Below are 72,089 nucleotides of genomic sequence, written 5' to 3' on the forward strand. Positions count from 1 at the left end.
AGGAACTACTATTTAGTACACTCTCAATTCATTACTATACTCACCACAAGGATGATAATCCAAACATTCAGAGCTTGTAAGATCACTTCATAGACAGGTGTTCCATATAAAAATAAAGAAATTATAATTGAAATATGAAGTGTGGCTTCCTTGTCAACATATATTGTAAGGTTTACTGTATTGAATTCCGCACATCGCAACCAAGAACAGATAACGAAGACCACTTTTTGACTGTTTAGCGTGGTGCAGTGTGAGAACCATGAATAGGTTCAGTTAGGAACTGATGCGAGATATTTATCAATAGAAACGGAATATTGACTGTTATTGGTTGCTGGCCAAACAATGAGCACGTTCATTAATAAACTGAAAGGTTCAGGTATTTGGTGCGTAAGTTATCTCAGCAATTAGGGCCTGATAATCGTAAAAGCTCATTTATGAATCCGATTTCCAACAAACGTTATTAGTACAAACTTGTCACACATAAACATAGTTGGATTATGCGAGTCCCAAAACATACCAAAAATTTCTGAGTCCTACCGAAAACTCTCAATCTATATGCGATGTCAACGCACACGAAAAGTCGCACTATGAATAAAAGATAGGGATGCAGCTCCGCATTAGCTCTTCAGCATCTTCATAAATGTATAGTTTAGAACGAAAATGAATTGTCATGTTCCTTCATATTCACCGTAGCTCGGGTCGCTGTGTGTCGCAAGGATAGTTTGAATGGTTTGTCGCACGTGAACATCGGCCTTCTATCGCTCTAAAAATTCTGATGTTCCTCTGATTTCTAGTATCGATTATTGCTATTTTTATTGATATTGCTATGATTGGGCGTGCCTGATTCTTCTCCTAATTACTTTTTCCTTCTGTAGATATTTTGGTTGTGGTCTGATGACTGTCAGATTTCTAATGTTGACTATTGCTAGCTTTAATAGACTGCTCATCTGGACATTGTCTATTTAACCACACATTCATCTATTGTGCTCTTCAATTGTTAGATTCGCATTGATAGATTTCCAATGATATGAATATGAATACTTAACATGAATGAAATAATGTTGTGGAATAAAGCCAAGGAGTCACGGAGATAACATAACTACTACCCGTTTAATGCGATGAATAAAAAAAACAGAATTAAAAGTCTCGCTCAAGCGAGATCACCAGGAGGATTGATAGTGACGTCACGGTGTCATCTTCCTCAACACACTCCCCCGCGAAACAATTTCGGGATCACGGGGTGTAAAGTAGCTCAATTTGTCCGGTTAACGTCCTCCGGCCGCCCGCTAACTTTACCCGGCAGGACCGTAGTCTACCGTCTGCACTGATGAATACCTCCTCGACTAGACCCTAATGCCACGCTACTCGAGACACATTTTTTGGCAGGAAGTACGATATGCCCAACCCTGACACCAGTCGAAGGACGAGACGGACAGACTTTCGCCGATCGCAAGCACAAAATTTACTGCCTGCTCCATTTCAGCGCATACCGCACCTCGTCTGAATCCGTGTCCCAGGCAAGACCGAGAACTTTCTTCATGGCTGCGCTCGTCAAAGGCACGACACGATCAGCTTCAAACATGGGTTGAAGAGCAGAATCAGTACTAGACCACTTCACTAACTTCATGGCACCTTCTTGCAAAATGGCTTTAGCTTCACAGTAGAGAGATGTAGCCTGTAGCACAGTTTCTACTCCGACAACAAGATCGCCAACGTAGAAGTTGCTGGCAAGCAACGGGGCCGTTTCCGGGGGAGAGTCTACGGCCGAATGCAAGTGATGTCTCAGTGTTGCCGCTGAAAGGAATGGGTTAGACCTTGCGCCTACGGCAACATGAGCCATTTGCCAAGTGCCTAGGGGGGCGGGGGGTAAAGGCCTTTTCACATAGGAGGTTGCTGTGGACGAGAAAAATCTTAAACAGTCCCGGTCGTGTTTATCCAATACAATTTGTAGAAAAGCATTCTCGACGTCCGCTATAAGGGCCACCGGGTAAGTGCAGAAGCACAAGAGTAGCTCCAGCACATCCGTGTTCAAACTAGGTCCAGAATGGATAGCTTCATTAAGCGACACACAACCAGATGCCTTTGACGAAGCATCAAAGACGATGCGGACCTTGGTGGTTTCACGGTTCCTTCTAATGACCTCGTGATGTGGCATGTAGTATACCGGCCCCAAATGGACTTCAAGGTGAGGAACGCGCTCAGCATGACCATTACTCAGATACACCCGTATAGCCTGAACGTATTCCTGTAGCACTGACAGGTCCCCCACTTCATCATCAGAATATATCTGTTGTTGTTGTTGGTCCCGCAACAACTTTTTTGTGATGGCCTGGAGGCGTTCCACTTCTGGCGTCTTGTTTTCTCCCAGCGAACGCAGCTTCCCCTCATACCAAGGCAGACTTACCACGTCTAGACCGTCTTCGAACGAAGCTGAGGAATGAAATCGCTACAACACAGTGTTGTCACCTGGGTTAGACTGTTCGTGGAAGATAATGCCCATGTGCTCTAGTTCACAGAATATCTCTACTATCCAGGATACACATGTAATATAGGATATGGATATGTAATATGGATATGAATATGTAATGTGTATAGGATATGTAATATAGATGTCGTTTGTGCCTCTGAGTTACACGGCCATGCGGACATCTTCTCGAAGAGTGTACGTAACTACTGTAACAACGTAACGTATGTAGCTACGTTCGTTCCAGAATTGCTTTCAACGAGGGCTGCATCCCATTCTGCTATCTCGCGTTCGCCCGAAATCCCCTAACTAAAAAGTTAACTAATGAACTGTAGGTAATTCTTCATCACGAGGATGTCCACGTGGCGGTGTAAATCAACTTTACTACTAAGTCTACTTACTAAGACTAACGACTAAGACTAAACTATACTATTAAGTGTACTTTACAGCTTTTTGTCCGTGCCTCCACACCTGATTGGTGAAATGAAAATGAATTGAATTGAAACTGAGAAAACGGCATGTATGCTGCCCCTATACGTACATTGTTTTATAAAAAATATAGTACAGCAAACAAAAAAAAAAACACGCTGTATAGGGCGACAACCTGACACCCTTCAGGAGGCGCCGTGCGCTGTGTGTGGCTTTCGTAAGACGTCACACAGTAGATAGATTTAGTGCATCGTACGCTATCGCTTTTGCTGTATGTCAAGGACAGCGGGGTGGTTCTACGAAACCCTCTTTATGTTTTACGCGTGCGCACAACCACCAACGCCATCCCATACGGACGCAAAGGCGATAGCGTAGGATATACTAAACGAGCCTATTGTGCGCTCAGACGAATTTTCTTTTTTTCTGCGCACGATGCGTTCGTTTGACGCTTGGTGTGCTAGTGGTCCAATGAACTGCAAAGTCTAAAATTCCACTTTAAGGGAACTACATTCTATTCCTACTTCGACCCCCGAAAAGTCCCCATATGTTCTGATCTGTCTTTGTTATTTCACTTCGATTTCGCCTCGACTTCCTCAGCCCCAGTGTCAACTTGGCGATCTAATTTTCGATAACGCACTTTAGTGCAGCCATCATCTTCTGCATATTTGTCCAATTTGAAAATTTGTCGTATTGTCTAATCCACTGTACGTAGAGTTTGTGTGTGTGTGTCAGTTGAAATCTGACTGCACCAATAATCTCAGCAGGAAAAAAAAAATGCTCGAAGCAATGCGCTTTAATAACAACAGGTGTGCGTATCCGACCTTCAAACAGGTGGCTGTTCTGGGTTCGCTGCGAGTCCAATTTCAAAAAAGATTGTTTGGCAAGAGACATACATTTCTTCGTACTCGTAATGTCACAAGGAACAGAGAGAGTTCTAACAGATATAACGCACATAAGTAGCTTGTCATATTGCTTCGTCTGTGACGTTGAAAGATTGACTACAATAAACAGCGTATTCGGACCTCCTACCTTCAAACTCTCGGTACCTCTGCCTTTCACATCCAACCTCCTCAACAGCTGCGTAGCTCTATGCCATCCTTTTCTTTCTACAACACATCGCTGATTTTACCCCGCGGGAATGGGCAGTCTTCACAGACTCCAAATCTGCACTTCAAGCTATTGAAAATTCCGGCATACGAGGCCCACCCGCACCTCTAGTCACAGATGTGTTAATGGCTTACCACACTGTCTACGCAGCAGGCCACAGGCTAGTTCTCCAGTGTGTTCCAGCCTATTGTGGTGTCGTGGGGAACGAGCAGGCCGACAGCGCCGCAGAAGCAGCACTCTCGTATCGGAAACGGACCAGTATTGTTCTGCTGAGAGGAGACCGCCGTTCCATTCTGCGACGCCTAGTGACACCCCTGGCTTCCGGCCAATGGACAACCGACCTTCTCCCCCATCTATGTTGAGCAGAGTTGATCCAACGCTCGCTTTCCGCATGCCACGAAACACCTCTCGTCAAGATGCTGCATTAATCCACCGAATGCGACTCGATGTGGCCTTTACAGCTCAGTGGCGTTACCGCTTGAGACAAGTTGACTCTCCCACCTGCTGCCACTGTGTTGCTCTTGAGGATCTGGAGCACATTCTTCTTCATTGCCCCACTACCAACCTTCCCGAACCGCACTCTCCGAGTCTCTTAGTCAGCTGGACTCTCGCCCCTTCTCCCTATCGAAATTGCTTGGTCCCTGGCCCAATCCAGCCCAGCAACGATCTGCGCTCAAAGCTCTTTTGACATTTCTGGACACCATCGGACTTCGATCGTTATTGTCAAGGGGCTCATTATTTTATCCCCACCTCCCCACCAGCAATGGGGTAGAGTATCGCCTCTGACGATGAACCATTTCATGATTTCCACCATTTCATGATTTCATTTCAAAATAAAGTTGTTGTTGTTGTCCGTACGTCTGAATTGGCTGAAAGACGAATCTCGAGGATGAGAAAGTAGAGCGCATACAAAATCGCTTAAATATGGAAGGGGATATAAAGGAAATTGATCTGTATCACATACATTGTACCGAGAAAAGGAAGCCATTGCGCAGAGGTTGCACATGCATGGTATTTATTTATTAGGGTACCTGCACCGCCAACAGGCATTACAGTAAGGGGGTGGGGTACAAAGATGATATTACCATCATACAGCACACACACATTACAATAACACGACATAAACGTACAAGTAACCCTTAAAACCATTAGTGCACAGTTTAGTATAAAACAAGTTAACATTTTGCTCGGAAACCACCAAAGCAGACAAACCGTTCGACTGAGCTATTGTCCACGGGAAAAATGAATACTTAAATACATCAGTCCTTGTGCTATATTCTTTTCTTCGCTGGATGATACGTATATAGGAGGAAATGAATATGGAATCATCTAATGCAGTTAGATTGTGGTAAATACTGCATAGAAATTTCCAGTAGTTTCCGCAAGTTTCTTCAACGTACAGACAACAAATCCCAACCCAGCATGTCCTCCATTTTGGAAACACTATCCCGAATGCCATATCGTGAACCTAAATGCCTCGTCTTTAATTTTTTCGAGCTTACCAATAGAAGTTAATCACTGAGTATCCCATAAAACACAGGCGTATTCTAGTATAGGCATACATACATAAAGTACAATGTTTCCTTAAATACTGGGGGGGGGGGCGACATTTCGAACTAATAATCGTAAGGTACGACTAATAGATCGCACGCTATCGCCGTTGCCTAGGTGATGAACCGTCGCAGAACTGTCTACGCTATCCCTTACGTACGAAAGGGCGATAGCGTACGATATACTAAACCTATCTAATCTTTTCAAGAAGCCTGGTTAGCACGCCGCTCATCCTATCCACTTTTGCTTTAATGTTACCTACATCAGTACAAATATCAGAAACTTCACATAGACCCTTCGCACGCGTTTCAGTTTTAGCATTTATACCGTCGAGCTTCAGATCAACATTGTTTTAGTTTTTTGAATGCCATCAAGCATACCATCGGCATCTTTCAGCATATCCTGTATCACCTTCATTTCTGTCAATATAAGAGGCTGGCCATTTTCCAGTTTACTCAGCGGTGCAGTTGGATACATCGAAACCAGTCGATTCAGTTGAATTGGAGTTCTCAGGCTCTCTGTTACCCACTGTTCGCGGACCAGGGTGTTCCTCAATGTCACCAGCGAGCAATCGTAAATCACAAATAAATTCAGAAATAGTTGTCACAACGATATCGGAAAGCACAAAGTACTAAGTGGAGTCGCTATTTAGACGAGGTGGAGTGTCTCCGTGTCTCATGTGTACATTTATTGCGAAATTGCCACGAAACACCTCTCGTCAAGATGCTGGATTAATCCACCGAATGCGCCTCGATGTGGCCTTTACAGCTCAGTGGCGTTACCGCTTGAGACAAGTTGACTCTCCCACCTGCTGCCACTGTGGTGCTCTTGAGGATCTGGAGCATATCCTTCTTCATTGCCCTCACTACCAACCTTCCCGAACCACACTCTCCGAGTCTCTTCGTCAGCTGGACTCTCGCCCTTTGTCCCTATCGAAATTGCTTGTTCCCTGGCCCAATCGAGCCCAGCAACGCTCTGCGCTCAAAGCTCTTCTGACATTTCTGGACACCATCAGACTTCGATCGTTATTGTGAAGGGGCTCCTTATTTTATTCCCCCATTCCAACCAGCAATGGGGTAGAGTATCGCCTGTGGCGATGAAACTCCCCACTCTCCAAGGTGAAAAATAAAGTTGTTGTTGTTGTTCAATCACCTTGAACCATAGAGCCGTAGATTTTCGTGGCATCTGTGGCTGTTGTGAAGTTGTGACTGAGCAGTTTTCGCGATATGTTTGGCGTGTACATTGGGCTCGAATAAACGCTCGAAAACGGTGGTGAAGGCTGTCTTAATCTATAAGCGCAGACTTGCTCAGGAGACACAGATACGATGGCTGACTACGCCGTGTGTGGTGGAGGGATGATCATGAGAGTGATGATGAACAATGAAGAGGCGGGACTACTAATACTAAATATACCTATAAACTGGGACTACAGTGCGTCCGTTCACTGGAGTCTAGTAACAACAGAGGCGCCGTCATATAGCAGCGCTGGGTAGCGGGGCCACATATACGCTCGCACGTAAGTAGACCAGTGTACGGGATCAATGTGACGGCAGGTGAATCACTTGAGTATTAATTCTTGACACACAGCCATAAGATGAGCCAGATGCGACATACCGCGCGACGCAGGTTTCCTTCAACCTTCTTCTTTGACAGGTTGAGCAAGTACTCTTTCTTTCTTTCACCGTCTCCGCATTGACACAGGTGGCAATATCCGTCCATTTAGTTGGTTCCTCGAAAGGATTCTTCCGAACGACATCCTTAAGCAGAAGCAAATCCTCGTCATATCCTAAACACTTATGAGCAGGGGCAGTACCTGAAGTACTCGGTACTGAAGCAGTACTTTTGAGCTACTCTTACTCTATTTCAAGTAATTATGCTGAATAATACTTTCTCCTTTACTTCAAGTACCTGAGGTATCTTTATGTGTGCCTTGCTAGCTCATTGCACGATAGCCGGAAATTAATACGGCCCTCCACCGCGCTGTTCATTCTCGTCGAGTTCATTCACAGCACTGCGCCTTGGCCTATTTTAACCAGTTCGCAATCCTGTCACAGTCGATGAATTCGTACGTTTCGCCGTACTCTTCCGCGTGTTTGCTTATGCAGATAGCGTCCATGTTGATTTGTCTAAATGGTTGCATTTGAACGTATGCATGTGCGCATTACTTCCGGTAAATACCTATAAGGTATGGCATGAAAACAGCATGTTGTACATGAGCGTTCTTAATCAGTATCTCAAGTAAATTTCTCTTCACTTTATACTTTACTTCAAGTATTTAGAAGTTGCAGGACTTCTAACTGTATATAAAGGCCATATTTTTGCAAGGAATTAATAGTTTACTTGACTTTGCCCATCACTGCATAGAAGGTACCTTTTTTTTTCTGGTAACTTTTTTGTTCCCACGCTCGGCTTTGATGCCTCGGCCGGTTTTCCGAAGGAGCTACGAAGAAGGCTCGGTAGTTTCCGAACGAGTCTATGCGTTCGAAAATTATGGGGCCTATACAGGCGCCTACAGCCGTTTGATACTTGTTGTACAAGGAGGGAGGTACTAGGAGCACCTCCCTCCACTCACGCGGCTCATGTGCCGTCTGCACTGCGCTGAGTCGCAAAGTTTTCGGAGGCCAACTAAAACCCGCTATTGTGAATCATCTAGAGACAGTTCCGTCTGAATTTTTAAGCGTGCAAGGCAGTTCTCGCTCCACGATCGCTCGAGTGCGCTCCACCTGTCGGCCCGGCGAGCGTTTGCAGCCGCATTGTGGACGTTTTATGCGCCTCCGAAAACAAACATCAAAACAAAAAGAAAAGAAGAGAAAACTTCACTGGAAACATGACATTTTTTCTTCATCGGAAACCGGTGGCGGTCGAGCCACGCGATTGGCATGTTTGAGTGGTATCCAGGTTCGTTTTCAGATTTTGCCATATGTAAAAGAATGCTGGAACCATCACTGAAGTGTACGAGCATCAAGTTCCGAATTGTATTTCACAGAGACATAGGAGGTGAGCTTGACTCTGCCAGTGGGTGCTGCTGCCAAAAGCGTCTCCCCCTTCTCGCCGCAATGTTTCAGGTTAGGGATATCGCCCCCTCCATACACGGAATCGCAGACACCATGTGTTCGGGCAGGATGTCTGCGATTCCTGGTCAGGAGGCAAATCTTTACAGGGTTTTCAAGTTCACTCGGGATTCGTCGAATATCCCTCGAAACGTTCATTTTGAGTGTCAGTAGGGTGAGTTCCCTGCGAGGACAGCCTCCCCTGGGAATGCTCCTGGGTCCTCAAACCCCCAAGGCCTCCGCGCATTCGTCGCCTATGTACAGAGCAGTAGGATAGAAAAGAGCGAAATATTTTCAGACACAGAAGTATGCAAAGTAGAGATTCTGAAATTGAGGTAACCATAATGCGAAAATTAAGAGCTGTTGGAACTTGAAGAAAATGTATCCCCTCGAAGTTAAGTGTTGGGTGTCGTCTCTTCGAAAACTAAGGCGATTTCGAGGTATGCACAATGCGGGGCAGTGCATGGGCCCAACGACATCCTAAACGAAACGATCGCGAATGTAGCTTCGATTTTTCCCTCGTCTTTTCGATTTTTCAACCACCATGAGCAGAATTTTCTGTCATTCATATTGTAAATTCCAGTGCATGCAGAGCTTGCCTGTTACCGGATTGACATATGACGGCGACAATAGTATAAGCAGTAAAGAATGCTTGGAAAAGTACCAGCCCTTCAAACAGGTGGCTGCTCGCTGAGAATCCAATCTCAGAGAATGTTGCTTGGAAGAGAGGTGCAATTATTTGTAGTAATAATGCCACGGGTAACACAAGTGATATGATACTGCAGTACATTGAAATGCATATGGCGATATTTTAAGGGAATTGGTCTGTATCGCATACGTTCCACTGACACAACAAGTCAGTGTGCAGAGGTTGAACGTGCATCGAGTTTTCAACACGAAGATGTCGACGTCATTGCTCTTGGCTGCGGTTTTGCTGGCCTTCGTCGGTAAAGTACTTTGATTAACTGCTCAGAATAAGCTAATCGAACACGTAACTGGTTTGTAAACTGACTAAAGTATCTCTACATATTTTTAGAACCTCCGGATCTCCTTGCTCTCCGACTCTTTGGAAACAAAACGTGCCCATTGCGATGTGCAGATTGCGCTGATAACAATGGCTGCATCATTGCACTACTAGAATGCGCATACATTTCGTAGTTTCACTTAGGCAAGAATTGAAGAATAGTATTTCATCTGCCGGAACTATAAAATGTGTCGTACTGGGATGAGAATAATATTGACATATTTTGAAAAGCTAGGCTGTTAATTATACCATTACTTAGCACACCGCGATCTTCCATAAGGTTTTCAGCAAATACCGCGGCGGTTATTCTCCAATTGTGTTGTTGCGCTTACTGTACAGTTGCCTTTCACTCGAACATACTAACTATGCGTATTTGTCAGTAATATATGTACGTAGTTGCGTGCATAATCGGGTTCTCTGAGACACGGTTGTCTGAAATTTCCAGCCAGTGTCGGAGCGCGTCCCTATTGGCGGTGTCGCGCACGGAGAAACTACAGGGTTCGCAAAGATAAACTTCGGGGTTTGTAACAAAGATACAACAAATAAGAACAGTGTCGGAAAGCTAAAGTAGATGTTAGAGGTCGAATTATGCCCCAAAATTTTATGTCGATAATACCGCTTGGTCTGTTTCTCTGCCGATAAATCGTGCAATAAATCGTGCGATCGTGCGTTTATCGGGGAGATCGAGAGACATTGGAGACATAACCCCACGATACTCGGGGTTGTCTGCTAGTGAGGGCAGTTGAGCGCGGCCTCCCACAAGAGAAGATATAGGTATAGTTCCTTCGTGTACGACATCGCCGGTAGGGGATAGTCCGCTACAGGCTGGAGAGTTTGGACAATCGAATCCCACACAGTACACCATCCATTCTTCCCAAGGTTGCGGGATTGAACCCAACCGTGGATAACTTGGGTATGAGACATGCCATCTTCCGCGAGGAGCGTCAAATACGGCGTGCTGAGATTTTGGTGCACTTTAACAGACACCCCACGTGGACAAAATGAATAGCCAACCGATCACCAAGAACATTTCATATCGCTAAAGACCTAAGCGCGTTCCAATACATAGAGAGGCGACATAAGACACAGCACAGAGCTAATAATTACACAACTCTGGCTGACTATATTGCCTTGCAGTTAAGAGTTGTGCATTGTGTTGTCTTTTTATGTGTTGCCATTCACTAGCGTTTTAACGACTTTAATGCAGAATGAGGGCAATTTTAGCGCCCGAATTTTAACATAATTCAACAAGAATACGTGTGACTTACTCGTGAATATGGGCGCCCATGGGTTCGCGCTGCGTATGGAGTTTAAAATGTGGCACCTTCAGGACAGTCGCATTGAGACATAAAAGTTGGAAAACTACGTGGTTTGTAATGCGCTCGAGCTACAGTTCTTCGGGACTGCTTTGAGAGCTCCTTGGAGCACAAGCATTCGACCTCCTTGGGCATTATGGCGCGTGAGGCGCACCAGCACTTTAAAAATGTGCGCGATTAAATATGAGTACAAGAAATTTACAAATAACTTTTACATGTTCGATCACAATGTGCCCTGCTAAGGTGCGACTGATGGTGTTTTCTTCATCCGTCACCGATGTTCGTGGAGTTCGACTTCGGCTTGCATTCGCGGCATCGGCGACGTTTCGAAAGCAAAGTTCTCGAATTGTTCAGACGCAACAGAATTTCGTTCTCAATCGCAGAAATGTCGGAGAAAAGTTCCGGCCTCGGAGCCTCCTCATGACTTGCTTCGACGTCCATTTAGAAGATCACTCTCATACGAACTCACTAACAACAAAACATCCGATCCGGGCTTCGAATGAACATCAGCCTCATATCACGTCAAACAAGCGGAAATCCTTCATAAAAAGGCTAGATTTCGGCACCCATTGCGCGAGTTCTTCCTCCCCTCTGCGTCTCGAGCTAATGACGGATTATAACGTTTTTTTGCGATTTTCGGGCTCTCTCCCTGCACATGAGAATCGGTCAAGCGATAGCAAAATGAGGGGCCACCGAGGGTGACTGCTGTGACTGTGAAATCTGTTATGTTTTCGTTTGAACGGTGACGTTAGCTAGGTGAAGAATTCACGAGAGATGCTCATTGTGAGCTTTCTGTGAGGGGATCATTATTTAATTCCCCACATCACCACCATCAATGGGGTAGAGTATCGCCCCTATATAAGTCTTTGTTGAGGGGGAAAATCCAACTCGGTTTTCAGTTCCCCGTTCGGCAAACTTCGTTGCCACGTACAGCAAAACTATTTCGCGGGTGGCCTGAGGACATATTATACTTTCGTATTAGGTACAAAAGAAATATTTGTCCAACTTCTCGCCAGAGTCCATTTCAACCCAAAACCAGGAGGAAAAGCTACTTGCATATGCTGCTGCGCTCAGAATACTACAAAAATCATTGGAAGTTAATTTGGCCTCTTATTCGAACACTAGATTATACTTCTTGTCCAACAAAACAACTTCATTCGTCTAGCTGGCCAAAACAACGATCCCAAGATTCGAGGCGCAGCTAAGCAAAAAATTCTACTTCTGTTTAATGACGACGATTGGGGAGTTTAATCGCAGGAGCCAATACTCTAGCTCAGTGACGCCACTAATGTGGTGAGATGGACTAATCAGTAGCCTCACAATGAGTATCTAAGTCATACAGTGTACACAAACCTTAGCAGTGATTTTAGGGCAGAGCATTGGTTGGCTGAGTTTAGCCATGGATCAAGAAATTTTGACATAGTTAGAGGGCGAGTGTCGTGCTGATTTTGAGACACTGAAAGTGAAGATCTGAAGGGTTGGTAGTGCGGGCAATAAAGCAGGATGTGCTCTAGCTCTTCCAGATCACTAGACTGACAGCATATAGGAGAGCCAACTTGTCGCAAGCGGTAAAAATACTGATATGTGAACGCCACACTGAGTTGCACACGAAAAATCAATAAAGGGTCTTGACGAGAGGTGCTTCGCGGCATTCGGAAAGCGAAAACGGTTGCGCAATGTCCCTTAGAGCAAACGTTGTTGAAATAGTCGTTAGGCTGGAAGAAAGCTGCACACATAAACTGGATAGCCTAATAATTTGAAATCCGCTATTATAAACGCTACACGTGTTTAAGGGCTGTCGTGGAAGCATCAAAACAGACATAGTCGTGTCAATTCTAAGCATTGTCCATTGTCTGAAACAAATTCAAACATGCTCACTCGTGGCGCATCCGGTATCTGCTGAAATCTGCTGTGCTCTATTATTACTGAAAGGCTATGTCACGCCTGGGTATCCCACGTCTGGGTATTTAATGGGAAGCTTTTGATCGCAGACTAACTAGTCCGTCCAGAAAATGAAGTTGTGCGTTGTTATACTTTGCGTGCTTTTGGGTGCTGCTGTGGGAAATTAGAGCTCGGGTATGTCTGTAGCTTTTGTTTTGGTAACTCCAGCAAGCGGAAGTGCTGAAGATGATTTCGTTTAGTTGCACAGAACGGGATAACAACCTTCCGCGGTGGAGGCTGTTTTTGGCCTTCTGTTCTATTCTATCAAGTGGTATGCCTCCGTGTGGGTCAGCAGGTACCTCCGGGGATTGTGCGCCGTGTGCGGTCTTCATTGGCAACTATATCCTTGTTTTCGCTATAGAGTACGAGAAAGATCCACAGTAAACTCAAACAGCCGATTCCAACACTGGCTTGCTTCCGGTGAAGGCGCCAATCAATGCACTAGGCCATGCGAGTTAGAGGTGGATACATGGCCAGAGTCCTAAAGTCGTGTAAGGTGAAACTGTGCCAATTAAAGTAGCCCTATAAGGTCTCGCTAAAGTTCCCCGAAGATGAATGACACTCATCAAATATTCTTTGGGCAAAAGTATATTTATATTTTTTTTTCTTACAGGAACTTGTAGCACGTTAGGTGCAACACCTCCGTAATGAGTGATTGCAAAATTATTGCGGATGCGAAATAAATCAGTTGAAGTCATGGTCTGCGTCACGGGGCTCAGGGATCGCGCGTGATATCCCCCAGCTCCGAGATCGTTGAAGGTATTCGAATTCAGCGGGTAGGGTGGAGATTGGCCAGTCGATGAACAAGAGGACGAGGACACATTGCTTTCGTAACAAGCAACAACAATTTACTCTTCCACAAAAGACATATCAATCAAAGTAGCACACGACAGGAAACGCTCAAGTATCAATCACGACACATAAATGAGACATATATTGCACCACACTGATGCTATGCGGCCTAACGCAAAATACGCACCGATTGCCCAACTACTGTCTAAAATAGTTCCGCACAATATAGTTCGTCCGCTAAAATAGTTCGTACAATGAAAAGAAAAGTTCGAACACAACTTATCTCTGAGGCGGACGATTCTTGGAGGCGGTTGGCTTTGTTGCAGTCAATAGTTTCGGGCGGCCCTCTGGATCACGTCGGATGCCTTCCTTCTTCCTGGTCACGCTCACACACCAACATTAATTCGCACAAAATGTCGCAGCTTCCTGCGATGTCTTCAAAGCTCCTTATTTCGCCACTTACGTCGCAGCTCCCTGCGTTGTCTTCCAAACTCTGGGTTGCACCACTTCCGTCGCAGCTCCTTGCGATGTCTTTAAAACTCTGCCGTCACTCAGATCTTCACCGATCCGCTCCTTCCGCACCTCCAGTTATCTCCGACGGCATCACCGCCGCTATCTCGTTACGACTTTCACTATCCGGTGACCATGGGACGACAACCTACTTTCGGCCGGTCACTCCTATTTAATCCCTCGGAAGACGGAGCACCCTCAGGCGCTTCCACGAAACGAACCAATTCTTCCCCACGAAGAAGAGTCACCACGACTGCCACATTCTCGGAATTCATGCGGAAGTCCCTTTTGGTTACGTGAGAACCACGACATTCTCACGCCTGTACCGCTATTCTGGTCCTCGTGATGGACACGTGCTCTCTTTGTGGCTGACCACCAGTCTTGCATGTGATGGTCATGGAAAATTACTTGGTCGCATCTGCCTGTGCTTATGACTGAAAATGTGTCGCCCTGTGACAGTCTGATGCAAGAAACAACAACAACTTTATTTGGATATGATAGGTGGGGAGATCCATCGACAGGGGCGATACTCCACCCCATTGCTGACGGTAATGCGGGGAATGAAATAATGAGGCCCTTCACAATATGAATCGAAGTCCTACGGTATCCAGAAAGGTGAAGAAAGCTTTGAGGGCAGAGCGCGTTGGTGGGCTGGTAATGGCCAACGACCAAGCAATTTTGTGAGTCACGGGGGGGGGGGGGGAGAGTCCAGCACGTTAAGGGATCCGGAGAGCACACAGTATGATAGAATTTGTTTACCCCATACACTTTTCTAAAATGCGAAAGGAAAAGTTAAAACTTCGTCGTTGAAACTCCGAAAGCTGCGTGCGTATCGTCAGACCGGCAGAGTCGACGGCAGCGCTCCGATTGCAACGACGAGGCGGTGTCGAGGAAAAAAAAATACTGAGACGCGGCGATATGGCGGCCCGCACCGCTGCTTCCGGATCTTGGTGTGGTACAATATTGGGCAGAGTGCCATCCGACACGTAAGCAAGTGGAGATGCTAGACACCTTCAGCGATCACGGCGCATGGCGGTGCTGGGTGTATAGCAGGAGTCCTTAACAGTTCCGGTCTATCTATGCGCGTCTGTACCAAGTTATATAGAGACACGTGGCGAAATTCCCATAGGTCCCTGCGTCTTCAGGCTGATGCCATTATAGAGACCTATAGCGCCATCCATCCCTTGCGCGGAGAACTATGATTGGAAATAAATGACGTTAGGGATTACGTCAGCTTGAGGTTAGCCCGAAGTTACCTACAGGTTCAGCGAATTTGGGGCGCAGTTCTCCGTCCATATCTACACGCATTAGGACAAAGTTACAGAATACATTCTGACCAAAGCACTTTGGTGACCACGCTCGGCAGTACGTAGAATGCATGCTACGGATTAACCACAAAATTAATAGAAATAGAAAATCAAGGGAAAATAACAGCGAAAAAGTATCAAAATTAAATATATTTGATTACTGACTTCAGCACCCTCTCCCCCCATCTCCGGTGCCCCCCCCTTATGGTCGGTGGGACATCGTCGCATTTGCCTTTGTGCAAGTGTACTGCAGGGTTCGCCAAGCTCATGAGCATAATATTTTTTAAACAAACTTAGCGTGATGTTCCATTTTCTTCATTAGATATTCCAACCTTACAGTTGCGCGGGTGGTGACTGCAAAAGTGAAAGTATTGTTGCTTATCCGTTGGCTTTTTGTAGAGGTCGCAGTTTTGTAATCATGTTGTAGTTTCGTGGAATCTGACTGAGCGTGCCGAGAGTTATGATGAGAACTTTATTGCGTCATATGCGGTGTTTCTACATCAACGTAATTTTGAAAATTCTTGTTTCCCATGTTCCCAGATTAAATGTATGTCACCAATGTATGGAAGGTATACGATGGGTTTTAATGTGAAGGCGCTAAGGGCGTTGTTTTCTAGGAATCCCTTGACGATATTTCAACTAAATATAAGTGCGCAAACAAGCTGGTGAATATTCGAAATGGGAAGCATATCCTTGAGTCTGAGGAGGAATCAGTAAACAGTGCAGGAAGTCATGGCCATGGTGGTTGTGCTTTTTATGTACCAGACTTTTGTGCTTCCTCCTCACCCTCAAGGACATGCTTGCCATTTCGAAGATATTTTCGTACGTGGGTGCAGCTGGTCTGCTCATTTGCGCACCATGTATTTAATGGTAATATTCCTTATTGAACTCGCAAAGCTTTACTATGGGGATTGTTTGTGCGACGAGGATTTGTGGGGCTTTCCTGATATTTGATTCGCAAAGGGTACAGCGGACAGCTCCGATTCAGCCGCTGTTGTGGGATGCTTGTGCGTAGGTACGTTATACAGCTAGTGTGACCAGGTGTCGTGCTACTACCAAATGTACGCGAGTAGTAAAGATAGGGTGAGAAACTACAGGAGGGCGAAACTACACCACCCCTGCCCTGAGCCCTGCGCGTATTTTTCCCCGTGCGGCGTGTGTGCGCAGGGTTGTCCGCGTGCTTATCGGCGGGGGGAGGTCTGCTTGCGCGCTTACCCTCTCACATTTTTGAACCTGGGCCGACTTCGTTCGCGTATTTTTTCCCGCGCCCGGCGGGCGGCGCTCGGGTAGAGAATATATTTATTAAAATCAATGGTGCAAGGAATTATGCTGTGACTCTGTGTGGTGTGTTGTCCGCGCGCTACCGGCGGGGGGAGGGCTGCTTGCGCGCTTATCGTAGCGTATTTTTCAGACTGGGCCGACTTCTTTCACCCTTTTCCCACTTGGGCTGACTTCCCTCAGAAATATTTTCCGGATTAATTGCTAAAATTTATCGATTCACATTCAGGAGAAGTGGTGACTACCACACATCAGTAAGAGTTTAATTACAATTTGAACAGGTGTTGCGATTTATGATCAGTGTTGTAGAATGTGTAATTTCACAATACGCAAGCTTTAGCTCGCTCACTTTGACGAGCACTCTTTCACGATGTCAGAGAAGTTAATCGAATGGATTGATATTTTCTGTATACACTATAACATAATGCGAATTCTTTATGTCGTGGATATTAACAGTTATGAATATTTTCTGAACGAAATTTACTTAAAACTCGAAGAAAGGGTCGCCCGCGTCCTCGAAGACGTTTCGGAATAAAATTAAAGAATGACCTATCCATTTGTAGAGCCCGGATGCTATGACACTAAAATAATGTTATAGTTTTTCTGTATGGTTACGGGAAATGTCGAGTATATTTTGTGAATTGGATCTACGTTTATGTGTGACCTGCGCTGATCTGGTTATTATAATTAATGTATAACATATCTTCCATTTTGTTTATGCATAACGCTCATCTTCATTGTATATTGGATAAGCACTTCTGATGGCGGTTGTATGATCAGCTTCTCCCAAAATATGATTGCCACCTGGAAATTATTTCATATACGTTTGTGTGCCGTGTGTTACGAAGACTGTGATTAGAAATGTAGACTTGACCTGCACGTCATGCTCGTAAAATCTTTCGTTTGCATTGTGGCATCTGATAATAGATCCGCTTTTCGCGAAGGCTTCGTATTTTATCTCCCAGGCACTGAACCCGAATGCTATTGTAAAAGTCGATGACACTCTGTCGCGAACGCTTTGACTTATCCCGCCGCAATCAGTTATCTTGCCTTATTTCCCGTTTTGCCCTATCTTGGACGGCTCATTTTTCCTATCCAGTCATACAAACGGACAACTGTGTTGACAAAAATATGTATTTATTTGTTCCGTACTCCAATCGGGTTGCTTGTCAAAGACGCCTTTTCTTCTTCTTTTACTATGTCTGGGCTAGTGCAACTGATTGAGAAACATACATGCACTGTGGAATTTAATTCATGAAATATGATAAGTTTTCACATGAGATTAGTGATCCTTTTTGTGATCATAAACTGATGTATCATGTCTCCCGATGACCGATCCTTCTCCGGCAATTCTATCCTTCGGGTGTTAAGCTTGTACAGAGTGTAGTCGAGTAATACCTATTTGGTGGTCAGGTCTCATTCCATATGAGAATTCTTACACAAATTGTGGAATATTCGTTTCCTTAGCGATCACTGTTCTCAGTCTAGCCATGCTAAATGCAAGGTGTTTTTTCATTGTGATGCGAAGAATTCATTATAATGATGACAAAGGTTACATTTATTGTTTCAGTTATACACTTGTTTATTTCGATAAATTACAGTTCTATTTCAAACTCTGAACTTTTCGTTTGTTGTCTTCATTGATGAATTCCGAAGACATTAAATAGTTTATTCTGATTATTGGGCGCTTGAATCCAGCGTTGATTAACGCAGGCGCTATGTTGTCGCCGTGTTTGTATTGCTTCAACAACTTGCACTTTGTCATGATGAACTTGCACAGTCTCTTATTGATGTTTCCTTTCTTTGTATGAAGATTCTTGAATGGCGTACAAGAGAGTATTAGATGAAAATCGTCCGGTGGTCCACTGCAATTGATATGTTTGTTGAGTTTCAACAGGTGATAATACATCAGACCTTGCATGACAATATTGAACTTCTGTTGATTCAACATCGTTGCAGAGACTGGTAGAAGAAAATAATTGCGTTGCCGTGGTAGTGGAACATATCACGTGATAAGATTTTATGTACTTTCCATCTCAGGTATGTGTAACTTCAACAAATCCGTAATGAATCGTGCGATATAGACCGCTTGTATATGATAATTTGATCCGACTGCTTTCTTGATGAACGCAATGCCCATTGCAATGATTACAATTACATGTGGTCTAGTGTATTTCAATTCTTCGTTGGCAAACTTCAAAAACTCCGCCAACAATCCCAGTGGCCCTTCCGTCGTTGATGTGCAGATATTTTTATAAGTATTGTAGATTCGGCGCATAAATTCTTGCACCTTCAGTCACAGAGTCGAACCGAACCCGAACCCGAACCCGAACCGAAAACCGTTATTAAACGTTATTTTTCGCCGAACCGGAACTGAACCGAACCAAAAGAATCGACGCCATCTTGGAGCTGAACCGATACTAAACCGGTAAAATACCGGTTTCCGGTTCAAGTAACGGTTCACACGGAATTAAGTGCAAAACTTTGGATGTTGTGCATGAACACAAAAACTATTTTTCGTATTTTTTCTTCATTTATTAGCTTCGTAGACATCGTCTTTCTTGCCAAAAAAGTCGTGCCCTGCAACAATGATTTGGATCTTCTCGAGTCACGAAATAGCAACAGATAGTAACTGGAAACTGCCAGGACTACTAACGTCTAAGACATACGCATAAATATATGTAAGAATTTAAGGTCAACAGGACATTAGGGACAGTTTTGGGTAGTAGTCATTAAGTGACATATTATAATAATGTACTAGTAAGAGTCAGCTATACGCAGCTCGGATCCTGGCGCTGCATTTCAAGATCAGTCCGTTTGCAACAAACACCGGTCAGTTTTTCTTTGACAGCGCTATGCCTTCGAGATCATCTCTACCGTTATCGCAGGCATCCTGTATATAAATACCAATACGCGGACCAACCGACGTATATGTCGTCGGCTGTGCGAGCTTCGGTCTTTTAAATATTCTCCCCTTCGTTTTCTCTTTTTCTTCTTCTGTTCTCTTGCACGTAATGCATTGCGAAAGCAAACTACCTGAGCTCAGCTCTATCACGTATTCGTGTATACAACGCTGCAGCATAATTCCCAACGTGTGCTCGTGTGAACTTACATAAGCCCCTTATACGCTAGCCACACTTAATGAAACGGAATGGCGGTAAGTTCACTTGCTCACCAACTATAATCTTGTGTGGCGTCGTTCTCTCCTGGCTTGTTGAAAGCAGGGGCATGTTGAAAAAACGGAGTCATTCGGGACGATGGTTGCTCAGGAGGTGAAGTTACCGTCATTCCGTTTAAAGCATTAAGTTTACCGTGTGCCTAGGGTAGTAGAAAGTAAAGCACCGGCCACACTCATGCTGGTCAGAATGAAAAGAACATGCCAAGTTGGCTTTCTTCGTGGATTTAAAATAAAAGAAGCAAAAACGACCATACTGCCACAGTATCTAAAACTCGCCAGTGGGTCTAAAATGAGTCGAACTCTCTGTTTGCCCTTGCTTTGTCTTTGTTCTACAGACACTTCGCGCTAACGCCGAGCACGGCGGCGGTCAGTGCTGAAAAAATAACGTGCCCTTTACACATAAAGTCCCCGAGCTCACGATCGCACCATCCCAATCCAACTACATACCATGAAGAGTCGTTATTTGATTAACGTGTATTCGCGATCCTGACTGGTAACGAATAATTTCAATTACTTAAATGACTTAGGCCAACGTAGTAGGCTTGGTTGACAGATATTCCTGGTGAGATTCCGCTAACCCCGCGACCTGAGCTACATGCGGGGAAAGTCAACCCAAAACAGTAATTCATGGGTATGCTCTTCTTGTAACCGCTACTAATCTTGTCTTTCATATCGCACAAACTCTTTCAAATTCCTGAACGGCCACTGACGCCTTCCTGCCCACTTCAAACACTAACACACACACACGGAAGCTTCTTTTAACCTGCCTGTTGTGCTTCATTCGCACCCATCGTTCCTGAACCGGTTCGGGAACCGAACCGTTTGGAAAGAACCGGTTTGAACCATTATAATTGCCTTCTGGACATGAACGGGATCCGAACCCTTATCGCCAAACCTAAACCCGAACCGGACAGGTAAACATTTCGGTTCGACTCTCTGCCTTCAGTTCTGTAGTTTGTACCATTTCTCCGAATACGACCATGTCTAGGACGTATTGAAATGCAGCGATAATGAAATCGTTTTGCGGCTCCTCCTTTTCGAAGCAGTTTTTTTATCACATCTTCCCATGACTTATGGTATCGAGTACAAAATCTGTCCATGTTTTCAATGTAGAGCAATTGTCTCTTCTGTTTTCAAGTGCACATCTACACCTAATTAAAAGCATATCTCTGTTTATTTTATTGATTAAAATTTTATTATCTGGTTTAGAATGCTATAATCTCCACCTGTCATGAGAATTATTGTTTTGACTTTGTTTCAAGTATTCACTCGACTGATATTCTATGAGTTGTGAACTTACTGCCTGAAATAATTATTGTCTTGTATTTGTTTCAATTGTTCACTCGATTGACATAAGTAAGTACCTCTAAGATGGGAATGCCTCATAACTCTGAGTTGCACTTCACATTTGATATTTCTGTGTGTTTCATTAGAAATTTCTGTTGCAAGATATTACAAAAATTGATGTAATTAAATTTGTTTCTCGTTTTTGAGTGAGTTTCGTTGCTACCAATTAACAATTTGGACTTCCTCTACATGTTCAATAACAATATCACATCTCTACAAACTTAGTCGGCTTGTCAACCACTTTGACGAAAGATTTCCGTTTCAAGGAAAGGATGCGAAAAGATAATGATCCCCGCGAGTGATATCGACATCTATTTGCGCTGCACAATAAAATATATCGCCTTTGAACTCTCTTATCTGACCTCTAGGGCGCCCCGTTTGCTGGACGAAGTAATATAGCCCCTAACCCTTTGAGTGATAAAGCATGCGCGGTGCTATGGTCACATAGATAGAGACATAAAGTCTCCCGGCTTTGAGGAAAAGAGTGCAAACCGAGATGAAAACAGTGCATATTTTCTACGTCTTGGATACCTCCATCAAGGTTCGTAGTGTTTGTTAGAATGAAAATTGTATATTGGTCGATTTTATGATGGTTCAATGATAGATTATTTTCCTCTGTTGTTGTTTACGTGTCGCAGCGTGTTCCTCTGTTCTTCAGTGTTAAGTGCGTGCATGTTTCTCGTTTTGATAGATTGATTAGCTATTATTTCTCGATGTGTTGGATGGTGCGCAGGTTTGGCTCTCTATTAGCTGTTGATCGTTTTGTTTCTCGTTATTTCCTTACGTCTATGCTGTTCACTTCATAACAAATTGGTTAATTGTGTAATGTTGGAATAATCGACTTAGATTCCCTATTGCGCTCGAAATGTTCATAACTGTCACAAAAGAGGTGTACGCCCTCGTCGTCAACAAATCAGGGCAGATAATATTAGAGCTGGTTGTTGGCTAGGAGCATGCTATGCGGTGAAGTTCGTTTTTTTAATATATTTTCTGTGTTGATAAAACAAAGTAATGTTAGTAGTGTCTCTTAGAATGAAAATTGTATTGGGTTCGACTAGATTAAGTCACGTGGATGATTTTATGATATTTAAAATGGTAGATTATTCTGTTTTGATTAATAATATCTTCTTTGTAGTGTTATAGATTTTATTTCATCTTGTGTTCGTGTCCCGTGGTCTTCCAGGGTCTCTGCTGTTCACAGTTAATTACATACAGCTATCAGAACTTCCTGCTATTGCACTGATGGTTCTCACGTATAGGAATATTAGACTTTTTATAACACAGCTTATAATTTTGTTTATAATCATATTGATTAATAATATCTTCTTTGATTAAATGTGGTGATCGTTTCTCGTTTTGATATGATGTAGCTATTATTTCCCTACATGTTGGATGATTGGTTCTATATTAATGCTATGTGTTGATTCGAATTATTTCCTGATGTCTGCGCTATTCACTTCATAAGAAACTGATTAATTGTGTCATGCTGGAATATTAAACTTAGCTATTGTGCTCGAACTTACTGACATCTATCAGGTTCTCACATCTCAGGGTTTTTATAAGAAAACTAGTAATTTTCATTGTAACCGTATTGATTAAGAATATCTTCTTTGATTAAATGTGCTACCCCTTCAATGCTATTGCATCAGATTTTTTCAAGTTTTTCCCATTCACGCAGAGTCATAACATAATTCCTGACACTAATGACCTTAATAAATATATTTTCACTTGCACTTTTGTGTATGGCTATCCTTTGCATGTAAACCGCCCACCACACACCTGTTGTAGCTGGAAAAAAATTATGATTGAAGTCGGCACAGATTGAAAAATGATGAAAGAAGTCGACCCTGGCTGAAAAATGTGAGCTGGTAAGCGCACACGCAGCCCTCCGGCCACGCGCCATCCACCGGTAAGCGCCTCCACCCGAGCGCCGCCCACCGGGTGCGAGAAAAAATACGCGACACAGGTCGGCCAATGCTCAAAAATGTCGAAAGAAGTCGGCCCAGGTTGAAAAATGTGAGAGAGTAAGCGCGCACGCAGCCCTCCCCCCGCCGATAAGCACGCGGACAACCCTCTGCACACGCGCCGCGCGGGGAAAAATACGCGCAGGGCTCAGGGCAGGAGTGCCGTAGTTTCGCCCCCTGTAGTTTATCACCCATCTATTACTACTTATGCGTGTTGATTAAGTCCTTGATTCCTAGCAGTTATAGCGTGTTTTTGTACATGGAATGGCAATATTGTTGGAATTTGATTGATAGAGTAGTCGAGAAATTTTGGGTCGTTCTGTTCCTATATTGTTATTAGGATGTCATGGGTGCCTTTACAATGATTTTGGGTTCACAAGCACTGATCTCGAAGCATAGGAGATAGTCACCTGTTGTATTTGTTGGCATTGAGAAAAGTGGTGATCGATACGAAGTTACGAAAACACCAGAACAGTTGGCATCTCGACATCCACAGGAAAGGCCTTGGAGTTAGGAACAGCAACAGGGTGCCAATTGCAAGCAAACAGCTGACCTACTTGCATAGCTTAATACCGCCACTCATACGGCTGTGAAATCACAAGGCCTTCAATTGTATTCCCATTCTTGCACAGGTGGAACAACACTGCCAGGAGAAATCACATTTCAGCTGTACGTCGCCTTCGACAATGTCCTGCATACAAAGTTCAGCAACGAAAATTTAGCCAAGAAGTACGTCAGCGCGTTCTTTCGTGCGGTAAGTCACATTTATTTGGATTGTGCAGGTTGAATCATGTTAGACGGTAGGGAGGAAAGCCTACCGATGTCTTACTACCCAAAGTTGTCCCCACATTATGTATGCACTATGCAAGTCTATGCAAGTTTCGGTTTCCGTTTTGTGGCTGTCAGACCATAAGCTGCACCAAGGTAACTTTAATTAGCGAGTCAAGGCGCTGTTTGATAAAACCGTTATAAAAGGCCCCGCAAACGTCTGCGTTTCTTTACGGTTTCCGGTAGCAATAAAGTGGACATGTCATGCAAATGTGTCGTAGAGGTCTGTAGTCAAAGTGTGGACACAGGATAAGGAGTGCCTTCCTACAAGTAAGTACCGCAAGTTCATGTAAGTTCAGTTGTTTGAGTTTGTTTTTTTCTGAATTGGATTGATATATATCAAACCAATTTAGAAGAAAAAAACTATTGGATTGGAGCATTTGCATTGGAGCATGGTGGTGATTCTACACCATATCATCATCTTAGTTATCCAGAAAACATGTATAATATTGCAAATTCCCGTACTATAGAAAAAACATATTTTCTACTCCCCTTTCAAGTAGATATATTATCGATGCGCGGTTATTGTATGAAATATCTGCAGTATGGTCAGGTCCTGATAAAATAATCTGGCATTCGTTTTACGTGCTGTCCAAACTATACAGCGCGAAAACGCTTGGATGTGGAGCTAGGCGCAAACATTAAACTGACACTACGGCTTTGATAGCTCCTCAATTCTGAAATTCTGCTACAACTCCATGTGTATAGCTTTCGACCTATATCAGCTATATCAGTTATATAGCTGATTCATTTATGTACTTCTCCGTGACCTCTTTGCCTTATTTATGTACTGCATATCTCAGATGGCCAAGCCAGCAGCCCGTCAGAAGCTTGTGCTGACCTGTTTCCAGCTTGAGTACAAATGTTCCGTGTTTGCGGTACTTAAGAACCAAACAGTGAATTGCTACTTTAATTACATTTCTGTGTAATTCTACTTTACTTTAAATGCTTTTTGAAGGGTATACTTGTTATAGTGCTCCAAGTACTTTTATCAGCCGCTTTCCCGTCAAATACTCAACTCGTAATGCAAAAACAACACGAAATAATATCGTACATAACAACGGTAAATCTTTTGTGAGATAGTTCATTTTTGGAGAAGAGAGTGCAGCGTCGACAGGCTTTGCATGTTGAGATGACATAACTATTGTGCTACTTTTATGTCCTTCATTAGTCTAAACTCAGGAACGTCAAAATTTACAGAAATGTTGTGCTATAGAAAAAGCAGTAGCTTATTCTTGAATAATTGCTATGTTCACCATCCCTGATTTGATTGCTTACACTGTTCCTTTCGGTTATCAGTACAACATACTGTTTGACTTGGTATTTGGAAAATCAAATAGTGTGGAATGTGGTACTCATGAAGAGAGCCGGTTACTCCGGTTAATTAAATACCCATTGAAGTAATCAAAATGATAGATAACGGGAAGAAGCTGAAAAGCAAACGGAGGTGAAAAGAAACTCACATATGCTTTCGAAATGGGTGATTGTTTTTTACCCTTTACTTGATGAGTGAAAAAGGGGAGACCAGAAGGCACACATATTTTCGTTTCATATTTTTACATTTCAATCTTTTCATGCGTAGCACAAGGACCATGTTCTAAAAAGCAGACAAATCAGACAGAACGTTCCATGCCTCTTTTGTTGTTGCTTTAGAACGCATGTTCTTTATATGAAACGTATAATTATAATATATTGGCTCGTCTCCTCCTTGTCCAAAATGATGTCTTCGTAGTCCATTAAATACCAATAGATTAGTAGCAGGATCCTGTGCACTAGACATATGGGAACTTCGGGAAATAATACAATTTTGCAGTCGTACAGGCGACTGTTGTGAGAGTGGAAATGCCCGTTGAACCTGTGTGTGCAAAAATGGGTTAAGTCGAAAAATCCCAAGTCGAGAAAGCTTCAAGTGTATATTTGGCAAGGTAATTACAGTGTGTATTTTTCAATAACCTAAATCTAAAATATGTACCATGCACGTATATATCTACTCTACATGCATGTCTTGTTAGCACCGTCTTAGGGTGTGTCTCATTGAACAAAATAAGGGATATGAATTCCCACATTTTTCAAAGTCTGAGCACAGGGATTTGGTAAAAAATTCCGCGAGTCCGACGATCATGGCTGAAGAATGGTGGTATCAGGTAGGATGAATTGGGTAGAATAAGCAGGTAGAGCAGGAGCAGCCATTACCCGACTTGTTCTGCTGGTAACTTCTCACCCTAGAAATGGTATCCAAGGTGACCAGCATATACTGCGACTTATTAGCATAGTGTACATGTTTCTCCGACAACAATTCGTGAGTAACACTGCTGACACGGTCACATCAGGTAGGGTGAACTTGTTTCTCAAATGGAAGTCTAAATCATGTCCACATTGTAACAAAATTGAAGGTACAGGATTTGAATGAGTGGGTAGAAAAGGGGTCTAATATCACTATTCATCTCATCGACACAGATGTTACCCCTCTGTAGCAGGCCAATAAAATGCAATGCCATTCTAAACTTTCTTTGACTGGTCGTTAGATGTCATCACACGAATAATATTAAAAAATGTATAGGTCGGCTTACCCCCCTATTGCATACAGAAGTTCAATTATTCCACCGGATCCACTTCATATTCATCCGCGAGAAATGAACTGGTCAACTGGAGCAATGAAAAAGCGCAAGCCAAGTACACCATTCAAAATGTAATTGCTCTCCAGCTCTTTGTGTTCACCAAACAGCGAGATAGCAACTACAATATACAGTACGTTATGAGTACTCTAATGTATCGTGTACCTCGCTTAACTACAAATTTTGCATACAATGTGCACAATTTGGGATGTTTCGCCCATTGCTGATCAAGATAATGCAGTTTAATGTTTATTTTGCTTCTGTATGTACATTTCATGTAAATTTCGAAACAAACGACGCAAAAAGAGATATGTGATCTTTTTGTGGCATTGCTAAAAGGGTAATAAGTAGGTCCACTGTCCTAAGCAAACTAACTGTGTGAAGTAAACATAATTTACGACTCCTATTCACTCCGTGCGCAGGAAACAAACTTACTGTATCAAACTGGTCCATAGGGACACACATTGCACAAACGTCCATTCCTTTCGTACTTTGCTTCACTACCCGGAACACTCACAATAGCAAACACAGATTGCGAAGACAGCAATCACAGATGAAGCACTGAATCCATGTGGACGGGAATGAACTTCGAAACTTCTCAACACGCTTGAAAATAGTTCCGAGGCTGGAACACACAAGCAGACAAATACAAGCATCGCAAACAAACGGCGTGTTCTTCCATGTTGCTTTTTGTGCGGGAAAGGCTTTGGGGCTTTCGTGTCAGCTGCTCTGACTCAGATTATACTTGGATTGGATTTGTACTCTACAGTCTGCAGTGTTTCACGCTGCGACTAGGCTGCAATACATGGCAAGATGGCGACTTTGCCCCAGCTGCCTAAATTCATCACTTGGCATACTATGTGCGTATTTCACATACTGGGTTTTGAAAAAACGTGTCATTCGGGCTTCATAAAAACGGGGCGACGGAAAAATACCGGGTAAACGGCATTTATGTGGCAATTGAATTTGCCACCTTGCAAAAATATTTTCATTTGATTTTAATTAAAAGAAATTGAATTTCTTTAATTGAACTCCAAAATTTCCCAAGTCAACCTAGCTTTTCTTTTTTACAGTATTAGAGAGCCCGTAGCGAACTTAGTCAGATCCACCATGAAATCCGCTCGATATTGCAAATGGAACTGCCTAAGAAAAGTCCCGAAATTGAGGGTTCAGAGTTTCGGGTGTTTAACGGCGCACCAAATCAGTCGAAAGATGCACGGAGAGGGGGACATGTTCCTGCCCCCATGGAACTAGGACAGTTTATCGCCGGACCGGCATGCAGCACAAGACGCGCCGATAACAAGGCAGGTGACATTCCACCATACGTTGATAAGTGGCAAACAAAAATGATTCCGCCTCTTTTTACCGCCCTGTTTCTTTTTTTTTTTTTCGACCTTCTATCCTTTATGGGGGCAGGCGCATGTCCTGCTGTCCGCGCATCTTTGCGACTGATTTGGTGCGGCGTTGAATACACGAAACTCTGAAGCCTCAATTTCGGGACTTTTTTGGGCAGTTTCATTTGCAACATCGAGCGGATTTCTTGGTGGGTCTGACTAAGTTCGCTACGGGCTCTCTAATTCTGTAAAATGTTAGGTTGACTTGGGAAATTTTAGACTTCAATTAAATAAATTCAATTTCTTTTAATGAAAATCAAACGAAAATAGTTTTGCAAGGTGACAAATTCAGTTGCCACACAAATGCCGTTTACCCCGTATTTTTCCGTTGCCCCGTTTTTTATAAAGTCCGTATGACACGTTTTTTGAAACACCCTGTATATTTGTTACACGGACTGTAACGTGAAAAATAACCCCCATATATTTGCCCACTCTTCTGCCCGATATCGTTGTTTGATAACACAGCGAGCATTATTTCTCAGTTAGGCGCATATTTAACGTATAAATATTTTGGAGATTGCCGGAACCTCGACGGTGCGACCAACGAACGGCAAAAAAGAGGAGCTTGGATTGCGGGACCAGGGATTGGCCAGCTGGTAGCGCGTGAGAGTTAATTTTGTAGAGAACGAAGTTGATGCACAATATTATTACGGCTAGACGTTATTTTAAAAATATTCGCTTCCAGTCATTTCGAACAGCATAGTTCTTCATTAATAAAGCATGCAGCTGCTCCATCACGATCCGCCGCGCCGTCTGTGGTCTGTGTTATCGCTTATCGCGTGTATCGCCATACGCCGTGGGCGATCACTGTGGTGACATTGGTCGTGCGCAGCAGAAAGTGAAAGTCGGTGAAAGTAATCAAATCACTTGTCTGTCGCTGCTGTGCCGCGTATTCGAAATATCTACAGATGCCTGGTGTACGTTGTGGTGTTCGTTGGTGCAGAAATTGTTCATCTTCGACGACGGGCGTTTCCTACCAAACGATTCCTTTGGACTGTGCGCGAAAACGAAATTGTTTCGAAGCAGTCGGCAATGAGATGCAGCGGTGTCGTGCGTGCTCAGATCATTGTGCTGCATCGCAGCAGGCCAAGTGCGAATACCTCCGGACGAAACTGCTGTTCCGCCACCAGTCATCCTGCTTCACCGAGGTGACGAGCTGAACACAACGTTGCAGGTAACTACACGCGTCACACATGTATAAATTATGATATTATACTGCTTCGTAGTATGCATCATTTAAACATCTTGTGAAAAATTTATCTATTGCAATGGTTTGAAAATTGTTTCACGTCGACTGCAATGATTTCATGGGCTTGTGCAGGGAAGTCACCGTATCGGATGACACTGATGCCTGCTTGTTGCCCACTTCAACGGACACTGTTTGTGAAGTACGCAGTAAAAATGACTGTATTCTGAATCTGCACTAAAAAAGTTGAGAACCAAATATATTCTGTGATGCGACATAAATTAGAATAAGTCTTGCTGCCGCTACCGTGACCTGCCAAAGCAGAGTCATGGAAATATCTGAGGAATAACTTACGTAGCTTTCGTGGTACTACGATCCTGAAAGGGTTGCCGCCTTCCTCCTCCTCGTCCGCCTGGGGATGTACCTCACCAGAAGACCATCCTCGCTCAGCTGATAGGAGTCTAACCTCTCTTCAGCGTCTCCGGCGTCCGCTGGGCCCGTTGTCTCCAGCCACCTTACTACACGCTGACAGAGTCCGTCCGTCCTCTGGACTTCCACGATGTCCTTCCGGCTCACGATGTGTCCCCACGCCAGCTCTCTGTCCGTTCCGGCTTGTCGAACCGCGGCTACGAGCTCCTGCGTGGTAACGACGTCCTCTAGGGGCAGAGGTGCTCGAGACAGCGCATCTGCCACTTTGTTAGAGGTTCCCCTCCGATATTCGATCGAGTAGTCGTACCGTTGCAACGTCACACTCCAATGTGCAAGTCTTCCGGTGGGATTTTTCAATCTACTCAGCCAGGTGAGTGCCTGATGGTCAGTCTGGATTGCAAATTTCGCACCATCCAGATACATGACAAACTTATTCAGTGCGAACATGATAGCTAGGCATTCTTTCTCCGTCACGGTGTAATTTCGTTCAGGTGATGTCAGCATGCGGCTTGCAAATTCCACAGGCCGAAGTTCAGCATCGTGCTGTTGTAACAACACTGCGCCCAGTCCAAAATTGCTCGCGTCTGTCTGCATTACAATTGGGCGATTAAGATCTGGGAGATACAGACAGGTGATCTGCGCTATCGCTTCCGTCAGGGCGGAGAATGCATTATCCTGTGCTGCTCCCCATGACCAGCGCGCACCTTTCCGCAATAGCCAGGTTAGTGGCTGCGTCATATCCACACCGTACGCGTCATATCCGTCTTATCAACACCGCGGTATGAATTGTCTATAAAATCCAATCATACCAAGGAAGCGCTGCAAGCTCTTCCCATCCTGCGGGCGGGGGTAGTCTAGGATAGCCTTCAGCTTGTCCTCGTTCGGCCTGACCGTGTCGGACTCCACTGTAAACCCGAGCAGGTCGATGCGGTTAGTCGCCAACTGCATCTTTCGAGGATTGACCGTCAACCCAGCAGCTCGCATACGTCCCAACACCACTTTCAGGTGTGAAAGGTGTTCCTGGAATGAACATGAAAAAATTACTACGTCATCCATATAAGCCATGGCGAAGTTGTACTTCGCATCGCCGAGCACCTCATCCATCATACGCTGAAAACTAGCCGGGGAATTGGACAGTCCGAAGGGAAGCCGGACGAACTCAAACAGTCCCCTATGACAGGTAAAGGCTGTCTTTTCGACATCATTAGGTGCTATCGGTATCTGCAGGAATCCTCGACTGCAGTCAGAGATTGTAAACACACGGGCTGATCCCAACGTGTACGTGACCGAGTCTATAGAGGGAAATGGATACGAAGCTCTCACCGTCACATCGTTCAACCGGCGGTAGTCCACGCACAACCTTGCGGTTCCATCTTTCTTCGGAGCGAGTACCACCGGAAAGGCCCTCGGGCAGCGCGAGGGTCTTACAGCACCCGTCTCGATCATTTCGTTCAGCGCAGCATCGAGCAACTTGCGCTTGTGGACGCTAAGCGGCCGCGGGTTGCATCTCCAAGGCCTTGCGTCGCCGGTGTCTATGCCGTGTTCCAAGACTTCGGTCAAACCTGGTTTTTCCATAAACATCCGGGAAAAGGGTAGCAATGCTTGCTCCAGCATTTCTCGTTGCTCTGAGGCTCCTGGAAACCCTTGCAGACCCTCATGTAAGGCAGCAGTTGCAACTACAGGCGTTTGGTATCCGGTTCTGTGATGCAGTGATCCAACGGGCAGTTGGGCAGTTGGGCAGTAGGGGATCCGTGATCCAACGGGCAGTGATGGTCCAGCGCCGCGAAGTACTCCAGCGGCTTGCTGCTTAGGTTCATTGCTGCTGCCAGTCGGTTTCCGGTTTCGCTTTGAGCAGTCGTCCTGGGTTCCCTCACCAGTCCGGCGTTGGTCCGCTCCAGGGGTTGACCACTCCAGGAATGGGTAGAAGGTACTGCTGCATGCATGCTGGTAGCCTCCGCGACGAAAGTCCAGGACAAGTCGCATCCGGATAATGAAGTCGCGTCCCAGGATCATTGCTTCTGCCAGTCCAAGAAGGTAAACAAAGCGTTGTCTGACCCGATGTCCATCGACAGTCAAGGTAAGACGCACCGCGCCACCGGCAGGTACAACCGCATCAGAGGCGAGCCTTAGGCGAGTCCTGGTCGTCCGTACCGAGATGTTCCGCTCCCGGCACCAGTCGTGGATGGTGTCGCCGATCAGGGAAACAGCTGCTCCGGTGTCCACCAAACCTGCAACGTCTTTGACCAGAGCGCGCACCTTGATGAACGGTCCAATGTTGCAGATGTCATCTTGCAATCGGCACGCAAGAGACGCTTAGAAACTTCGTCTTCCGCTCACAGCGGAGACATTTCAGCTCAAGATTCCCGTTCTCCTTCGTTCCGATGAATTTAAAGTGCTCTCGGTATTGTGGCCGCGGTACCTCTGACAGAACGGAGGCAACTTTGCTCGGGCTGCTCATAGTTACAGCCTCACAGGCGGCGTCCGCGCCCGAGGTGACGCCGACGCCTTCAAACTCGGCCATTCTCTTCACTACCGCTAAGGCCAACAAGAGAGTGTCGAGGAACAAGAAATGTCACGTGCGAGTGCGAGGGCGTGAGCACGTGCATCAAGGGCGAGGAGGAGTGGAGCTCGTGCCTGGTGTCGGCTAGGGAACCTCGACGGGTTGCTGCAGCTTCTCAGGCGCATGGAGGGTCCCTAGCGTCAGCCCGCCCTTCGCGCCACTTCCTGCTCGGCGACGGTGTTTCGTCGTTTTTACTCAAAAAATACTCAAAAAGACCGATACAAGTTACTGAAAAAAGTAATTAAGTTACAGTTAGAAGTGCGTGTTTGAAAATGTATCTAATATTTCCTCAACATACACAAAAACTATCGAAGTACACGTACTCAGATACTTTTACTAAGTTACTTAAAAAACCCTGGTTGCAAGCCTAAAGGTTTCCTACTACGTCCTTGGACGCGCAATCTTCCACATTCGATTGAAGCAAAACTACAGCGATTTTTCAGTGGACTTTTTTGACAATTGAACTTTACAAGGTTCAAGCTTTCCACTAAATGCAAAGTTTCGATAGGTTGATATTCACTTTTCGGTCCATTTAAACAAATAAGCAGTGAATATTTTCGCACTATATCACTTGCTTGTGTGCTGTCGTCCGTTCGACACTTTATTATCAAGAAACTCGGCAGACCAGAGCATGGAAATGCAAGTGCTTTCAGTTTTGCCATTTCGGGTTCCCATGCGTTCGCAGAGCAGCATGAGGATGACGGCTAACTGTGTGTATTGATCTTTGGATCCCAGTTGTCTTCGGGTATGCATGCCTATATTCCTTGGGGTTTATTTATTTCGCTAGCAGATCATACAACGCTGCTTCAACACCTCATAGGCGGTAAACACGTTGATCGGGTAGACGGTCTCGCAGGTAAGGTATGAGAAACGGTTGATAGGACAACGTTTACGAAGTGATACCGATAGCATTACTTAATTCCACACGCACACAAAGGGGTCACACATAAATTTTGTTAAAAGAAACGTTTGCTTCGGAGCTTTTCCGCTCTGACATATTCCTTAAATACTCTTTCTGTAAGTCCAGTGAGGTATGGGAACTGTTCTACTGGTAGGGTTAATAAAAACTACACCTTGTCTGTACAAAACGATCACAGACAAAGGTCACAGACGCACTTTTCTCGCCAGTCTCCTTTATCACGGATTCTGATGCTGGTAGCATGTCTTGATCTGTTGCAGCCAACGGACGGTCTCTGACATGGACGGCCTCATGGAGAGTTTCTGCATGAATCCCGTTACTGAGATTCTGGAGCAACTGTCGTAGAAGGCTCTTGAGAAGAATTCATTGAATAATTGAAGTATCATTGATTGCAGCACGTTGCTGTTTCATCACAGGAATTCACGACATTTGCGTGATCACTGTCAAGCGTGGAACGTGGCTCCTGATCAGGATCCCTTGTGCATAGCGCTCTGTAAAGCAGCTTTCATACATATGCCGGCACAGTTCCCTTAGAAGTCGGCCCAGGACGCACAGTCCCCCAGGGCGTCAGTCGTGGCGTTGCCCACCTCTGTGAGGCCGACAACGGCGAGCCCCAGCACCACCACCACCAAAGCAGATGATGTAGGAATTTGTCAAAGAACGTCAGAGGACTCGCCATAAAACATGTACACTCATGCTTGCATACCCATGTTACAACAACGAAAACATATATGCGCTGACATTTGACAATAGATTAATGCATGCTATAAAAATAACGAGTACGCTAGAAATATGGTTGGTCTTGTGAAACCAAAATGAATAAGAGTGGCAATTTACAGATAATTTTTGGCGAAATAAATGGTTAGGTATTACTTACAGGGGTTGACAAACGAAGTGTCGGCTGCGGATTTGCTTTTGTAGGCCGGTCACCAGGAAAATGAAGCGAGAATGCCTAAGAATATACAGGAAGGTGTCACCAGCCAGAACAACCCACAAACTGCGAATAGCTTACCCGACCCGACTTTCCAAGATTTCAATCCTTATTTTCTTCATCCAAAGGCAATGTGTGCATCGAAAGCTGCACAAGGCACGGACAGTCTATGTGCAGCAGCGGGGCGTGCAAATCACATCGGAACACTTTCACGCTTTGATAGCGTCTCGTAGTTGCTGCACCCTACGACAGAGTATGTCTTCCCATCTCTAAATTCAACTCTCGACATTTCATGTCCGCGTGCGAGTCATAGAACTACGAAACGCACAACGAAAGACCTACGTCGCAGCAATAAGCGGAGACGCAAGTTGAAGGCGTTACATGGCGGCGCGCCAACAGAACCACCTGGGGAGAGCCCAAATCAAAACCGCCTGGGGAGAATCAAAACAGCTTCAGAAAAATATCTATATTAGCTCTATGCTTCAAACACACGTCCTTTTTGGATTGTGATTCTACAGCACCGCATCAGATATTGGAAGGATACAAGGAATGTATACGCCGGGAAACCACTCCGATCCTTGCACCAGCCTGAAGCTCGGGATTAACAAAGCTGTCTAATATAGTAATATAATGAGCAGTATAATTTACAGGAAATGTGGAGTCAGCCTATATTTGTGCGACGACATGATTCACGCACCGCAAAGTATGACTGCGGATAATTTCTACCACCTGGCGTCCTTCATACCTATCCATTTCGAGAGTATGATGCCATTCTATTTCTCGCTCATCATGAAAATGATACTGGAAATCCCACGTGAAGTACTTGCGTAGCATTTGTGCAATTTCATGACATAGCCTGCAAGAGCAGACGCCGTATGTTCAGGCTCCCTCTGGAAAGACAAAGAAACGTCATACTGGCAACAACCAATAATGGATCGTCCTGAAAGCGACCATCTCCAGGGCACCTAAAAAGCGAATCAGAAACTCTGTGAATCGACTCCTCGCTACGCCCTGACTCGCCCTTTCAACGTGCGTCCATGATGATGCTTTTCCGCTGGAGCTTTCCCAGGTGATGACACAGTGCCAGTTTATAAAAGTCGCTTACTTAAAGAAACTATGAAGTGAATGGCAAACTTATAGAAACTCAGTGCTTTTCTAGAAGCTCGTGACTTACACGCTTCAGATACGTAATAGCTCTGCTGTATATTGAGGATTTTTCAGCAATCTAATTTCAAAGGCTACTGCGCCAAGCAAAGCTTGCGCACTCCGCGGACTCTTAATGCGCCAACCCTGAGACGACTAGCGCGCCATCTATTCAAAATGTAAGCAACTAGGCGAGCATCTAGGCAACGTAGTGGCGGTTCTCGCGAGTGCAGTGCACGTTTCATCATCGAAGGTGCGCGGTTTTTGTATTCCTGAACACAAGAACGAATTCCAGACATTTGTATAAATCGCAGGGAAGCGAGGTTTTACAGACAGTAGCGAAACAGCGTGCAGACGACACAGAGACGTTGAGAGACAGAAATGTCAACAGAATGTACATATCGCACAGCTATTTCTCACAGGCATGGTACAGGTGTAACGTTAATTAGTAACCCCTCTCGAATGCATTACGTATCTTCGCTAAGCTGTAGCCGGCTCCAACTTTGTCCTCGGCGAACGTTGAAAGTCGCCACCATTCAGTTTCTAGACATGTTCAAAGTTAATGAATGAGAAAAGTATGAAGAACTGAGGAGTGATGGCTTGTGCCCGTGGGGTCGCACAGACAAGTTCTACATTATATCTTGTAACATTGTGGTTATATTTGACTTTACACTTCCTTTAATATCATTTCTGCACACATTTCTTGAGGCGAATGAGCCCTTAACGAGCGATAGAAATCTCCTGCACACTGAGCTGGAAGCAACGTGTCCTTCCCCCCATTTTCTGCCGTCCTTTGCTGGGACCGAATGCAATTTTCAGTCTGACCAGGCGAGCAACTCTACCAACTGAGTTATCGTGGCCGCAGAAGTCCAAGGAAGGCTGCAATTGCACATGTCACGGCTAAGACAGAAAAAGTTGTCTGGACAATGCAGTGTCTTCTTTGCCATTTTGCATTGTGGATCGGAACCGGAGCTGAACCCGAAACGAAAATCGCGAAAAACAGTTAGATTTCACTGAACCAGAACTGATCCGACCAGAAATCATATTCTTCCGCTGAACCATACTGGAACTGAACCGAAATAAATCTTAAGCGATACACGGTTCTCGAAACGGTTTAGATGGGATGCTTTTTTTAGCAAGGCAATCCCAGAGTGTTTCTCTTACACCTAGGACAACTAAGACAACAAACGATTGGGGTAATTGAAGCATGAATCCAGTGGATGAAACAGCCCCAGACACCACAAAATGTAAACACAGCGGTTGGGTTGAGTGCGTCACTCTTTTGTCATGTGTTTTAATGCTGTATCAGCCACTGGTTTCACTTTCAAACCATGTAGCAGAGGTTTAACGGTTCCACAACGATTTCAAAATCTTATTTCGAGAAAAATCAAACTTATTCATTCGGCAAATTCACGCGCAGGAAGCAACGGGATTTCAACGTGCCAATGCTTTCTTTTGAGCACACCAAGTTTCCTGGAGCTGCTAGAGATGGAAGTTTATGATGTTTTGGCTCGTTCTGGTGTCCTTGTATGAACCTCTTGTCCTTTCATCAAATGAGATATGAATCCAGAACATTCTGAATTCCAATCATGCATAACGGCGAGAACCACTCAGTAAAATTTCGTGTCTTTAATCGGACCTTCTCTCACATCCGCATTTATTTGTCAGCGCATATTGCCACGTTGTTGTCGCATATCTAATGTTTCGGCCAATCGTGAAATTCGCTTCTGAGCTCTCTTCCAACGAGAACGCCATTCCGCCACGTATCACAAATAAGCAACCAAGCCAAGGCCGCTATTACTTGTCGAGGATTACAGCAGAGGTGCGTATTACAACATCGAACTTTGAAACTTTAATCATATGCTCAGGGGTTAAAAGTTCGGTGTTCCGCGTCTGTTTCTGTGTTGCTTTCGTCGACTTTGCTGATGAATATTACTAGTGCATTCCTGCCAAATTGCTGAGCAAACCCTACACGGCCGATTTGTAATATTGGTGAATTTAATGCCACCATAAACGGACCGGTTCAGTCGCAGGCTTGATCTCCAGAGTGAATTCAAGCAAATATTCTTGGAGGGCAGGACAGTTGAAACGCATATTTCTGGCTCGCCCTTTTCCGCAGTTCTTGGCAGTGTTCCTTATGACTATAACATATGGAACTGATTGACTTGCTCTGCGATGCACCGATAAGAACAAGCTCGCTGAAGTTGGTGCGGTTTCATTTTATTCTTACGCTGGAAGAAAGTATATGAAGACACGTATGTCGCCGCGGACAAGTCTGTTCACGTTCGGTACAATATACGTCTAACAAAAATAATTCGTGGCTACATACGTGGCTCAACATACGGATGCGAACAGGCTTTTTCTCTGATGAGCCTGAATAAGTGAAATGTTATGCTCATAACTAACAAACGAACAGGCAATCACTCTCACGCGATGTTGAGGCAATAGTTAAAAACAAGAGGTGCCGAGTTTCCTCATGACAGAGCAAATAAAAATGATTGCCGACCCTGTGATTCAGCAGCAGTAAGTAACCCAAATACATACATTATATGCTGTCTCAATCTGTGTGCGGCGTCATCTATATCAGAAACAGAGTACCCTGTAGCCGTGGTATGCGGCCCGCGTAGTTCCTCCATGGCTCAATGCGGCCCTCGTACACGAATGAGTTCGGTACCCCTGTATTACACTGTGCACTTTCACTATGGCCCTGTACATTTTAGCTGAGGGTATCTACTATCTGAACGTGCTGATAGCTTTGACGCTATGCTACGCTTGTCAGCCAGATTTCTTAATAGGTGGGTCAGCTCCAGATTGTTGCAGATTTTTGAAGTGACCGGACTACCTGGGTAGTACCTGTTTATTGCACGGAGGCCAGGACCCGAATGCCAGCTGCCTAGCAGCTGCTCACGACACTCGCCCGTCTTCATTCTCAACATCGCTGCCGGAACTGCAGCGCCACTACAATCTTCCCCCTTTAAGAATATTCGTAGCGCTCCGGTTTACAACGCGTGCGCGTTGGATATCAAGTTCCGAAAGTCCTTAGATGACGATGATTCGGAGTTTTGTGGCACAGCGACAACTGGGATCGAAAGTCCTTAGAGGAGCAGCAAAGTTTTCTAGAGGAACTGCAGAGTCTGCTGTCGCTGGAACAGGGCACTGTTCGCTCTCGCCTTCAGTTTCAGTCGTCTCAGGAAACGGGAGAAGGAAGCCTTCAGAAGCGTTGTTTCCTGGAGACTGCAATGGAGCTCTGCCGTCTTGTAGAATATGCGGAAGCCAGTAGCAGCCAGAAGTAGTCGTAGACTCTCGTCGTTTTAAATGATCCTTGTGTACCCTGTGTTCTTTGTCGAACTCGTCTTTCGCAACATAGATTGTGGAGCCCTACTTGTTGACGATTGACCCAATTTTCCAATGGCCTTTTTTGATTGGGTCGACCATCCACACTTTCTGGCCGATTACGAAGCTGCGATCGCGGGTTCGGACGTCGTGGTCCCATTCTGTCTAGCACAGGATTTCGTAGATGACCCAGACGCTGAAGTCCTGAGCCTTCTCCGGACACAGCAAATCCAGCACCGATCGGTAGTGTCTGAGATCTAGAGTTCACATGGTGGATGACCTGTCGTTGAATGAGGAGTAACGCGATACTTGAAGACGAATTCGCGTAGTCGATCCCGTTCTCCTCCCTACGACGTAGAACGACGAACGGCTGTCTTGAATGTTCGTACAAAGTTTTCCGCGAGGCCATTCGATTTAGGGTGGTATGGAGGAGCGAAGGCATGACGGATCCTATTTGCTCGTAGATAGTTCTCGAGAACCTCGCTGGTAAACGGGGATCCGTTATCGGCAACAAGGACGTCAGGAAACCCGTTCTTGGCAAATACATTAGCAAATGCGTCCACTGTCTTGCTGGCGGTGGTCTTGGACATGCATTTAACGTCAGGCCATTTGCTGAATGCGTCGATGACGATTGGGTAATGGACCCTTTGCAGTGCAGCAAAATCCGCGTGAAGCCGGACCCAATGTCTGTCTGGAGGTTCCCATTGGTGTAAAGGTACCGGTACTTCTTGAGCGGACACTGCTGCACACGCGTCGCAGTGCTTCACCTTAATCTCGATAGCCTTGTCCAACCCAGGCCACCAGACGTAAGAACGTGCCAACATCTTCATCTTAGACTGTCCAACGTGACAGCCATGGAGGACGTCTAGCATCGCTTCTCTGAATGTAGGGGGATGAACAGTACGCAAGCCCCATAGGACACAACCCTTGTGCACTACTAGTTCTGTCTGTCGCTGATAGTAACAACTCAGCAGCAACACTCGGCCGGCCAACCGTTCTCGATGTAGTCTACCACCATGGAGAGGGACCAAGTCAGTAGCAGTAGCTTTTGCGATGTCTTCAGCGGTTATTGGAAGGATAGACATGCTCTCATCGTGGATGGCATCGACTTCTTCACAATGAACGCTGAAGATTTCCTGGTGTCCTGACCAATCGAATTCTGCATCCGGGCCTTCCGGAAGACGAGATAGACCATCTGCATTAGCGATGTCTTTCGTTCCTTTGAATTCGATGTCGTAGGTGTAGCTCATCAAAATAAGTGCCCAGCGCTTTAGACGACTCGCTGTTGAGACAGGCATCCCTTTTCTTGACCCAAAAATGGTGGTCAAGGGCTTATGATCGGTGTAGAGGACAAATCTCCTTCGCCGTAGGTATTGATGAAATTTTCTCACACCAAAGATGATGGTGCCTCTCGCTCTATCTGAGCGTACTTCGTCTCTGCTGATGTGAGTGTCTTTGATCCGTGAGCTACCGGTCTGTCTTTGCAATTGATACGGTGATAGATGACTGCGCCGAGTCCTTTGGAAGCACCATCAACTGCTAAGAAGATGGGCTTCTCCGGGTCGTAGTCAGTGAGGACCTCCGCGGATGTCAACATCCTCTTCACCGTCTCGAAAGCTTCTACGCTTGCGGATGACCACTTCCACGCTATACCTTTCTTCAGCAAGACATTCATCGATGCGCAAACATCCGACAAGCTCTTCAAATACTTGCCATAATGTTGGACCATTCCCAGAAATGAACGCAGCTCGGACACTTGAGTGGGTGAAGGCATATTAAGAATTGCTGAAATCTTCTTAGGTTATGGTCTAAAACCCTCATGCATCCACAACATGGCCTAAGTACTCCACCTGCGGCTGGAGGGACGCACACTTCTCTTTCTTCGAAGTGAAGCCGAATACACGTAGTCGAGTAAAGACCTTGTTCAAGTTTGTGAGGTGCTCTGTGTCATTTCTTCCGGTCATGATAATGTCGTCAAGATAGCAAGCCACCGATGACAGTCCAGCAATGACCTGTTCCATCGTGCGTTGAAAAACAGCTGGTGCTGAGGCGATACCGAAAGGCATCCTGTTGAACTGAAACAGTCCTTTGTGTGTGTTGATGACGAGCATCTTCTTGGCCTCTTCATCAAGTTCCATTTGTAGATAAGCCTCAGACAGATCTAGCTTCGTTGACTTCTTCGTAAACTTCTGACCAACGTTGAGGACTGCCAGTAGCTCTTCTGGTCGTGGTCGTGGATACTGTGTAATCGCCAGTTGCGGGTTGACGGTAACGCTGAAGTCGCCACATGCCCTTATGGCTCCATTTGGCTTCGACACTACAACGATAGGCGTCGCCCATTCTGAGACCTCAACTGGTTGCAGTGCTCCATTGTCCACCTTTGCCTTTGCATATCCTTCTCAACGGCTTGCCTTGTAGCGAACGGAATGGGGCGAGGCTTGTAAAATTTCGGTTGTGCGCCTTCCTTGAAGTGCAGGTGAACCAAACATTTCGTACACCTTCTTAATTCTGGACGAAACAAATCTTGGTACTTCACTAGGATCTCGGTCAGATACGGTTCCTCACTTTCAACAGAGAGCGAATTCATGTCGACGCGAAGCGCTCCAATCCAGTCCCTCCCTAGAAACTTCGTGTGTTCCGTTCTAGTGAACAGAACTTCAAGCTTCTCGCTGCGTTCTCCAAAGCATACCTGAAGATGTGTCTGTCCGCGCAGCCCAATGCCAACCTTGTTGAAGTAACAGAGTTGGTATCTTGCAGGACGTATCTTAGGGCTTCCCAGTTTGAGAAAAGTCCGCTCATCAAGCAGGGTTGCGCGAGATCCGGTGTCAACTTGAAGTAGCACATTTTTTCTTGGATCCGGCAAGTCACAAACTGTCCATCTTCTTCTTCTTCTTCCTCTTCTCCCCAGGAAGATGGCCGCGATCCGCAAGGGAGATTGGCCAGGGCTAATTCAGTATGAGATGAGTGAGTGTTCTTCTGCTATGTAAACATCAGTCACGAGCTTGACCTTACGAGAGCGCCTTCTTCTTCTCGGCCTGATGCCTGATCGGCCTGATGACGTCGCTGAGGAGTTTCCGCTGCGCCACATCTTCGTAATGTGGCCCTACTTCCCGCAAGAACGGCAGTCTTCGGATCGGAAACGGCAGTCGTCTGCACTGTGGTTGGTGTTTCCACATCGAAAGCACCGAATGTTTCTGTCAGGCCTCAGTAAGTGCACCGCGTTCTTTGAGCACAGCTGCTGTGATTCAGTCGCCGCTGCCAAACAAGTTTCCGCCAACCGGAGTGCAGAATACAAGGTAAGGTCCTTTTCAAGCACAAGCCATGTCTGGAGTCGTTCGTCTCGCAGTCCAACGATGGGCGCGGTTAGCAACGAGCAGGTCCGAAGATCCGTCTCTGCTTCGTACTCGCAGCGACCAAAATAGCAGACAGACGTTCCCCCATGTAGTCCCTCACCCTTTCTTCCTCGTCTTGACGGGTAGAGAACAACTTAAGCGTCTCAAATTTGAATTTCTTCGGCGTATAGTGCTCTGAGATCCGCTTGAGAAGCTCGCTGAAGGGGACCTGGGCAACGTCGCGTGGCTGCAATGAATGAATGAAGTCGCTTGAAGACTTCTGGACTCAATGATGATATAATTATGCTGATCTTGTCTCGGTCGTCAGAAATCCTGGCCACACGCAAGGCAGCTTCGAACCTCACATGATAGAGGTTCCATTCCTCTTTGGCTGGATCATAGGTTCCTGGACTCCGAAAATGACGTATTCTTTCCTCAGGCCTCGCTGCAGCTGGTGAAGCAGGCGTCTCCGGAAGAGACACCGCTGTAACAGCTCGTCGCCAATTGCAGTGACCGGACTATGTGGGTAGTACCAGGGCCGGGCAAGATACTTCAAAAAAGTATCTTCGATGCGGATACTCGATACCCTCAAAAATTGTATTTCCGATACCGATACAAGAAACAGAACCGAATTGACTTTCGATACAGGTACTCGGTACTGTATCGTCGATACTTCGATACATAACTGAAATCCCGAATATAATACAGCTGGTGTTATGATTAGCGAAGTTTATATTACTGAAATCACAATATAATAAAGCTGGTGTTATAATTCGCGAAGTTTACATCACTGAAATAACAATATAATAAAGCTGGTAATATGATTAGGGAAGTAAAAACATTTATTCGTTATTTCTAGACCCTTTAGTGTATTTTTATAGCGCACTTTTTCTGACAGGGCTTGAACGTATCCGACCGCACGGATTTAATGAAGCTGCACTGTCTAAGCAGCTAGTCTTGTTAGAACTTTAGACTGAAGCCATGGGTACGTTGAAACAATCGCATCAATAAGCAGCCTAGCAAAAAACAATTCTTTAAGACAGTGTTCTTCGTGCGTACCGGTCTGTGAGCACTTGACTATACATACGAATAAACCTGAAACTTTTTTTTCTGCTGCTTTTATCGTTTGGTACTGCAGTACAGTGCTTCTTGCTTCTGACTTTGCTTCCTTGCTTTTTGACTTTGCTTCTGACTTGATTTTCTTAGTTGGTCGTTGTGAGTTGTGAGCTGTAGAACGGGTTACAGTGCTCAAGCTAAGCCGGCGGTTATTCTTTCCGCATGGAAGACGCGGAATCCACACTTCAAGTCAAGTAGACGTGCACTTGCGCACTGAGGAGGGGGACATCGGGCAGCGCAGTTCCAGAAGCCGTGAGGTTGGTCCTGTGTAAGGCGTTTTCGGCGCGAACGCCGTAGAAAGAGACGGAAGAGATTCTTCTGGAACGAACTAGAAGCCGCGCGCGCCCACGAGCGCGTCCCAGGGCAGGGCCCAGGGCCTCCTCTCCGGGCGACCTTGACGATGGAGCGCGCGCGCGGATGTAAGCTTCGAACGAATTTATGGTCGACATGTCTACGCCGCTGCGGCCTGGCTTGTACTACCGCCTGAGCGAGCGCCGCCGACCAACACAGCCACAACAGCCTCAATATTTGCGTCTTTTTTTAGTATCGAGTATCGTTAAAATGCACGATACACTAAAAATGTATTTTCGATACCGATACTCCGATACTCTCGTTTTTGGCTCGCGATACCTAATACCGATACACAAAATGTATCGAAAGATTGTATCGGAGATACATGTATCTGCGGTACTGCCCACCACTGTGTAGTACCTGTTAAAGGGGCACAAAACAGGTCGACGAACATTCTCCAATTATTATGCACAATGAAAGAACATAGCTCACGATATCCAAATATGAAATTCATTTGCTTCCAGCGAGTGTCTTTAACACGAAACAATGCCATTCAAAGAGCATAATCCGCGCGAGCCTCTCCTTATCCTTGGAGCCGGGTCACGTCACTATATTCCAGCGTATAGCAACACTGAATTCTAGGCGCTGGAGGTGGGGGAGATTTCGCTCTCCTAGTCAATGACGGACCCCACTGAGACAAGCTGCAGCTTGCGAGGGAACCGGTTACGGGAACATCGCGGTGACCTCGCGGAGCAATACAGCACAGAGAACATAGTGCGCATGTGAAATAGAATATCGAGGGTTTTTGGTACAGTTTGAACTGGCTACCTTGGATTGGGCAAGTGGGAATACGTTTAGAGGTGACCTCACTTCTCGATATTACAAAAAAATTAATGTATAAGCGTCCCGTATTCTAAATGGCTGAAGATGCGCGACGTCAAAATGACGTGTCGCTATTGTCGCCAGGACATCGCAGGGCGGGGCATGAGGGCGAAAGAGTGCAGTGAATATTCATTCAGTTTGGAGCCATTATTTACTTTTTTGCGACAACATTTTTTCGAAAATGTTCACCGTCGGCAACGTATCACAATGTATTTAAAAAAAGTGCGCCTCGTACACCTGTTTATTGCCCCTTTAATTGCACGGAGGCCAGCACCCGAATGCCAGCTGCCTAGCAGCAGCTCACGAGACTCGACCGTCTTCATTCTCAACATCGCTGCCGGTGGAACTGCAGCGCCACTACATTTTTTTTTTAAATTCCGTGTTAGCGCCGCGAAGCAAGGGACGTGGATAGATGGAGAGAGGACAGAAGAAAGGAGCGGCAGATAGGGGATTAGTATGCGTCCTGTTCTGACCTCAGGGCGAACTGACTGACATTCGTCTGGAAAATTTGCCGCAAAGCCCAGGGACCCCGGTGACAGGACAGCCGGTGCCGGGATTCAAACCCGCATGACTTCGCAGTCTCGGCGTGAAAAGCGACCATTCTAACGACTATGTCACGGGCTGCTACTATGCAATCACACTCCAGTGAGAGAGAGTTATATTTTGTGCACTTAATATGGCCATGTTTGAATTGTTTGAATATTAAAATTTTTCGCATCGCTGAACCGGTTCGAACCTCTATTCTTTCTCCAGAACATGTACCGAATCGATTCGCTACAACCCTCAAAAATAACGTTTTTGTAACTGTTTTCCATAGCCGCCATGGCATGGTCGATTATGAACGCAGGCTAATGCTCATTCCGAGACTCTACAGTCCTTACTGACTTGTTATGTATCTATTCTAGAGGAAGTACATTTGAATGTAAAATTCATTTAAACTTTCAGATCAACCTCCAATATCAAAATATGCAGAATCCTAGAATCAAGTTCGAATTCGTCATGTTTCACGGTCAGGTAAGAATCCGTGCACCAATGAGGCAGGTACGCTTGCGGCTTTATCAAATGTTTCAACATTTTTAGATTCCTGCTTATGCTTGAGTTTCGGGGTTCTCTTGTATTGTTATCTGGCATGTTCGGAGTTCGGTTTTGGAATTCATTATTCTCCGATAATTCTGAGTTTTTCACCGTTTATCCTTGACATTTGAGTCAACATCTGAAAGCTGCGAGAAAAATCGGCGATGGTGAAATGACACGATAAATAAGAGAGAGAGAGAGAGAGAGAGACACGTTGCCTTCAGCCATGGCTATGACTCTGTAGAGAACAGACGGTCAATGACGAATTCTACTGAAGAGACCAGGAGCGCCTCCGCACGCTTTGCACACACAGAAGTCGCAGAACTGCAACTGTGCCATTCCACGCCAAATGATGCAGAGGTGCCGCTCCCCCCCCCTCCCAGGAATGTTATGTTAATTATTTTGTAACCTTATGACTCGGAAAGCAACAACACAATGGTATTTTCTAAGATGCAGTGCTTTGCGAAAACCTATGTCGCTTTGAGCAGACATGATGGCCAGATAAGGCATGGAGCGTCTTATTTGATAGGGGAAGTTTATTTTACGGTATTTGAACTTTCACCATCGCACTCGAAGGGCTCGACGCTTCCGGCATACATGAAATTCGCAAGGTGTGTGCAAGTTTGCGATTTTTTTTTGCAATTCTTGAATTTCTTCCTCGATTTTTTTTGCAAATAGCCCCAGTATTGTTCCCTAACCACAAGAAATCCAGTCACGCGGGGGAAATGTAAGCCGCACTAAAAAAGTGAAGTTGTGAAAATTCGACAATATGCACATTTTTGACCTAAAAATTATGTATGACGAGGTCAGGATAGTAGAGTGATCAATGTGTCATTCGATGCACCGTCTTCCTAGCAAGACGTAGCAAAAAAATCTCAGACGTACTTTTTGTTAAACTCAAATAATATGTATATATATATATATATATATATATATATATATATTGAATTTAAGTCAACTTCGCAAACGTATATGCGCACTGCAGCGCACCGTAGCGAAGGAACAACTGAGCGGGTCGCTCTCAAAACACTAGACAGAAAGAAAGCACTACGCAGTCGCGTTATTGGAGAATAAATAACAATTGCGAACACGTGTTTCCCTCCTTCAACGGTTGTGCAGTAAGCGCTGATCAATCTGGCCATCTTGTGCACAGACGAAACTTTTGGCCAGCTCGCGGTGCTAGTGGGAGATAAATAAACACATGGTGAGTAGCGTTTATTCCAGCTTTATGGTAGAATATGGTTGCTTTTGCCCCTGGTGGTATCCGCCTTTCGAGTCGTTGACATGAGGAGGGCAATCACGACATGAACACTCATCAAGTACTACCTGCACAGAGTACAAGCGGTGAATGATTTCACTCAGTAAGTTCCTGGGGTGTGCCATTCTTTCTTTCATCTTTTGTGTTGTGTGTGTTTGCGTGTCAAGTCATTCCTGCATTGGTTATTATTGCAGTATTCCTACACAGATTAGCACCTTTTCGCTGTGCACTCCTCTTGCACATATATAAATGTTACTTAGTAGCTGTGATATACGATTTTTTTCGCATTGTGCGCCAAGAGTGGAAATGTACGCATAAGAGAAAAAAAAAAGTTGTCTGTCATGGGTGCTGCCACTTTCAATATCAGAGAAGCTATTTTCGGCCATTTCTCATGTGCGCACAACTATGATACTGTGTTATTCAGGTCGGGTCTACATTTACTTCATTATAGTCTTGTGTACAGGCAATAGTTATTTTGTACTTTTATGGAATAGCAAGCCGGCGTGCTGCATGGCTGACCTTTCCCCTTTTATCTTTCCTTTTCCTTTTTTTTCTGCCAATAAATCCCCCCGTCAACTGTAGACGTTTTTAACGTAGTGGCACACATATTTTACTTTAGCGCGTTACTTTCAATGTAGTTAAAAACGTGTCCCTAAAAACTTCATCAAGAGATGCGCGTGGCGCTCTATCACAGTTTGCCGTAAAAGAGAGAGCACAGGGCACGCGAGATTCCTGAAGGATGATTTTGAATGCATTATTCTGTACTTAGCAGTAAAAAACTTCAAGCCTGTGAACACCCATTTTGGATTCTCTGCTTTTACAGAACGTCCCGTTTACAAAGGATGCTCTCGTAGTGGAGGAAGGTGAAGTGAACGCTGGCAAAAGCCTTCATTCCCTCTACAACTTCACACGTACAAAAGTGCAGTTCATTCCATCAGACATCGTGTTCGTCTTTTCGGGGTGAGAGCATATCTTCCATTATCTCTTATCTTATTACCTTCCCAAATTACTATACATGGAAGGCATTTTTAAAGCAGCAGTACATTATGCCTCCCCATGACCACGCCTCTTGTACTTCAACCATCCACAGGGACTGCAACGTCAGTCGGAGAACGATCCAGTGGACACCACATATCCCAGAGAGAGACATCCCAGAAAAATCGCAAACGTCGCAGACGTATCTCTTACGTCACACGAATGTTGCAGGGATGTACACAATGGGACGTTATGTACACTCATAGCTTGTACATCCCTGCGACATCCCCTGGACATGGAGCACACGATATCTCTCAATAAGAAGAATGGCCTAATTTTAAGAAAATAAGTTCAATAAATCTGGTTCCGTTGATTTTTGAAAGATTCTGTATAGGTATACGTGGCATATGTAATGAGAGTGGTATATGTAAGTAATGCAAATATGTAATGGTTTACAAGTGCAACAGTAGGTTTGGGTCTCGAATATTCGTCCTAAGTAGCCGTGAAATAATCGCAAACCAAAAATTTAACTTGTAAGAGCATGAAACATGAGAAATAAGTAAGGACCTTAGATATCTCTATCATTCGCGTGCTTGTGTATGTACAAAATACTTACGTAAGAGCTTCAAGCAATCGGGGAAAGCTATGGCCATTACAGCTGCATCCAGCCGATTATCACATTATACACGATAGCTTGAATTGAAACACGGTATATGATAGGCAGAGACGTCAGAAATGTTAAGGAATTAAGTAGGCGTCGTTGCAGACTTAAGTAATTGCAACGAAGCATTCTCGTCACTGTTACAGATGTTTCACGCCCTACTACACTTAATCAGCGATCCTCAAACAATGTATTTCAGTATATGGTTCAATCGGTTTGCCATAGTAACTGGTATGCACGGCTAACTATGCGTGCCAATGACTGCATGACGCACTGGTTTAGATCTTCTGCTGGGAGGGGATCGTCGTCGTTTTTAGGGCCAGGGCAGTATTATTTTTGTCACGGGATGTGGTCAAGCAAGCCTCTGAAGAAAGAAGCTAGTAGGTAGTGGAACCCGAAACAAACTTTCGGTTTTCATTCCTGTGTTGTCTGTTCTTCCGAACCGATCGCTACAATTTCAATTTCAATGACGATGCATCCGATCGATTGATGCACTAGTCTACCGCAGCGCTTTTGGTAGTTTGATGAAAACATAATAGTCATCCTCGCAGTGTGGAACAAAGTTCTAACCAATGCCAACTTCATCTGCCAATCTAGCGTTTTCCTCGGTCGACCATGCGCTATACTAACGTTAATAAATCGCGAGTCGGTCTTCGAAATGTAGAGCTTGTGCAAAATACGCCTTTTATAACTAGATAACCCTTCCTTCTGATCTCGATACGCCGCCGCTTGACGGCACTTGAAGACTGTGAATCTCATGGTTAAAACTTCCTTGTCAGCTTTAAAAACATGTCACTCTCTTCATATCGCAGGCGGAAAGTATTCACAACTGGAGGGAAACAGAAGAGCTATAGTCCACAAGGTACGAAATATGAAAGTATTACGTATTCTTCTGCTATTGATATAACAACACGAGATGTTACGAATCAGCACATGGTGCTTATACACATTAAAAATATGCACTTTCTTTTCTCATTCAAGGTCTCACATGGGAGAAAGGAATATGCAACGCCAGCAAAAAGTTTGTTATTGTTAGCGATATAGGCAAGCGTTTCAGTGCTTTGCCAAATGCAGCGTTCCAGCTTGCTCGCCTGTGAGTAAACCACATACGCTCTAGTTGAAATGCTTCAGAAAACCAGAAGCACATAACAAGCTCTTAGCTAACCCTCATTCGAAAGACGACCGTTCCGTCTCCTCATCTGTTGAGTGTCAGGGACGTGCACTTTTTGTGACACCTTGCATTGTTAACAATGGCAACAAAAAGCTTATGGTTCGCTCTCGTCTCACATCGGAAATCACATGTGCAAACTGTAGATCCGGCCACCCTGCATCGTCTTCTTTATGTTCAGTGAAGACCGCCACAAAAAGACGCCAAGATCGGATATGCAGCTTCCATCTCACGCTCCCAGGGTGGTAGTGCCACCGTCACGTATGGTACAAATGAACACGACTTTCCCGCACTCCCACCTCGGCCTGCACAAGCCGAACGAAGGTTGCAGAACACCATCGCGGCGAAGTTCATCAGAAGCAGCCATCAAACACCCCCTGGTCCATCTAGGCGGATTAAACGCATTTACGCCGGTGTGACAGTACCAGGGGTGCGAAGCTGTAGTAGAAATCTATTGTAGCTGAAAACTCACGTGACCTCCGGAGCTCGACCAATGACTCAGGACTAGCCACCCTATTTTTTTTCTTTTTTGATTATGTCGTGAATGACGTAAATGACGTGTCATCCGTTTCTCTCTCACTACTTTCCTCCTCTCTGCTCTGCTTCCCGTCTTCTTTTGTTGTTCCTTTTTTTCTTCCATGCACTGTTTTTTTGTTCGCGTTTGTCGGAATGCAGTGGGAGTTACAGGAATACGACAGAGCCTTGGTTGTTTGTCACATGAAGTATTTTATTGTGCAACATACGGTTATGCAAGCAAGACGTACACAGGATGACATTAATATTGCTCCAGAATTTGCTTGAAGAAGCTTGAAAATGTCGGACTGCCTCTGGCAAGGACTGCTACTGGGAACTGGAGCTCAGTGGCTGCAAGATGAAAAAAAAAATTGTATCAGATATACGGTTATGCATGTGAAAGCTGCAATGTAAATAGAAAGAATAAAGGTGCTATTGAACGCGAAAAATAAGAGCGGTGGTAGGGTTGTGAGAAGTTCGCAGCCATGGGGTGTGATGAGCGACCTTAGTATAAAAAATACCTTTTATTGCGCTACTTCACAATGATATATTCTGACCGATTAGTCTGGCAATCTTGGCTTTGGCGCTACGTACAGAACAGCTACTAAGTCAACGCGTCGTACGAAACTTGTCGAGCGAAATCACCAAGAATCAGACTTACACTAGCGTCATACCTTTATACAGTACGACGTGAACGGGTATTTAATCATAACGTTTAGATGATATTGTTTCACGAAAAGAAATATAGTCTACCATCGTATCTGCAAAGCTACGCTGTCTGTCTCGGTCACCGCGTATTCCGGTAACTGTTAAGCAACTTATTCACAATACACGAAGTGAATGCGGTGTTGTAAGGCAACAAGCAACGACAAATGACTTACCTCTCGGCAGTCGTTGACCAGGTATCGGGTACGAGGCGTTCGGGTGCTCGAATACTTTCTACACCAAGAAGCAGAGCACAAATGTTGCGCAGGCATCTTCCCTGGCAGCTCTTCCTGTTCGAGGACACTCACATGATACAGCTTGCGTTTTTAAACAGGAAAAATCAGAACTCATAGACCAACACAACCGCTACACAACACGAGCCGTCCGAAACGGACGCCGTCGACTCCGTGGACGCCGGTTCCAACCGGCACAGCCGCCGCGCTGTCGCCTGTTCGAGCGCCCGCGAACAAATTTGAAAACGGCCAATCATCGCTCAGAAAACGAATTCATCCTCATGGGAACCAATCAGTAATCACTAGCCACCGGATGTCTCCATGACGTTCAATTTATGACGTTTTCTGACGTCCGATGACGTGACACGTATGAAGCGCCTCACTTTATCCCGCAAAGGAACTGGCGAGTTTCGGGCCCTTGACAGTACCAGCAGGCATGACAAGACAGTTACCACCATCAACCATCGAAGCTGTGCCTCCTGTGACACTTTTCTCTGCGGTGCTCGCGACAGTCAAGGCAATTGTCTCTGCATTTCCTGGAGCGTCGCAGCTGCCCGAGGTTCAAGCGCTTCTGGCATTGGAGGCATTATCTTTACCTCACCATGATGGAATTGTATAGAAAGGCTATAGCGATGCAGTTGAATCCTCGCAATCTACGTAACAAGCTCCTTGGTTTTAAATCTCATCGACAACAACACAACTTCCCTTTCATAGCTGTATGCAAACTTGGCATGGGTGCGGCACACCGCGGTAATGGATATACAATCTATCGATCTCATCAATCCTTTGAGATCAGAACAGCGTTATACGTTTGTAATGACCTCGTTACTGCACCGAAAGGGTCACTTTCTCATCGCTCTTATGATTATGTCAACTGTAAGATCCGCCTTGGGCACATGCTGTTAACAGTCGTCAGTATCCATCTACGTCCCGCGGTACAGGCTCCGTGGACTGAACTCGAACGCTTATTCAATTCACTGGAATCCCCAGCTCTCGAGCTGGGTGACTTCAATGCTCACCATACGCACGCAGGGTGTTTCAGTAACTGTGAGAAGAGAAATGAGATGAAGGTACGCTACAGAAAATTATGTGCTTTTCCTCGTTTCTGTGATTAGCAGGTACTTTTCAATATGGCCAGTATGTCTCAACCAACACCCCCTTTTCTTTTTATTTCCGCTATGCCATCAACAACATTTATTCGTAGAGAGCTATTGTCATGTTCTATAATTTCTATAATTCTTGAATGTAACTACGAAATTTGCCAAGGTGATGTAACGCTGTTTGCCAGAAAGGAGAATATTTCATGTCAAATTTACCCCATTTCTTTACGGAGTACGTTCCCTAGTACTATTTCATTTCATTTCATTTATTTAACCCTTAAAGGCCCGAGGGCATTACATAAGGGACATAGGCAAAGCAAAGCACAGTAATGCTAATTACAATGTTACAATAACAATAATAATAACAATAACAAATTACAAACAAAAAAAAGACTACGATGATGATGCATCTCATTAGTGTACAGCCTACTTTGCAACTATCAAGGTAAGTCTAGTGGTAATGAAAACACCTAACAAGTTAGTTCAGTGTTAATCTTTCAGGTGTTCTGTCAGAGACTGTTGAAAGCGTGTGTTATCTGTGATCGTCACTATACTGTTCGGCAGGTTATTCCAGAGGTCAATAGTTCGTGGTAAAAAAGAGTTTTGGAACGAGGTTGTAGAAGCATGAATTGGACAGATTTTTTTCAGGTTGTTAATGCGTGATATGGTATTGGAGTTGGTACTATGCACTATGGTATTGGAGTTGGTAATACAATGATAAGAACAATGGTAATTTGTCTATCTTTATGGAATCTGCGAGTTTCTCTGTGTTCGATTCAGCCATTACCATTGTATCAGGTGAGGTCGGGAGTAGCCCAGTAGGACGAAATAATTGATAGATGCGCTGCCTGTCTATCAGAAAAACGTTACATTCACTTTACACTCTTCGGAGTTCAGTTGACGCGGTTGAAGGGATTCGTTAAAATGGATAAAACGAACTCTATTGCGAAAGTTCTCTAAAGATGAATATATTCCTGCATATTTTCCGCACTGTTCCCTCTATTTTTGACACGATTACTACTATATCCCTTTGCCGTGAAATGTTAATTCGCTGCAGCCAACTGCCATGCTTGCATCGCAAAGCCGTAATTTGGATAGGACGTAAAAGTTTTTCGGTTCAGTGTCGACGGTATTCACTTTGAAGTTGCATACCTCCCATCGTGAGGACGCACGTCAACATAAGAAGTACACGCAGAAACAATGTCTTGTTGTTTGTGCTTTCTCGCTCCCAGACTCGGATTTTTCTTTGTGTAGATATAGGTCCTTTCTAAGCACTCTGTCACTTTTAAGTATTTTGGCACCTACAGAGAAAAGAAACTGAAACAGACACCGTTATGAGGCCCACCGATATTTCGTGCGTTTCGCAGAAAATTTAATTTTCGAAAAGCGCGGGAGTTGTGATCACGCCGCCGCCTCCGATACCAGCGTAACGCTGAATTGCGCCTATTCAAACCGCCGCCGCCGACGACCAAAAATAGTTCCAACGTCGCCGCCGATAAAAACAGCATCGGCGCACATCTCTATGGATAACTGCCGAAGGGGCTTCTGCTTGTGTGAAGGGGCCGGTTTTTTCATCTCACACGAATTAATTGCTCGCACAAAATTAATGCGAATGTTGTGTTCGGTACCAAGGGAGCGGTTCCTGTTCGGTATGATGCTCACCAAACTTTTTTCGAATCCTTCCGAAGCCTTCCTTTAAGCGGTAATAGGTAAACGACTATTCTCTGATCTCCCGCCTGTTATATATTCGTTTACGCAGACTGACGAGGACAGCCTACTGAACTTCCACCAAGTCCTGAAAACAAAAGAACACAAAATCCCTTTCAGTTAACCGTCGTTTCAGTGTTATGTTTTCGGTTTTCCATTTTTTCGGAACTTCTTTGAGTTTCAGCGAAACTGTCGGGCATAGTACCAGGTTACTTCTTGTTTTATAACGGTAGCGGTACATCGTTAGGTTACTCGACAGTATCAATATCGGTATTTCGCTTTTTTGTTACTCAAGTAACGAGCATCAATAACTCGATACCATTCTTTTTTATCGGGTGAACACTGACTCTCGCATGCAAGGCCTGATATTCCTATGAAAAATGGCTAGGAAGCAAGCGAGCTGGTGAAGATGATGCATAATGTAAAACCCCGAGACTAGGGTGTTGTGTCTAGTTCGTATTGTGTCTGTCCTTTCGTGTTCCCTAGTCTCGGGGTTTTACATTATGCTGATATTCCTGTCAATGAAGGCGGCCGCTGACACTAAGCTCAGACACAGTGTTGATTTTTCTCTTACTGATTGTAACATACTGCACTCGTTATTGCGACCCTGCATAGCAACCACTAATTGGGCACCATTTTCCTGCTATAACCTCAGAAGCAGGATGTACAGTAGCCATTCCAGAACACAGACTACAACATTCCGGCTGTATCGATAAGCTCCCAACCCAGTTTATGAGAATGAGCAGTCCTAATAAAATAGGCGCCCACTTCCGTGAAATAACGAGCAACGTTCAAGCGTATTCGACATCGAAACTGCGGATGTCTGGGCACGTTCTGTGCATGCTGTTTAACATGGCGAGCTGCCTTAGTTTCGCATAGCCTTCGTCGGCATACTTAATAGATTCGTGGCTTTATTCGTGGCGAGACTACCATGAACGCGAGAAGAGGCAGATAAATTTGCACTAAAGTCTCCCGAAATTAAATATAGTATAGACTTGATTGCTCCTGCTCTTGGACACATTTATAATTTATCCCTCCAAATAGGAACTTTCCCCGCACAATTGAAACAAGCTAAGGTCTCAGTTATTTATAAAAGTGGGGATAAAAACGATCTATCAAATTATAGACCAATATCAATTTTTCCAGTATATTGACAATGTCTCGACAGGTTTATTTACACCCGACTGCAGAAATTTTTCGAGAGACATCGAATAATAACTGACTTGCAGTTCAATTTTCAACAGAATACTTCTACAGAGAGTGCTCTATTGAGACTAAAGGATATTATAATACCCGGTTTCAAAAGAAAAAGTGCCCAACGTCAGCGATCTTAGTACATTGGCGTAAAGCATTTAACTGCTTAAATCATGGAACACTGACAAACGAATTAGAATACTATGGAATTTGGAGAGCTGCACTAGACTAATGCGATCTTATTTATCATTCAGCGAGCAGGCTGTTATTGCAGATAATGTTACACCAGATTTTGCCTGTGTCAAGTCAAGTGTGCTCCAGGGCAGTATTTTAGGACCTTTATTTTTCAAGTGCTACATAAATGGCATGGTAAATATTTATGCAATAGCTTCTAGCACAGTAGAAGTAACCTTTCTGATATATGCGGTCGACACTACGCTACTTTTATCCGGGTCATCAGTTATATAAATTGATATATTGGCACACTTATATCAATATATATGGCCACACTTTAGAAAACGTGAAAACGTGGTCAGGTTGCGACTGCTTAAGCATTAACATGAAGAAAACAAAAACAATGTTGTTTAGTCCTAGGATTGTGTCTTCTATCCAAAATAATGCTAAACGTTCCTATGACGGCAAGGAACTGAAGGCCGTGTCTTCATTTAGGACATTGGCCGTCATATTTCCGGAACATTTCACATAGACTTTGCACTGCAATTTTATTGTTAAAAAGTTAGCAATGATGACTGGAATGTTATGTAGACATCGTTATCTACATCCAGAAAATGTAAAGTTGCAAATATATAATTCACTGTTTGTTTGTAGATATAGTTATTGTTTTATGGTGTGGGGTACTACCACTGCCAGGAACATAAATGTACTATCTGTCCTGCAAGGAACAGCCTCGAAAACTATTGCTGGCTCGCGTTCTCTTGTGCATTGCAGAGAGCTTTCTAGGTGCTATAACACCGCGCCAATTTCACAGTTTTTTTGTAAATTACAAGTTGACATTAACGTATTCTCTGAGTGTTCGTAATAATCGTGCCGAATTCTTGGATTTGTGTATTCTTCAGAAACGTTCCTCTTCCTATCACCTTAGAGCTGTACAATTTGATGTACCGATGTGTAGAACTAATTACCAGAAACAGTCAATACAGTACATGTCGGCGTCTTTGTTTAATCAGCTTATAAGTACGTCAGTAGAAACGTCCTTGTTTTCTAAACGGGAATTTTCCTATTTCTTTATATCCAGGGATTAAGTGAATTTCTATTGTTCTCGTGCTTCTTCTGTGTAATTTCTCGGTAATGCTGTTGGATGATGTATTCTTCGGAGGAGAGTCTTCGCCAAGCCTTCTGGCTTCTTACTCACTCCCATCCGAAAGGAAATACAATTGAAATTAAAATATGCATGCAACTACGCACAAACCATATTCGAAATATGCACTAAAAGCCTAAATATAGATGTACAGGGTGTCCCACGCAAACACATCTTTTAAAACTACGACGGTGATTGAGCACACTATCCTGGGAAAACATTAACAGAAAATATAAGACGCAACCCAAGGTAAAGGTAGTTTGGATAGCGCCGAACGGTCAGGCCTGTATATTTCCTACTGGGAAGTACGAATTTGCTGAAAAAATCGCTCTGAGAAAAAAACAAGACGGTGCTCTCCTCGTATTAGAGAGAAACACGTCGTTGTCCACTGGCAGCAGAGCAGAGCAGCATTTCGGATCCCCGAGATCGAAAGACCGTGTTACGCTCCATGATTGCAAGCGTAGTTGTGTGAATGTGTGTTCCCAGGGGTTCAATCCTAATTTCTAATTCTCCCGACGTATTTGATTCTCGAATCCTTCGGTGCTCTTTTATGCAAGAACAACAACAACAACAAAGGAAAAAGAAGACAACTGGCGCAGTGCCAGACCCTTTGCAGGATGCTACAGCAGACGGAGGACGGCTTCTGCGCTTTGATTGAACATGAATCGCGTCAGACGTAACTACAGAAGGCTGTTATGCGTCTCGTGCAGAAACACACGTGACGTTTGACATTTTGTTCACGTCCTGTTATGGTCACTTAAAGTCAGAGTGTTCGCATATCTCTACTATGTATGTCTGCGATGTATGTGCACGGTTCCTGGCTTTTTATACCTCATACTTCGAGCACAAAATTCGGAATGCCAGCATAGACACACAAAAGAAAAGAGTATGTAGGTTAAACGGTTGGCATCTTGCTTCCAGCGCGAATATCGTAATTTGAATCCCATCCCCATATCGCTCTTGCAGTAGCACGAACGCAACGATTCCAAAAGGGAGTTAAAGTAATGCCATCGGATTTAAAAAGTCATTGTGATGCATCCTACACGATGAATACTACTTTGTAGGGAAATACCAAGCACTGATTTCTATTGCTAAGCTTACGAATACATCCCTATATAATATTATATTTCCAGATTTATCTGTACCAGTGTGCGAAAAAGATATGCTGGAATCATTCTCTGAAGCCAAGGCCGAGTGTGATGCAAGATACAGACAGGAACACAGCCCTCACTACTACAAAACTCACAGATTTGGTTCTCAACATTACAAGATGGTGGTAAGTATTGTTCCTCGTTGAAACAGGGGCTCCGAAGCAGCATTGTGATACACAGCGCAACAGTTATGTGCAGAGCTGTACGGCTAATCTCTTGACTCGCCTAGCAGCGCGCAAAACAATCGTGAAATAGCGGAGGACGCAATGTCTTGGGCGCGACAGGGCACCGAGGGACGATCGCAATAACCGGATGATTGTGTTGTGTTTCAGCCCCACGGGAGGTGGCGCGAGAAACGTCGAGTTCACGGGGCTAAGTAGTAGACGTGCTGCCCATGTCACGTCTGGACGTGTAGGTACCAGTATTTCAGTCCCGGTGTTTGCTGTGCTGGCTGAGGTGTTTGCACGGGTTTCCTCAGACGCTGTCGGACATATGTCGGCACAGTTCTTTTAGAATTCCGTTCCCTTAGATGTCGGCCCAGTGCCTACCAGCTCCGGTGGCGCAGCGGTAACGCGTACGCTTGGAGACTGGGAGGTCCGCGGTTCGAATCCGCGGGCCTGCTGTGCCGTCTGGGATTTTTCCTATGTTTCCCTCAGATGTGTAATAGGCGTATGCCGGCATAGTTCCCCTGAAGTCGGCCCATGGACGCAGCTATCCTCCCCCCGAGCGGATTCCGCTCGGTCTTCCACTTCACCCTTTCCTCTCCTCCTCTCCACCACCTTTCCCTTCCCGAGAAACATGCCGCCTAATCAGGCAGGCAGACCTCTCGGGTTCCTCCCAACGACACTCCTCCTCCTCCTCCTCCTCCTCCTCGGCCCAGTGCCTTATTTGTGACGTTGTCCACCTCTCTGAGGCCATGATGGCGAGCTCTTTCAAAGCGCCGTTGAAAGTGCTAAAATAAATCACCAGGTCGTGCAAGATCGCTGTAGTTCGGCATAGCAGATGAACGCACCTCGTTTTGGGCACAGTCGATGAATACGTTGTTACTGCACAGAAAGCCTGAAGCGAGAAATTACTTCGTAATGACAAGCATAGGAATAATTAAGAACTTAGCCGGGTAGTAGAAGTCTTCAGTTGTAAGCCTGGTGGTGTGTAGTGGCAAAACGGGTTCCCTGATAAAAATATTCATTAGCGGCTGGTGAAAGGAGTTGCCTCTTTGTATAACTGCTTACACAAGTCAACGGATACAGCAGAGAGAAGCACCTGTACCGACTAAAGCAAGAGCGGCACGTCCATCCAATTGGAGAGCATTAACATTGTGGGGAGAATATCTGAGGCATTGCAGTCTGTAACATCGCACATTTCAACGAGTACAACGCAATAGCCCTCACTAGTGCACGGATGAGTGTGCACTGAAAACCCTCAAATGTACATCAAACTGCAAACTAAAGATCTCCGGAACTTGTAGTAAAAGCGCTAAGGATACGCGGTGTTTTTCCTTGCTCTTGGAAACATCGAAGTGCATTTTTAGGATTCTGTCAGCGAACGTGCAGGAAAAATCACACATGTCATAGTATGGGTAGAAACAAGCGTTTGTTGTGCTTCCTCACTGTCGTGCTACTTCTTCATTACATGCGACCCGTGCTTAAGAAGCTATTCGAAGCAGTGTGACAAAATACAGCTATAGGGTGGGGGAAAGAAGTTTACTGAACACGGCACTGGCAAGGAAAAGTGGGCAGTGGAGACTATGCATCTGAAACACCAATATTTCTGAGGCGTCGAAAATACTAGATTCCGACCCCGATTTAGCCAAAGAAGTCGGGAAGCAAAACATTCCACAACAGCGGGACAACAGAGCAAGATTCTGGATAAACTGGTTCTATCACGCCTGGCTATGAAAAAACAATCAGTATTCGTGCTTTTTGATACAAAATATGCGTTCAAAAAATATATTTGTATTTCGTGCGTTCCTGCCCCCGCGATGAGTGGTGCGTTTACCGTGCAATGGTTACTTGCTTATCAGTACGCCTGAACAGCGATTTTTGCTCGCTGTGTTCTTAACGTGATGTGTGACATAGGCCCTGATTATTTAATGCAACGGACTTGTCTGTAAGATACGACAGTGCGACAGTATAATGAGCGACAGTATAATGAGCGCCAGCAGCTGGGCGGGCGGGTGTCATAGGATTACATCTCGACAACAGCTGTGGAGACCGCTTTATCGTGAGTACTATGCTGACGTGCTTTTTCCTTATGCACTATTGAGAAACATTACTTCCACCAGAACTTCTTGCATGCTGTTCTACGAGTAACATCTGGTTTATGCTAACGTTACCAGTAACTTCTGCTTAATGGGGTCTTACATTGTGCATCATCCTCACAAGCTCACTTGCATCCTAGCCATTTTTCATCAACAACTTTTTTCATTCTCGTGTTTTAGATCCTTCACGCCACGGATGTTCTCGAACTAGCATAGCGCTCCAGAGTAGTACTCATTGCCCCCGCAAGCCGGCGAATCTCTTAGTTGAAATGTCCAGCTACTGGACAAGGGGAATTATGAGAGATTCGCCTGCTTTCCAGGGCACCGACTGCTCAAATTGAGTGACTGTCCAGGCGCACATTACAATTACATGTTGCAATTGAATGCATATTTACTTGTGCCTTTTCAGCTTTCCAGAAACCTTAAGCTGCTGGGGCTCAAAGGAAAATTGCGATCAATCATATCCTATTAAGAACATATCAAATAATTTGTTGAACGATTCGAGACGTCCACAAGGCAGTCAAGCAAGGGACCAATCAACCATGAAATATTATCTATTCCATGTAACTCTGCAGTTCCTTTACTGCTATAATTTCATAACATTACAGTTACGCTACATGTACATTAGAATAAGTCCAATATTTGGCTACAAATACAACGCAATTTGCATTGCAGGTCTTTGGACCTGGCTTTGTTGGGAACAGGGATACTGCAAGAGGCACCAGGTACCTACGAGTTGGGCTGGCTCCAGGTAAACTCGTAGCTCCAAAAAATTGTCGCTCCAAAATTGTCGCTCCAAAAAATTGTAGCAGATTTAGACCCTTTTTAGAGCAAATGTGTACAATAGGAGGCTTCCATTCATCTATCCACGAAGGCGTCATATAGACATGTATTAGCCATGATATCTAAAAATGCACAAATCATACCTAAGTTTTGGCACTTGTTGTTTGTTTTTATTCATCTCATGTAGTTGTTCATCCAGGTAAATGTCCGTCACATGCAGGTATATGTAGTTCATGCACAGAATACAAATGGAGTATGGATATTGGTACAAGATTTATTTCATTTGACGTATTTGGTAAACATTTACTTCCAAACATGTGGACAAATTACCGGACATCATGAGCACTTCTCATCTTTGCACAATGACATAGCAAAAAATGTAGGTACTCTTCCGAAGTAGATAGTAGTATACATGCACACAATTCGCAGTACTTGTATCACTGGTAGATGCAAGCAATGCCTCCGTCCTTTGGTCGGTGCTCGCTCCCTGATTGCTCCAAAGGCAACCAGTACTTTTCACGTGTGGGGTGGTAAGGGTGGTAGGTATCACGGTAGTGTGGTAAAATATTGGATGCAGCTTGTGTACTACAGAAGTAAAATTTATGCATATTTTTTACTCAGGCACTTTGCAAGTGTGAAGTACATCACCATCCATACAACTCGGACCGTATTTTGCTTCTGCAGAGCCCGTCTGCTCTGATAATTTGACTAATCTGATCTGATACGTTTGACTGATAATTCGGAAACGAAACCTTTTTCTATACACTGGCAAGCACCATGGAAAAATTAGGCAATGGACAACATCAGGTAATTGCAGCACACCTTGTGTAGTAGTCTATGCATTATTTTTGTTGATTTTGACACAGCATGGATCATGGGTTGAAAGATGAGAAGCTGAAGTAGTTTACAGACTTTCTCCTGCCTTGATGTAACGTAAGTGACCAATCTTCGAGGCAGTGCTAAGCATGCCGGGATCACCGACGTTGAAGTTACTAAAAAGAATGTGACTTTACACATCCTACTCTGCAAATCAAAATGTGCACGTGCCAAAAAAAGACGTGTGACGGAATCTGAAAAATAATCATTCTGCCATCCTGCACTCACACGGCATCAATGGTATCAATCCGATGCAGTTCCGACCCTCACACTGTAGCTGAAGTTCTTTAGACACAAGGTATTTACATGCGACTCACACTAGAGTCAGATTAGCCAGCTCATACACATTCAGCGACATTGAACAACAGCACAGTCAGATTTGCAAAGGTAACAGTTTTCGTTTACCTGAAATGCGACTATAACTGCAGGTAAGCTGAAGTGCCAATAATTTACTCACAGGACAGTCGTTGTATTCGTCACCTCCAAGCCATGAACCGGCAAGCACCTATAAAAGTAATAAAGACATGAAAGCAAGAGGCACACGCGACAACATAATATGTGTGGTTTTACACAGCCAACTACCAAATAAAAGAACTGCTCAATGTACGGAACTATTTTAAAAACAAATGCAACAATCTTAACTATGTTGCCTCTGGCAAAATGTTCACTAAACCCATAATTTACTTCAACACACGCAGCACAGATTAGTGACAACTGCACAGGGTATGAGAGCAGAGTCAGATTAGCGGGAACATAGAAAACAAGGGGTATTGAACAACACTGTCAGATCTGAAAAGGTAACGGTCTTTGTTTGCCTAAAATGAGATCGTACCTCTAGGTGAGCTGAAGAGCCAACAAATGGCTCAAAGGACAAGCGCTGTATTCATCACCTTCATTCCATGACAGTGCAAGATACTATAAAATAATAAAGACATGAAGGGGCCAAGAAGTAGTCGCCCCAACAACGTATTCAAACGATTGAGTGTTGACACACATGCCCCAAATCTCCATATTGTTCGTTGCAACCTCGTTAAACAGACAGCATTGAACGTAACCGTACGACTGAATATTACTAACACACATTTGGGTGAGTCCCACATCTCCATTGTGTTCAGCACTCATACGCGACGACATTCTGTTGTGAAAGAGATTCAGCTCTACCGTACGCGACTCTGTGACAGTGTACACAAGCACGCACAAATCTAGAAGCGAAGGACAGGAAACCCCAACAACACAGAAACGTTCTGCGATCGTCCCCAGGATGTCAACCCCGGACGACGATGACGTCCTCAGGAACTGGTCCTCCCAGTGTTACCTCCGTGTTAAAGTGGGGCTCCCGCTCATATCACCTGCACATCATCAGGTTGTCAACCTGGGACACTCGCAGGACCTTGTGAGGACGACTTCACCTGCACCCTCCTGTGCCTCATTTTTCTGCGTATAATTTATACGAAACCAGACGCTGACCTGATAACTTCTCTTTTTCCATACATCTTGATTAACTTCCGCAATACAATCTCGCTGTTTGTTTCCAGTACAACTGATAATGGACAACGAGCGCAGCGGTTTAAAGAGAAAGCAGAGATAAATATAAAAGGTGCAAAAAACTCTTGTGAGGGGCACGAAGTCCGAGAAACCCACTCCGAAAGGTACAACAATTCTCTTCCGAAGCCAAAACAGACACTGTTTATTGCTTATTCCGTATATTCAAGAGTCCTGCTCGCCTGTGACACAAAACGAAGCTGCTATCAAAGTGAGCTATCCATGTTTCTTTCGATTACGCAAAGAAAGAATACTCAAAGTGAGGAATCGATTGAAATATTAGGTCCATATCAATGCAAAGTCTGTTTCTTACTAGTTTTGCTTTGAGACGTTCAGGTAAGAGCTTTAAAAGTCAAAAGCAGTGCGACAGAATCGTGCGTTTCTCTTCATTCCACAAGTAATGCGCTCCATTTATCATAGACAGTCATCCATTTTAGATGCAGATAATTTTACCCTGGACCACCCTTTATTTCAGAAAAATGTTAGTCAGGTCCCAGGGTCGGCCCAAAAAGGAAACAAATGTGTTTAGAAAGTCTGAACAGGTAAACTAAATAAAGTAATATTTCTCGTCCCGCTAGCTACCCACAGGTACGGGCACAGGACGTACCTGAATGACTCTTCATGGACAGCCCGAGAGTGTTCTCAGGTCCAAAAGGTCCTCAGGACGTCCTGATGGTAATCTCGAAGGACGAGGACACGATGACACTGTGGGGACGTCCTGAAGACCGCGTATGTTCTTTGGGAAGAAACAAAACTCACCCTTGAAACCTGAAGGGACACCACAACAGGGCTTGTGATTACGCTTAATGCCATTGTTTATTAAATTGGACAAGATGCCGGAACAGCCTCGTTGACCTAAGGATCACAAGGAAAAATACGCGAGACGCTGGGCAAGAAATAAACTTACCCAACTTCGAAACACTTCTGTAGCGAGCTTGAGCTCCCAACAACACATTGAACGCGGGCCAACAAGCTTGAACACTGACCGTTGCGCCAGGGGGATTACGGTGTAGTATATTTCTACTGTCCGAAAAAAGTCACGTGACCTCTAGCGTTGGGCCAATCGTTGGACGACGGTTGAGTAAATTTTTTGCTTTGCTTTTTTTTTGTCTCCTTGGGTGACCTGTGACGCCTGCGGTGCTTTCCCTCTCTCATCTGTTCTCTCCTTCTCCCCCGCTTTGGCGGTTCTGGGTAGTTGTCGATTTTCGTTCGCGTCGAGCGAAATAAATAAGAAAACGCGGAAGTGTTGGCTGTTTCCACAACACAAACTGCTTTAATTTAGGGTAGGTATTTCAAAATCATAAACTGCAGTCCGCCGTAGCTGTGCAAAACACAAATATGATATGAACATTGTTTCTGATGTTCGAATGAAATGCCGAAGCAACTTTGCATTCACTGGTAGCTGATGTATCACGTGGAAGATTTCGCAGTAGAACAACAGTATATTAATGCACACGCACACAGATCCGGCATGTCAGAGAACATGTCAATATCCCTTTGCTGATTGTGCAGGCGCCTGGTTGACCCGTCACAAAGGAAATTGTGAAGCTGCTATGCTCCAATCTGCTAAAGATGATGCTCCAATCACTCTGAGTGGCTTACCCATTTACTGTGTCCAAGCAGATGCTATTCTCAAGCAGCTATGAGTTGAGCGCTTATACCTGAACAAGAAAGATAGGAATCAGAAGCGTGAAAACCAAAAATTCTGCCTGCCAAAATACTGCGTATATGCCACAGATGCGGCGCTATGCTATGCTAGAAAAAAAAAAGAAATAGGAACTGACTTACCTGTCATCGAGTGGGTAGCGGAAAAACACAGTATTCGTCCTTCTTGAATCGTTGTCACACCAAGAAAGCGAAGCAGAACTTCCACTTATCTACCACTGAACTGACTTACAGCAGTATCCATGAGGCACCGTGTTTTTGACAGTCGGCATCGACAATATGAAAGATGAAAGTCACTGAAAAGGTTAGCCAGCTGCAGGACTCGAACCGACATCTTCTGGATTCCCGGTCCAGGGCTATACCAATTGAGCTAAGCTAAGACGCCTTCTCAGCGACTTCCAGGGTGCGTCATTTGAAGGGATAAACTAGCCACTCACTCTCACTCATCCTCCTTTCACTCTTACATTTTTGCTCACTCATACACACATTCATACGACGGGGTCCACGCAGGCGGCAACTGCTGAACATGAAAGAACTGATGTTCTGAGGCTGAAAAAACATAGAAGGGACAAATACATATGTAGAGGAGGTGGTGTCCCTCTACATGAGTCCTGACCGGCGATGATGGAATGTCCCAGTGGGCAGATGGTCGTGGCCTCACGCTAGGACGGTGCCGGTAGAACTGGCTGCCAGGCGCAGTAACGCGCGGCAGCAGAGGCGCGTCGTCGTCGTCTTCCACGGGCCGCCACATAACTCCCCCCCCCCTCAGACGCGGAGCGGTGCATGCGGTTGAGGTCCGCGTCGATACCATGAAGAGGAGAATGAGGACGACTCGTGGATGGTGGACGATTGGAGACACGGCTTGTGCTTGTGGCTGTTGATGCAGCAGCAGCGGGATGGCAGGAACAAGAGTGCTGCGATCCGGGTGGGCTCCAGTGATGAGATGTGAATGCCGATTGGTTGAGTGGTTGGGTGCTTGAGTGGTTGCTGATTGTCTGCTGAGAGATTGCTGCCGAGCGTTGATTGTTGCTGAGTGATAGGGTTGTTGAGTGCTGATTGTTGCTGGGTGAGTGCGTTGCTGAGTGGGCGACAGTACCGCGACCGGTACGACAGCGTGAATGCCGGATGCCGCCAAAGAAGTGCCGGGGAGGTCCATCATGAAGCAGGTGGAGGCCGGAAAGTCAGCGTACTGTGGTCTCCCTGCGGGTCCCCGGTGGAACAGTGGTCCCGGTGCGCCTTGCCTGCTAGAGGGTGGTCCGCTGCTGGTTTGCCGCCGAAAAATTTAGGATGTTAAGTGGCCGAATTACGCCGAACATGATGTTCGTTGTTCGGGTCACCAAATGTAGAGGAGGTGGTGTCCCTCTACATGAGTCCTGACCGGCGATGATGGAATGTCCCAGTGGGCAGATGGTCGTGGCCTCACGCTAGGACGGTGCCCGTAGAACTGGCTGCCAGGCGCAGTAGCGCGCGGCAGCAGAGGCGCGTCGTCGTCGTCGTCTTCCACGGGCCGCCACTCATACAATGCCTCAATTTGCCTAAGAAATTAACGATGAAAGATGAAAGTCACCGAAACGATTAGCCACCTGTAGGACTTTAACCCACATCTTTCGGATTGCCGGTCCAGGGCGCTTCCAATTGAGCTAAGCTCACACGCCTTCTCAGTGACTTCCAGGGTGCGTCACCTGAAGGGACAAACCAGCCACTCTCTCTCACTCATCCTCCTTTCACTCTTTCCTCATTTTTGCTCAGTCATACACACATTCATAGGACGGGGTCGACGCAGGCGGCAATTGTTGAACATCAAAGAACTGATGTTCTGAGGCTGGAACAACATAGAAGGGACAACTACATACAAGGCCTCAATTTGCCTAAGAAATTAACGAACCTTTTATGTATTTGTCCCTTCTATGTTGTTCCAGCCTCAGAACATCAGTTCTTTCATGATCGACAACATGTTAGGGAACGACACTAAAAACCATCCAAAGCGGTACCGGCATAGATGCTTTGCTTGCGTCCCTGCTGCACCCAACACATTTCGAAACTTTGCGGCGATTTGTGAGTTGCTCCTGCACCGCCGACACGGTGTCGCGGGCTTGAGCTCGCCAAGTTCATAATTTCAAGCCAGCCTATGAGCGTTCGCATACCGGGGGAGAGGCCTCAGGAGCCAATGGGCTCGTGACGGTTGAGAACTCACGCTTCGACGTAAAAATTCTCACGTCTTATGAAGTATGATGACCCGAAAAGCTCGCAGAGCCTCACTTTAGTCCGCGAGTGAACTCGCGAGTTTCATTCTCTTGGTCGCGCTGCGCAGAGCCGTGTATTAAAATGGAGTATGGCCAATAATGGGTCATGCCTATACCTGAAGCTCCACCCACTTTTTCAGCTTTCCGACCAATGAAGTCTTCTCGCTATCAATAAACCTGTCCTCACTATTTCTCCCCGTATCCAACTTGTGCAGCGCCATTTTGGGTGGCAAGTGGATTGGATGGGATTGAAATGGATACCTCTCGCAATCTGCAAAACTAGTGGAGTTTTGGTGCAAATTTGATTAACGCCACCTAGGGAGCGTAAGGCACGTCGGGAATTGTCGTCTGCTTGCGGCGTTGTACCGCTGCCGGCAGAACCATCTGCTGGGACACATTCTGTTGCCGATATGATTTTCAATAAAATCTACATGAATAGTTGGAATATAAAAGGCAAGAATGTTTACATCCATGAAATCCAGCAATTAAATAAAACATTGTACAGCACACTGCCGTTTTTGTTATGATTTCATTATGATCGCCGTGTTCACTAGGCCTAACACCGGCGACAAAACGTATTATTTTCGGTTAGATATTGATGGATGAGCATAAGTTGAAACTGATTTCCGAGAGACTTTTATTATGATGTGTATTTGCAGCGTAAAATTATGTTAGTCTGTGAAACGTTATTGTCACGAAATCCCCGTTTCACTGTACTTGTTTTCGTCGCCATTTTGGGTGGCAGTATGGTGTCATGGCGACCCCGTTGGTAAAAAGCAAATCAATCAGAGGAGCGAAACTGTAATTGACAGGTCGAGCCTCTTTTTGTGACTCCTCCCAATGGCCAGACTCCCTTTCAATATACGGCTCTGGCGCTGCGCCGCTGGCAGCGCCCTCTGACGACGCCGTTTCCAAACTGGGACGCCGAGGGCTTCTTCGCACTTACATTTTCGTCTCATTGCAGCACTCTTTCGCGATCGTATTTCCTTTTGCCTGCTTCTAACGATCTTTAACTTTATTCCTTAACTGTAACATTATTAGGTTGCTTATTCGGTGAGTGCACGTAAAAAAATAATTTCATCAATGTTGAACCTCACGGTTGCATGACGCACGGTTTGTAGTCGCTATGTCATGACAGCAGCAAAAACAAGCTACCTTGATAATTTTTTCTCAGAGCACCGAGGCAACGCTGTGTTTTCGCTCCTGTAAACATGGTTGCATAAATTTGTGAGGTGTGCAGGTCTAAATGTGGTCTACATTTGACCTGCTTTTAGACATCTAACGGTAGACCTGTACTGCGAAATATCTCCGGCATGTCTCGTAGGCCACCCCTTCTTAGACGTCTAAATAATGTATAGCGTAATGGACGGCTCCTAGATGTCTAAATTTATCGCTATCCCTAAAGTCTCAAATTATCCATTTTTAGACGTACATACTAGCGCACCATGTGTTACTTGGGCGTGCTCGCGTTCCGTTTTTATAACTTGGTGCTGCCGTCAGATCCGGCGAAGAAACCGTACGATCTTATGAGGGAACATCTCGCATTGACAACAAGACATGGTAAGTCTAGAGAAGAAAGCGATAGGTGCGCAGACAACGTCTGAAGTTGGCTGTCGTCAGCGTGAAAAGGAAAAGAAGGCGGAATGTGTCATTCAGAAGTTCGTGAGCACATAGGCCAAGACTGGAATAAGCCTCAAGCAGGCTGATGGTCTCCTTGGAGAATTTGTACGCAAACATTGCCCAGCGGCCAAAACAATTCCCGGAAGGCACCATCTTCGGCGTAAGCAACTCATGGAAGTTTTCGGCAAGCCGATGGAGGGGATCCGCGATGACGTGAAAGACGCGAAACTGAGCTTCATTGTCGGCGAGTCTCTCGACATCCTGGGGTATCCTACAGTAAAAACCTGCGATTCATTTTGGATTCCTTATCTGTGGCGTTCGATATTTTGTATAGCAATAGGAATACTTTCTCCTACGATAGGAAGATTCCTAAGCCGGAGGTAAAAAATCTAAAACCATTATTCCCTAGATATTGGTACACACTTTCATTGAAAACAAACTTAATGCAAATCAAATAATTCTTTCTGGTGCAAAAAAATAAAAATAAACGTCAGTCACCTGTATCGCTGCATTTTAATCTTCCGGGACATGATCTGCGTATGCACATAGTCATCACCATTTTAGAATCCGGGTACGCTAATGACGTCAAACGCAAAAATCGAGTCCTATTTCATTTCGAAATTTCCAACGTTACAGCCGCAAGGCATCAACGTGTACGGCGGCCTATTACTGAGTAGCAGTCCTTTATACTATGAGTCTCTTTATTGTAGTATGATTTGATACCATTTTTCACATCATACACGATGATACACTATCAGTAAACTACGAACTCCGCACCACTTTCCCAGAGTCTGGAAGCTCTTAGCCGTCAAGGTGCTGCGTGTCCGTAATCCTTCGCCCTTGAGCCCTAATTCCCGGTACGCATTCTAAAGCTCTTTGTGCCAACTTGCTGTGCCTATTCATGTGATGTTCATTGGTTTCCTCCACGTACAACCCCGACCCGTCTGTATGTCAGTCTGACCTTGTCCAGCCACCTCCTGTTGATTGCGTTTTGCTTTTGTTTATTTTTATTTTTGTTTATATCTGTATTGCGTTTGTAGTTCTCTTCACCCTCACCCTTTTTCTTGTACCATGTGACTTGTTTTTGATATGTATGCTTCACCTGCTTGTAGCAGGTCCTCAAACCTGAAGAAGTGCAGCCTACTGCACGGAAGTCTTGTTTTTAATGTATATAGAAAATAGTTGATGCTCTTAATCGTGTTTGTTATTTTTGATTCTGCATCGCCGGATACTTGTACATTTTTTTTCACGTTCTCCGATGGCGCAAAACAGTTTGAAAAGCCTATGGGCATTCCCATAGAGGCCTCGAGGGGATGCGAGGGATTATTCGTAATTTAAGTCCAGTTCAGAGGAATTGTTCCATAAGTTCTTTAACCGTCTATGGCATAGCAGGGGTGGGCAGTAATACTGATATTTATAGAAATGCATAATACTTCCAGGAATCAGTATTATAATACTAATACACCATGCAATTCATTTGAGGTATTATAATGCAAAATACTAATACTACTATGAAATATACGAGTAATACTACAGGTTTTCCCGTCCATTTTAGTCCAAGTGCCATCTGAAATAATCCGAGTGGCATTCCATTTAATCCGGGTGCCATCTGAATTAATCCACGGTGTTTTTGAGCACTCACACGAGGGATATCCCAGCAGAATATTCTACAGACACGTAGTGGAAGGAAAAGTAAAAGCTGCTTACAGGACTTAAATTATACTGCGTCTTGTGTTGAGCATTCGCACGGAACCGAGATATGGAGTGGTAAAGCAGAAGCATAGCATACGACACCATTGGTCATGTCGTTTGCAACAGAATATCTTCTGACTGAGCTGCAGGATATTCCACACGGTTAGAAGAGCACGAAAAGGCATGACTCCTATGGCAGACGACACCTCTGGTAGTGTCGTCTGCTACAGAATATCTTCTGACTGAACTGCCGAATATTTCGCGCAATTAGAATAGCGCGAAAAGGCATGGCTCTCATAGCAGACGACACCACTGGTGCTGTCGTCTGCTACAGAACGTCTTCTCACTGAGCTGCAGGATATTCCACGTGGTTAGAAGAGCATAAAATGCATGATTCATATTGTAGAAGACACCATTGATCCTGTTGTCTGCTACGGAATATCTTGTGACTAAGCTGCGCGATGTGCGCGATGCCTTTCTGTGCTCTTCAAACTGCAGAGAATATCCTACGGCCGAGTCACAAGATATTCCTTCGCAGACGACAGCAACACTGGTTTCGTCTACTACGAGCATCATGCCTTTCGCGTTCTGCTAACCGCGCGGAATATCCAACAGTTCAGTCACAAGATATCCTATAGCAGACGACAGCACCAGTTGTGTAGTCTGCTATGTGAGTCATGCCTTTTCGGGCTCTTCTGACTGCGCGGAATATCCAACAGTTCAATCAGAAGATATTGTGTAGCAGACGACAGCACCAGTGCCGTCGTTTGCTGTACTTCCGCTCCAACAGCCAATATCTCAGCCTCGTGCGAATGTTCCACATAAGACACGGTGCAACTTCAGTTCCATCAGCTGTTTCTTTTTTTACTTTTTCTTCCAATAAAATACTCTACAAAAATGTTACCCGAGTGAACACGGTTATAGTGCTTAAAAACACCATGGATTAATTCAGATGGCACCCGGGTTAAATTAAATAGCATCTGGATTTTTTCAGACGACGCCCGGATTAAATTGAATGGCGCTCAGATTATTTTAGATGGCACCTGGACTACTTGAGATGGCACTTGGACTAAAATGGACGGGAAAACCTGTAGTAATTCTAAAAAAAAAAGAAAAGTAATGGAATAACCAGTTTCTGTAATAGCTGACACAGTCATTCTCGATTGGCGTTTTAGTTTATGTGGTTACATGTCAACCTGTTGTGAAAGGGACAGTCTTGTAGTGCATGTCTATTCGATCTAGAAATAAAAATGCTAAGAACGAGCTGTTCGAAGTTGTGCGACCATCTATGGTCCAACTGCCTGCAGATGACTATACTGGACACCCTAATTCAGACGACAACTCCCTTGTAAATGTACTATTGACTCTCATAAGGGTCGATGAACTAAAGAGAATGCAGAAGTGCGCGCAGTACCCTCGTTTCGAGAATTTGCGGTAACGAATTAGGAGCTGGCTGTGTTTGTATGTAAAAATCTGCAGATGACATACAGAGCGAGGTCTCTGTTCCGCACACCTTTGAAGAATCCCTCCCGCCGAGAAAAAAGCTCATCGCACAACGAGGGGACGTCGTGAGGTATGCTATTAGCCTGATGTGACCAGTGACGTGCAGCAGCACAGGTCAAGCATGCATAAACGTCGCGTGACCTGCGAAGGAACGGCTTGATCTTACAAGTCTAAATATGCTGCAGTTGTGAATGCGACGTTGCAATATATTTTTGACAGTGTCGGTGCTACTGCATGGTAAGATATCGTGGATCAATCATAGAGTTAATATAGGAAGACTCTAGAGAACGTACTTGGCGCCCCGTCAATGGGATTCTCCTATTCCCGAGCGTGACCGCCCGGGCGCAGCCATCCGTTGGTCATGGACAGTGTTAGTGGACGAATTTCAGCCCCCTAACTACAGCGGAGCTGCTCCGTTTGTTGCCGACCCTGTGCAGTCACGTGGGATGACAAACGGGGAACGAGCCGACAGAGGCAGCGGCGTCCACCGTTGGAAGCGAGGCCAGCCGTGTAATTGCGTACGCACGAAGTTTCGTGATACATGCAGAATTGAGTAGTGCTATCGGAATCACAAGGTGAACGTTGCCATATCAAACGTGAATCATATATTATCATGGGAACATTTGAGGGA

General features: G+C 44.9%; 2 protein-coding genes across 2 annotated transcripts; one reads left to right on the plus strand and one right to left on the minus strand.

Moving 5' to 3' along the window:
• Positions 1-1,462: 1,462 nt before the first annotated feature.
• On the minus strand, positions 1,463-2,155 carry LOC135375333 (uncharacterized). The gene has a single exon (XM_064608063.1). The coding sequence runs from the start codon at positions 2,153-2,155 to the stop codon at positions 1,463-1,465; it is 693 nt and encodes a 230-aa protein (XP_064464133.1).
• Positions 2,156-9,451: 7,296 nt separating this feature from the next.
• Positions 9,452-57,636, plus strand: LOC135375356 (uncharacterized). The gene is made up of 7 exons (XM_064608077.1): positions 9,452-9,548; positions 23,891-24,012; positions 45,163-45,231; positions 47,373-47,509; positions 48,998-49,047; positions 49,167-49,278; positions 57,257-57,636. Exons 1-7 carry the CDS (start codon positions 9,503-9,505, stop codon positions 57,303-57,305), a joined length of 585 nt encoding a protein of 194 aa, XP_064464147.1. The 5' UTR covers positions 9,452-9,502; the 3' UTR covers positions 57,306-57,636.
• The last annotated feature ends 14,453 nt before the right edge of the window (positions 57,637-72,089 follow it).

This window comes from Ornithodoros turicata, unplaced genomic scaffold, assembly GCF_037126465.1.
Source record: "Ornithodoros turicata isolate Travis unplaced genomic scaffold, ASM3712646v1 ctg00000857.1, whole genome shotgun sequence".
NCBI lineage: Eukaryota > Metazoa > Arthropoda > Arachnida > Ixodida > Argasidae > Ornithodoros > Ornithodoros turicata.

Bases quoted from the DNA above. Each gene is read 5' to 3' on its own strand.
- LOC135375333 (XM_064608063.1), bottom strand. From the start codon at position 2,155: ATGCCACATCACGAGGTCATTAGAAGGAACCGTGAAACCACCAAGGTC.
- LOC135375356 (XM_064608077.1), top strand. From the start codon at position 9,503: ATGTCGACGTCATTGCTCTTGGCTGCGGTTTTGCTGGCCTTCGTCG. The intron at 24,013-45,162 runs GTAAGTCACATT...TTAAACTTTCAG, and splicing joins TCAGCGCGTTCTTTCGTGCG to ATCAACCTCCAATATCAAAA. The intron at 49,048-49,166 runs GTACGAAATATG...TTCTCATTCAAG, and splicing joins GAAGAGCTATAGTCCACAAG to GTCTCACATGGGAGAAAGGA.